This window comes from Arachis hypogaea, chromosome 20 (genome assembly GCF_003086295.3).
Source record: "Arachis hypogaea cultivar Tifrunner chromosome 20, arahy.Tifrunner.gnm2.J5K5, whole genome shotgun sequence".
Taxonomy (NCBI): Eukaryota; Viridiplantae; Streptophyta; class Magnoliopsida; order Fabales; family Fabaceae; genus Arachis; species Arachis hypogaea.
Window position 1 is genome coordinate 128,186,382 of NC_092055.1, and position 72,089 is coordinate 128,258,470.

At 35.1% G+C, this 72,089-nt stretch overlaps 4 protein-coding genes across 4 annotated transcripts; all 4 read left to right on the top strand.

The window, feature by feature from the left end:
• Window positions 1-34,385: 34,385 nt before the first annotated feature.
• LOC112786342 (uncharacterized) lies at window positions 34,386-35,859 on the top strand. The gene is made up of 2 exons (XM_025829729.1): window positions 34,386-34,610; window positions 34,666-35,859. The coding sequence occupies exons 1-2, from the start codon at window positions 34,386-34,388 to the stop codon at window positions 35,857-35,859; spliced, it is 1,419 nt and encodes a 472-aa protein (XP_025685514.1).
• A 23-nt stretch (window positions 35,860-35,882) lies between these two features.
• On the top strand, window positions 35,883-36,962 carry LOC112786343 (uncharacterized). The gene is made up of 4 exons (XM_025829731.1): window positions 35,883-36,186; window positions 36,281-36,485; window positions 36,588-36,727; window positions 36,811-36,962. The coding sequence occupies exons 1-4, from the start codon at window positions 35,883-35,885 to the stop codon at window positions 36,960-36,962; spliced, it is 801 nt and encodes a 266-aa protein (XP_025685516.1).
• Window positions 36,963-47,223: 10,261 nt separating this feature from the next.
• On the top strand, window positions 47,224-47,634 carry LOC112786344 (uncharacterized). Its single transcript, XM_025829732.1, has one exon. It carries the CDS (start codon window positions 47,224-47,226, stop codon window positions 47,632-47,634), a length of 411 nt encoding a protein of 136 aa, XP_025685517.1.
• A 2,576-nt stretch (window positions 47,635-50,210) lies between these two features.
• Window positions 50,211-52,036, top strand: LOC140183222 (uncharacterized). The gene is made up of 2 exons (XM_072231248.1): window positions 50,211-51,086; window positions 51,431-52,036. Exons 1-2 carry the CDS (start codon window positions 50,211-50,213, stop codon window positions 52,034-52,036), a joined length of 1,482 nt encoding a protein of 493 aa, XP_072087349.1.
• The last annotated feature ends 20,053 nt before the right edge of the window (window positions 52,037-72,089 follow it).

The following is a 72,089-nucleotide window of genomic DNA, read 5'->3' on the forward strand; positions in this document are numbered from 1 at the left end:
GTGAGCTCATGGTCTGCTTAGGACAGACATGCATCATATTGCTTGCGCATTTGTGTTTGGTTGTGTTTGGCTTGTTGTATTTTCTCTGTGATTGTGCTGATTGTCTTATTCTACCTTGCTTGTGTATTCAATTGGGTCTCTGGTACTATTAGTTTATGTATTAAAGTGATTAAGAATTAATGTTGTGAATGAGTTTTGTTTTATGTTCAGAAATTTTAAAGAAAGCAATTAATTGTCTAAAGTAAAATTAAAAGTATTTTCAAAGGCTTGATAAAAGGATAGTTTTATCGAGTAAAGTCAATTATTCGCATTTCATTCATTACCTTTACGGCATTGACTTTCCCTACTGAGAAAATGCGAAGACGACGTTCTCACCCCTGCAGATTCTCCTTTCAACGACAGGTTCAGGAATTCTTGGCGCGGAGCCGCGACTGAACATCAGAGCTATATGTAAATAGGTATCCGTATTTTCTGTAGTTGGTTTAGCCTTAGACTTTTCCCTCGCCATTTATTGTCTTTGATTTTTAGAGGGGTAGGACCTGTATTTGAGAATCTTGGAATAAGTCTATGTATATATTGCTATGTGAGTATAAATATTTTTGTGATTAAGAGTTTTGAAGTAAAGACCTTTCGTTTTCTTGATTAAAATTTCGATTCATATTCGCGAAGGCTCAATATTAAATAAAGATAGTATAAAATAAAAAGGATTAGAAGTAAATAACGTCTAAGCTTTTAGTACGATCATGAGGTGCTAAAAATTAGGGTGTTACAAGTTTTCAATTCTTTAAGTTTTGCTCTTCATTTATTCATTATTTTTCCAATATTCAAACATTTCATTTGTTATTTCGAACTTTAAGTTCATTACAAATTTAATGTTTGATCTTGTTATTTCTCTAACATTTTTTAAGATTTCTATATGTAAGATTGTGTCCAAAAAAAATAAAGTCGTTTCTTTCCAATTCACTGTAAAGTATTTGATTTGAAGTTTAATTTATAATCAATAAGAACTTGGGTCAAAATTCTGTGAGAGAAATTGTATTTGTTTTTCAATTTGAGATTATTGATATAAGTTTGGTCGATATCTTCTATTAAAGTCAAAAAATTAAAATCCAAACAAATCAATTATATTTATATCAATGATTTATATTTAAAACGTAATCTATGCTAATTAAGTTAGTTATTTTTTTTATAAGATTATTAAAAAAGGCTAAAATCATGTTAATTTGTTTATTATTTCTAATAATAAGTCTGTTTTTAAAGATTATTGTGTTTTTTATTTTTTTTTATTTTAAAATACATTAGCATTTCTCGTCTAAAATAACAGACCAACATTACAAAGTGGAAGCAACAATAATTTGTAATTCCTATGTACGGAACTACGGATGTTTTAATGGGCGAAATTCGTACTTGTTTGGATGTCATTAAATTGATAAAAAAAATATTTTTTTAAATTTTTTTTTTATTTTTTAGTGTATTTAGTAAATTTTTAATAATAAAAATAAAAATTCTAAAAAAATAAAAAAATATTTTTTTGTGAAGCTATACTTTATATTTTTTTAAAAGATATTTTTTTTTCAAAGACAATGAATTTCATTAGATGAAACTGATTGGTCTGAAATGGACTACAAGCAAAAGGATACTTTGGACTATGCTAATAGAAAAGTAAAACAACAATTGAAAATTGAAGAAAAGGTAAAATAGGTTCATATAAAAGTTTCACGCTTCATGTAAGAGATGTCTCTCCTCAATCATGCGTCAAGCTTCTTCAGCTATTTCCACCGTTAATCGTCATCGATTCTCAAAGATAGCAGCATTTCTTGCTCTCTAGATGCACCAGATCAGGTTCACAGCAAGTTCCTTCTTCTTTTGAGATTCTCGGCTTCTATTCAAGGATTCCATCAAGATAACCACCAGCTCCATGGCTCCATAGCTTTTATTCAGTAGCAAAAGTCCTACAAGATCCCACGCTTCAACCGCGCTTTGACATCCCCAAAGGAAATAGTGTACCGATTCCTCCATAGTATCAGAAATTGGACAAGTATGGTTTACGTTTTGAAATCTTGAATTAAGATTTGTCTTTACCAGGATTCCTTCATGTAAAGTCTTCCACAAAAAATTCTTAATTTTTGGGGTGTTTTTCAGGTTCCAAAGCTCAGTCCATAATTATTTTGATCTGCACTATTTTGGTAGAAATTTTTGAGGTGGATGAAAAACTGGAACACTACTTCATATCCTGAAGTCACCGAATATTCTCTAGATTTCTCCTTTTGTCAGGTAATTTTATCTTCACCTTGCTATATAAAAGTTTTTAGTATTGCATATGCACTTGTTGGATTGAATAGTTTAGTAATTGTGATCTGGTCCTATTAAGCATTTGGTAGAATTAATTCGAAAACTCAAGTAGGCTGATAGTTCATATTAGGCTGGAATGATAATTCGTGCAGACTGAGCTCTTTAAGCAAGTTGTTTCTATTATCACAAAATTACCTCCCAATTTTTTAGAGAATGCCCTTTTCTAACATCTTTTTTCCTTCTATAATACTCCTCCATCCCCATGATGGATTGTATCTCCTTTTCACATTTAGAAAGCTAGAATATTTAAAATATCTGCTCTTAAAGACCTTGTGGACTAGAGAGTGAGTCCGAGCAAGTAGTCTCCAACCTTGCTTAGCTAACATAGCCAGGTTAAAAGCTTTTAAATCCTTAAAATTTAGTCCTCCCTGTTGTTCTGGTCTTTCTGAAATCTGCCATCCAACCCAATGCATTTTTCATTTTGTGCCTCTCTGGCCCCACCAAAACTGCATCATTGCTTTCTAAATGTCTTCTAGAAGTGATTTGGGAAGTTTAAAATAACTCGGCGTATAAATTAGTATATCCATTCCAATTGCCTTGATCAAAACCTCTCTTCCAGTAGATGAGAGTAATGAGCGCTTCCAGAATTGTAATTTAAGATTCACCTTGTTCTTAATATAGTTAAAAGTAGCATTTTTGGACCTATGTACCATTGCCAGAAGTCCCAAATATTTATCTTGATTTCCAACATTAGCCACTTGTAGAATTGAAGTCAATTGCTCCCTTACATGGATAGGTGTATTTTTGCTAAAAAAGATAGAACACTTATCAAGATTAATCATCTGACCATTAACCTCCTCATAGTTATGAAGGATTCTAGTTAAACTGAGACAGTCTTGCTCTGTAGCTTTACCGAATAAATTGAGTCGTCTGCAAAGAATAGATTATTGATTCTTGGACATCTAGGATTGTATTTCAAACAAAAAAATAGCTCCTATTCTTCCTTATAGAGCAGATGGGATAATCTCTCTACACAAAAAAGAAAAATATATGGCAATAAAGGATTGCCTTGCCGCAATCTGTAACACCCTACCACACAAAGTCTTATGCTTAAGTCATAAAACAAAGGTGGCGAGATATTACGACCTCTAAAAATAAAATAGTATATATAATATAGATAAGAATGAGTTTTATCTAGGAGCCTTTGAAAACAAAAGTTATATCAAAAAGTTAATAAAAAAGCGCATCACTCACGAAAGCGATAAACGTAAACCAGACGAGATAACAAGAATTCTAAGAATACAGATAACAAAGCTTCTGACTCGGCTCGCGAAGTTAAAACCGGCCAGAGCATATATACGTATATACAAGATAAACCCAAAAGGCCCAAAATACTGTTTATAGAACCTATTTCTCCAAATCAACCTCTAAGAGGGACAAAATATAACATATATACACAGTGGAGATATATAACTATATACATGTGCATCTAAAACCCAAAATGAAACCCCAAACGAGTAAAGTTCTTCGCGTGCAGAAAGCTTCCAGTATGCCACAGTGAGGTGCCTCACGTCCTGCATCTGAAAATCACAGAATATGTATGGAATGAGAACTGGAGGTTCTCAGCATGGTAACGGTGCCCAGATAACTAACATATAATGTCCAGGGAAAGCCAGAGGCGAACTTAGAACTTCCGACAATAGATTACAAGCTTAAAACTATTCTTTACAACCATAAATAACCCATAAACAAGGGAGGTTCTCTAAGGTTCCTAAACTTAACCAAAACTCTATCTAAACCCTCCATAATCTGCCTTCCTCGAAATTCTCCAATTCTAGTGGAACTACACAGACAAACAAATAGGCAATGGCAAACACAATTTGAGAACAGGTAATGCAAGTAGTACGTATAGCATTTAGGCATATAAATTTCATAAAGGCACTCCCAATTAATGCATAACCATACAAAACAAACATATGCATATGGTGTATACCTGTCCTATGGTTGATGATATCATTTGTCGGTTATATAGCTAACCCGACATGTCCTGGTAGCTAGCCATGGACAGAAACACCCATTGCGGAGCAAGTGGGTTTGAGCCACAACCCCCTTGCTACTACCCGCTTAACCCAGAGCAAGTAGAATAACCACTACTACTGCTACTATCCAAACGGTTGTTTAAAAGCTCAACCTGGAGCAAGCGGAATAATCCATTACTGCTGCTACTACCCAGGCATCACAAACACTGACTTGGAGTAAGAGGGACGAACCACAATTCTTGCTACTGCCCAGGTATCACAATCACTGACCTGGAGTAAGCGGGACGAACCACAATCGTTGCTACTGCCCAGGTATCTCATTCAAGAATTCATTCAATCTCAAGTCAATCATTAATTATAATTCATCAACATTTCATCATCAATCATTCTCATTTATCATATTCATTCGAAATTCTATAAATAACTCAGTTTTTCATAATTCTCCTTCCTCATCGCATACCCGGAGCAAGTGAACAACGCCACTGCCTACTACCTGGGGGTCACATATCAAATTCATTTACAAACCATCATTTTCGCACTTCCTCAATCACAATTCATTATTCCAAACCTTTCTTCTCTGCTAGGTTAACTCATTCTCTAATCTTACTCCTCTCTGTATGATTAGAACCATGCTTTAGGGTCTTAGAGAGTAAAAAAAGTGGTTTAGGTGTTCAAAATCATGTTTAAAACATAAAATTCTATTTTCTGAAAAACAGGGTGTGTGCGTATGCATAGGTGTTGTACGTACGCACCATAGTGTGTGTACGCACAAGCCAAAACACAGCTCCTATTCGATGTGTGCGCATACCAGTGTGTGTACGCACACAAACCAAAAGTTCTGGTTTTGCTGTAACTTAAGAAAATTCAATTTTTGCACAAGATTTTCGACATCCATAACTTCCTCTACAAAATTACATTTTTCACAAAATTTATACCGTTTAAAAGATCTTGAAATTATCTTTAATTTGAAATAAATTCATTCAAATCAAAAATCCGAGGCTCAAGTTATGGATTATCGAAGTTCATCAAAAATCTATTTTTAGCAAAAGGTCTAAGACCTTTACTTTTGAAAAATCTCATTTTCAAACCAAAGTTCCTTAACCCATAACAACACCAAATTCCATCCACCACCTTTTCATACTCCTTTTACCCCTTTCTCAACACATAGATATCCAATTCTATCAATTTCAAAATAATAACTTCATAATCAAACAACATTTATGCATAATTCAACAATATATCACTATCATCACTCATGCATATACACACCATCAAACTCTACACAAATTACATTATTCCACCAACAACAACCTCAAATCGCCAAGACTCATAAATACCAACCAATCTCAATAATCAACAACATCAATATTTCAATCCTATCTTACGGTTAAATAGCCTAAGTTTTCATGACATGTTATATTTTAGTTACGAGAAACTGAATTCAAACCTTAGCCGATTCCTCGTTAATCCCAAAACACCTCAAGCATTCACCACACCTCAAGCTCCACAACTCCAGCCCCTCACCAATGAAATCCAACCTCCAAAGTTAATCCCCTAGCTTCCAATTTCTCAAATTAACTCCAACCAATAACCAATTTCAATATAACATCACATTTATCACTATAATTAATATAGAGATCACTAATTCAACATTACACAAAGATTTTGAGGGTGCTTACCTGACCCACAGCTCCAATGAGCTAAACCCAACAATACCCGCAAGCTAATTCGACCCTAAACACCAAAATTACACAAGATTCAACATAATTACTCATTGAATTTGAGGGGATGAGTATCTGGAATAGAAAATGTGACTTACCTCTTAACCTTTTCAGTGGGTTTTTTAGAGCTCGACGCTGCGGTCGTGTGGTCGTAAATGGTGCGGCGATCGGAGATCTGGATCAAAAGTTATGTGGATTTGAAACTTTACCAAGGGTTTGGAAAGTTCTTCTTCTTCTCCCCTATGTGCTCAACGTGAATTTGCATTTGAGGGAGAGAGAAGATGGCTGAAGCCATCTTTATTAGGTGGTAAAGTGGGGCCTTAGGCCCATTATGGACCCGATTCGTTCGGTTCAGTCCGTTTGGCCCAATCTTGAGCCAAAGCCTTTAAAATTAGTGTCAAAATTTATGTTTTAATTAATTCTATTTCATTAAACTATAAAATTTAATTTTCTAATTTCTTTGATTAATAATTAATTTATTAACTAATTATTCATTAATTATAAGGGGTTTACATCCTACCCCCCTAATAGAAACTTTCATCCTCGAAAATTTCGTCCATCACGCGAGTTCATGAGAGTAACCCTTCTTCTTAACTCAACGTATAGTAGTCCCAAGGTCTTTTCCCTCGGCGCGCTTCCGTTGCCGCACTGTAATTCCTTTATCTCTAAGGATCTCGATCATTCGTCCAGTGCTGACCGAAAATCTCACTAAACTCTGCAAGCTCTAACAGCAATACACTACTCGGAACGGTTCAGTTTGGTTATAAGTTTAATACTAAGCTTGACATTTTCAATTTTGGGTTTTCATCCCTATCTTAGGCTATGAATAAATGCTGTATTATCCAGTCACACACTGCTCTATAAATCTGGTTATTGCAATTACCTCAACCTTCTGCCGATCTCTGGAACGACTTTTCTCCTGTAGCTTCTCCTTCTCAGTTCCATCCCTTTAGCAGTAGCTTTCATAGCAGCAGCCGAGAAAATCAATCGTATCACCTCACTCGCGTTCACGAGACGCCCTTTGGGTCCTGTTCACACCGAACAATTGATATTAAGGTGATCAGTCTTAATATCTTAATTCTAGAGCTTCGAATCTCCAAAGGTAATGCTCATGAACATTTATGCTATATATGTCAAGCAGACATCCTAAATAGTATATGCACATAGCCAGAGTATGCTCAAAAGCATAGTCAGTCCGTTCCCTAGGCTCTATGGGAACGAACTGCTCTGATACCATAATGTAATACCCTACCATACAGAGTCTTATGCTTAAGTCATAAAACACAGGTGGAGAGGTATTACGACCTCTAAAAGTAAAGTAGTATATATAATATAGGTAACAAGGAGTTTTATCTAGGAGCCTTTGAAAACAAAAGTTAAATCAAAAGCGTTAAATAGAAAAGAACATCACTCACGAAAGCGATAAACGTAAACCAGACGAGATAAGAGTAAAGCGACACACATATATATATATAAGAATTCTAAGAATATAGATAACAAAGCTTCTGACTCAGCTTGCGAAGTTAAAACTGGCCAGAGCATATATACGTATATACAAGATAAACTCAAAAGGCCCAAAATATTGTTTGCAGAACCTATTTCTCTAAATCAACGTCTAAGAGGGACAAAACATAACATATATATACAGTGGAGATATATTACTATATACATGTGCATCTAAAACCCAAAATGAAACCCTAAACGGATAAAGTTCTTCGCGTGCAGAAAGCTTCCAATATGCCTCAGCGAGGTGCCTCACGTCCTGCATCTGAAAACCAAAGAATATGTATGGGGTGAGAACCGGAGGTTCTCAGCATGGTAACGGTGCCCACATAACTAACATATAATGTCCTGGAAAAGCCAGAGGCGATCCTAGAACTTCCAACAATAGATTACAAGCTTAAAACTATTCTTTACAACCATAAATAAGCCAAAAACAAGGGAGGTTCTCTAAGGTTCCTAAACTTAACCAAAACTCTATCCAAACCCTCAATCATCCACCTTCCTCCAAATTCTCCAACTCCGGTGGAACCACACAAACAAACAAACAGGCAATGACAAACACTGTAAAAACCCGTTCTTCTGTAAAAAGATTTTTTTGGCTATTTTATCATTTATTCCGCAAAATCCCAAACCACAGTCCAATAAGAAATAGTGAGGCTGGCCCAATAGTTAAAAAAAAGTAAAAAAAATTAATTAAATAGAAAAAGACCATTAATAAGGTCAAAATTGACTTTATAAGGGTAATTAATCCCCTAAGTCAAGTTTGACTAGTAAACAATAAATATTAGCTTACTATTAGTTTATTTTTCTCACTAGAGACTTTTTGAGCTGGGAATTCACTTTTAGTGACGATTTTGCATGCGCCGAGAAAAACTCTTGTAACCAAAAACTTCAGAATCAGTGGTCAAAATATTTTCTACCCAACTAAATGTGTCTCAAGATTTATATTAGCCATCCATTCATGATTTACTCCTTTAGAAATAAATATTAGCCATTAATTATTTTACCGTACGGTAAAAGTTATCTGAACCGAATTTCTGACTAGTATTCCACAAATAACTCCTAGAGACCCCTCTTCTTACTTGGAATCCAAGTAACTTGTATCTCCTTCTCAGCCTCTAAGCTGAGACTATCTCATCCTTTAACCCTTCTCTGCTGTGTTTTTAACCTCGAGTAACTAACAGCGATTAACTGTGGATAAGCTCGACACGCAAGAGCTGACCAAACTTCCTCGTTTTCATGCCCCTTCTTCATTAAATCCCAGCCCTTGACCACAAAAATTTCAGCCCCTTTTACCATCATAAATTCAGTAAGACTTTGATTTTTTATTTAAGGAAGCATTGGCCACAAAATTCATAAAACACTTTACACATTTTTACACTCTTTTGACCGAATTCTTGAGAGAGAAAGAGAGAAAATTCTTGCACCTATTCTCTGTGCCCAAGCCCATATTTCAATTCTTCTATTGTTCTTCATGTGTTCTTCAAGAACTCAAACCATACAAGCACAAACTCTTGCCCGTTTTCGCTAATCCTTGCGTTTATACCGAAATTTTGGCTAGGTAAATTCTTGTTCTTTCTCCTTTTCTTTTCTTTAAAACAGTATCCATGATGAATTATTAATCTTCTATATGTATAGAGAACTCCTCTTAAAGCACCCATGGAGCATGCCTAAGGAGTTAAGGAGTTTCAAGCTCACAGTGGTTGAATTTCGACGTTTTGCGACACTTTAGGCCCAAAAATGAAACTCACCACCACCAGCTGTGTTTCTGCCCTTATATACACGTTTTCTAGTGTGAAAAAGGTTTACCAATAGAATTACATAAGAAGTAAGGGTTAGGATTAGTTAGAGTATGGTTGTGCTTGTTTTCGGTGCTTATATGAGCCACTTTGTAGTGAATTTATGCTTATTTTAAATTTTTAAAAATTTTGTGAGTTACTACTATTTTGGCTTGCTAAATATGTGTAATTTACTATTGTATTGCCTCTGGATTTTGTGTGAAAACAGCCAGAATTATAGAAGCACTTGGGGTTTAAGTTTCAAGCTTTAAACGTCACAAAAAGTGAAGAAAAACATAAAAACTGCACCTCTGAAACTTTTAGTCACTAAGAGCATGAAAATCATGGTAGGAAAGAGTTTAAAAGTATTTACAAAAGTATTTTTAATCCTATGGAACAAAGGTGAAAAGATAAAAAGAGTGTTATGGTCATTTTCAGGTAAAAAGATAGTTAAAAATGTAATTTAAATAAAAAATAAGTAAAATTCTGAATTTAGTGTCATTAGGCGTAAAATAGTAATTATATAAATTATTTGAGTTGAAATTATAATTATAAAAAAGTTTTGGGCCTAAATAAAAAATTTAGTAAAAGTTAGAAGTAAAACGGTAAAAAGTGGTAACTAGAATAAGTAAATAAATTAATAAAGTGTAAATTTGGTTTTAGGTCCTTTATAGTGAAAATTGGTATTTAATAAAAATATTAGAAATAATTTTAATCATAGGCAACTATTAAGATTAATCCAGTGAAATTTTGGTGCTAAATAAGGTTAAACGGTAAAACTAGAGCACTTAGGGGCATATTAGTAATTTCAAGCATAAAGTCAAATTAAAAAAATGAATAATTAACTTAATCAAGGAGAAAAGATATATTAGGAAAAATATGAAGATACATGGTAAAATAATAAGGGGTGAAAGCATCATTAAAAACCTAATGAAAACGGTAAAAAGAAAAGTTAAATAAAAAGGACAAAATGGTAAAATGTGACAAGGCTGAGACATTTTAAGAAAGATCCGGGCACAAGTTTTTATAAAAGAAGGAAAGAGAAGTCCCTTAGAAAGAAATTCTGCTGAGATGTGCCGCGGAAGAAGAAACTGTAAACCCCAAGGTGCTGAGAAGTACCTGGCAGAGCGTACTTCCATCCCGCCTGGCCAGAGACTATATGAGCGTGGGGACGCCCGCCATATGGACTGGTACTCATTGGGAGCACCTTATATTTTTGGGCCATTCTTTATTAGTGTCGTGGTTGTATTACGGGCACCGGTGTGCGACCGACCCATTGGAGTAGCCATATCCGGACTTGGGCCGGGTAATGTCGGGCTGCGGGTAGCCAACCGACGCATGAGTTCATGACCTGCGTAGGACCAGACATGTATCATATTTGGTTGCTGCATTTCTTTTCTTGTGTCTGCTTACTTGTATATGTGACTGTTATACTGTTTTATACTTGTGATTACATCTGTTTGTATGATTGATTACTGTTGTGACCTTATAAACAATTAGACTTAGGCTGTGGATCCCCTTAGGTTTTCGTATAGTACCCTACTGGGAACGTTAGGTTCTCACCCCCTTTTTCCCATGTCTGCAGATGGAGACCGGCGTGATCTTCTTTGAGTACCCAATGTTCGGCAGATACATGGACCCCGCGATGGGGAGCGCGGTGTTTTGGGGTAGTCCGCGTACACACACCTACTATCTTTCCGACCGTCCTTTCTCTCACCCTCTACTCAGCCAGGAGTTTGACCCTAACATGCCTTATGATACACTGCTATCCGAGCTTCACCCCGACAGAGGCCAGTATCCTTTTCTGCCTTACCCTCTGAATATGGCAGAGCCAATACCAGAGTCTCCTATTATTGACATACCTGAGTATCCACCATGGTTCAACCCCGAAAAGGATCAAGTAGTTCCTGACGTACCTATGCCCGACGCTCCACCACCATCCCCTATAGATGAGCTAAGATTCGACAGGCCAGGGGTTCCTGAACGCTGTGGTTCTGCACCTTCAACCGAGTTTAGCTCAGAGGCATGGATTGATCAGATGATGGCGAATCTGTACTCTAGCTCTTTTGAGACCGGGGAAGAGGACTCCACAGAGGATGCAAACAACATCAACATCACCGGCGCATCAGAGTGATTCTCTCGCTTCAGCGTATTGTGACAGTAGTTTCTGATGACCAAGTATCAGCAGCAGCAATAGTAGTAGTAATGGTAGTAGTCTTAATAATAGTGGTCCTTGCTCTCGCTCTTGAATAGTCGTTTTAGAGGGCTATCTCTTTTTATTTATTTAATAATGTAGATCGGTCCCATTCTAGGGTGGCTCTTGTGAGTTGGGGCCTGTAAGCATTAAAGATGGAGTATGTACATAATATAGTAAGTAATTAAGTATGAACTTGTGTTTTGTGATGAATTAAGCCTCCGAGCATTTCATGTATGATATGTGTATGCTATGCTATGCTTTTCCGTTTCTTGTATTAATTGCTTAATTTACAATTATTCCAATATGCGTGACTAAATACACGATTCTCGACTAGCGTTACAGGCTCATATGTATACACTTAATGTATAGTCTAAAGTATCTAAAGTCAGCTAAATAGTAGCACCTGGCTACTAGCCTTGGTCATGACAGGCTAGAAGTTGGGTCGTTACAAACGCAATTAGAGAACAAGTAATGCAGGTAGCACGTATAGCATTTAGGCATATTAAGTCACAAAGACACTCCCAATTAATGCACAACCATACAAAACAAACATATGCATATGGTGTATGCTTGTCCTATGGCTGATGATATCATTTGTCGGTTATATAGCCAACCCGACATGTCCTGGTAGCTAGCCAGGGACTGAAACACCCATTGCGGAGCAAGTGGGTTTGAGACACAACCCCCTTGCTACTACCTACTTAACCCAGAGCAAGTGGAATAACCACTACTGCTGCTACTACCCAAGCGGGTGTTTAAAAGCTCAATCAGGAGCAAGCGGAATAATCACTACTACTGCTACTACACATACATCACAAACACTGACCTAGAGTAAGCGGGACAAACCACAATCCTAGCTACTGCCCAGGTATCACAATCACTGACCTAGAACAAGCGGGATGAACCACAATCCTTGCTACTACCTGCTTAACCCAGAGCAAGTGGAATAACCACTACTGCTGCTACTACCCAAGCGGGTGTTTAAAAGCTCAATCAGGAGCAAGCGGAATAATCACTACTACTGCTACTACACAGACATCACAAACACTGACCTAGAGTAAGCGAGACAAACCACAATCCTAGCTACTGCCCAGGTATCACAATCACTGACCTAGAACAAGCGGGATGAACCACAATCCTTGCTACTTCCCAGGTATCTCATTCAAGAATTCATTCAATCTCAAGTCAATCCTTAATTATAATTCATCAACATTTCATCATCGATCATTCTCGTTTATCATATTCATTCGAAATTCTATAATAAACTCATTTTTTCATAATTCTCCTTCCTCATCTCATACCCAGAGCAAGTGAATAACGCCACTGTCTACTACTCGGGGGTCACATATCAGTTTCATTTACAAACCATCATTTCCGCACTTCCTCAATCACAATTCATTACTCCAAACATTTCTTCTTTGTTAAGTTAACTCATTCTCTAAGCTTACTCCTCTCCCTATGATTAAAATTATGTTTTAGGGTCTTAGAGAGTAAAAATAGTGGTTTAGGAGTTCAAAATCATGTTTAAAACATAAAACTGAATTTACTGAAAAATAGGGTGTGTGCGTATGCATAAGTGCTGTAGTGTGCGTACGCACCTTTGCTGAAAACCACAGGGTGTGCGTGCGCATACCTCTCTTGCGTGCACACACCAGTGTGCGTACGCACACAAACCAGAAGTTCTGGTTTTGCTGTAACTTAAGAAAATTCAGTTTTTGCACAAGATTTCTGACATCCATAACTTCGTCTTTAAAATTAAATTTTCCACAAAATTTATACCATTTAAAAGATCTTGAAATTATCTTTAATTTGAAATAAAGTTCATTTAAATCCAAAATGCGAGGCTCAAGTTATGGATCACCGAACATTAAAAATCTATTTTTAGCAAATGGTCCAAGACCTCTACTCTTGAAAAATCTCATTTTCAAACCAAAGTTTCTTAACCCAAAACAACACCAAATTCCATCCACCACCTTTCCATACTCCTTTCACCCCTTTCTCAACACATAGATATCCAATTCTATCAATTTCAAAGCAATAACTTCATAATCAAATAATATTTATGCATAATTCAACAATATATCCCTATCATCACTCATGCATATACACACCATCAAAATCCACACAAATTATATTATTTCACCAACAACCTCAAATCGCCAAGCTTCATAAATACCAACCAATCTCAATCATCAACAACATCAACATTTTAATAATATCTTACGGTTAACTATCCTAAGTTTTCACGACACATTATATTTTAGTTACAAGAAACCGAAACTATACCTTATCCGATTCTTCGTTAATCTCAAAACACCTCAAGCATTCACCGCACCTCAAGCTCCACAACTCCAGCCCCCTCACCAACGAAACCCAGTCTCCAAAGTTAATCCCCTAGCTTCTAATTTCTCAAATTGACTCCAACCAATAACCAATTTCAATCTAACATCACAATTATCACTATAATTAATATAGAGATCACTAATTCAACATTACACAAAGAGTTTGAGGGTGCTTACCTGACCCACAGTTCCAATGAGCTAAACTCGACAATACCCGCAAGCTAATTCGACCCTAAATACCGAAATTACACAAGATTCAACATAATTACTCAATGAATTTCAAAATTGAGAGGATGAGTAACTGAGTCAGACAACATGACTTACCTCTTAAATTGTTTAGTAGGTTTTGTAGAGCTTGACGCTGCGATCGCGTGGCCATAAACGGTGCGGCGATCGGAGCTCCGGATCAAAAGTTATGTTAATTTGAAACTTTTCCAAGGGTTTGGAAAGTTCTTCTTCTTCTTCCCTATGTGCTCAACGTGAATTTGCATTTGAGGGAGAGAGAAGATGGCTGAAGCCATCTTTATTAGGTGGTAAAGTTGGGCTTTGGGCTCATTATGGGCCCGGTTCGCTCGGTTCGGCCTAATTTTGGGCCAAAATTTTTAAAATTAGTGTCAAAATTCATGTTTTAATTAATTCTACCTCATTAAACTATAAAATTTAATTTTCTGATTTTTTTATTAATAATTAATTTATTAACTAATTATTTATTAATTACTCAATATTTACACAATAATTCTCTGCATTGTTTAAAATAACCATGTAGTTGTCCTTCCACAGTAACATAATATGAAATAGTCATCACACACTCCTGAATCCAATTCAACCATTGATTGCAAAAATCCAACTTTCTCATAACAATCCAAACAACGTCCCACTCAGTTCTATCATACGCCTAGCTCGTATCCAACTTCAGAGCTAATTCATAACCTCCACTATTCTTGTTCTTAAGAAAATACATGAATTCATGAGGAATTAGAATGTTGTCACTGATTAGCCTACCATTTAGAAAGGCACTTTGATTATCACTAATTACTCTATTCATGATATGTTGCATATGATGAACAATAATTTTGAAAATTATTTTGTAAAACACACTACTCAGGCTGATAGGCCGAATATGCTTCATAGTAGTTGCATTTGGAATCTTAGGAATAAGACAGATATTTGTATGATTAAAAACTTTAGGCATTTTACCTCCCGAGAATAAACTTTTGATCGCACAACTAACAACTCTGTGAATTATTCCCCAGTAGTTCTGAAAAAACTTCGTTGTGAAACCATCCTCTTTCGGGGATGAAAAAGGATCAATAGAAAACAAGACTGTCTTGATCTCCTTTTCAGTAATCAGCTTTGTCAGTTCTCTGTTGGTATCTTTAGAATTTTTTACTGCGATATTCTGAACAACATCATCAGGCTCTTTCGGGTTAGAGGAAGTAAACAAGTTATGAAAGTTAGATTGAGCTACTGTAGCTATTCCGTTAGTGTTCGAAGCCGTATTTTTATCTTCATCCTCCAAATATTGAATCTTATTTCTCCGGCTTCTATTCTAAAATTTAGAGTGAAAAAATCGAGTATTTATATCCCTCCAATGCAGCCATTAAACTCTCGATTTTTCTTTCCAATATCACTCTTCTTGCTCGATAGCATCCTCTAATTTAGCTTGAAGGGTTCAGATTTTGTGACCATTAGCACCTTCTTCTCTTTCTCCTCTACTATGGTCTAACCTAACTCACGTATCTGCATTAGTGAATTAGTGGAGCTGGTTTTCTGCCACTCTACCAATTTATGGCGGCATGCGTTGAGTTTCTTTGCCACCCGATACATTGGCAAGCCTATCACCCTTTGGTTCCAAACATCTTTGACAATATTAGTAATCTCCTCTTTATCACACCATCTCTCTTGCAACTGAAAGCGCCTCTTTGTTCTCTTTTCTTCTCTCTCCGAACTAAGTAATAAGGGATAGTGGTCAGAACCTGATTCATCCAAGTTACCACAAAACCTGATGGATTCTCATCTCTCCATCATTGGTTAACCAAAACTCTATCGAGATTCTCCTTGACAAAGCTATCTCCAAATTGCTTATTACTCCAGGTGAATTTTCTCCCTTCATACCCTATATCCACCAAACCTCTATCATTAATAAAATCAATGAAATGCTGTATAGATATGGCAAATTTAGTTCGGCCTCCCGCTTTTTCATGGTTAGCCTGGATAACATTAAAATCTCCAATCATAATCAATGGATCATCACCTTCTCGTATCACCTATCTCAGATGTGAAAACTATTGCTCCCTAGCTTGGTTATCTGTACTCAAGTGCACTCCAATAATCACCCTCCATCTACTATCCGCCCTTTGATCCTTCCATTCAAATTTGATAAAGAAATTATCATAGTTTTTAATATCTACCGTAGCTGTCCCCTTCCATGTAACAGTCATTTCCAGCCAAACCAATAGGATCCACTGTAAAAATTGAATTAAAACCCACCCTCATCATTATGCCCTCCACAGTCAAGGCATTATTCTTTGTCTCACACAAGAATAATACCTCGGGGGAATGAGATCTATTAATCCCTTTCATGTTGTGAATTGTCAAGGATTTCTCCAAACCTCGACAATTCTACATTAACATCTTCATGGGTCCATGGGTGTAGGGGTGACAAACGGGCCGAAACCTGCCGGACCAGTCTGCGTAAATCGAATTCATTGACTTTAAATTAGTCTAAGTTGTACTAAGTTGAATTAAGATGATTCGAATTATGTGGTGCACTACTAAATCGAATTAAGTCAATTCGATTTACAAACCCTTAGTAGATCGAATGTAACAAAGTCGATTTATACTCAATGGTGGCTAGTGGTAAATCAAATCAACTAGGTTCAATTTACTATGCAGTGACCTATATATATAAATTGAGCTGAATTAATTCGATTTGATATTATACTAACGTATATAAATACGAGCTAAACATGAATTTCTCATCATAGTGGGACTCACAATGGCTAATGATGAGAGTTTTTTAGTTCTGGTGCACTATAAAGGGTCGATTCAGAAAAAAACGCGATTTGGAATTAAATTTATTGATAAGGATCCGGTGAGTGTTTTCCTCAAACCTTCGACGAGTTTCACCGAATTTCAGAATACTATAATCCAAAAACTGGGGCTGCATGGCATGAAATGTAACACCGTATTACCCTAAGCCCTACCTCATGCTGTAAAGCAAATTGATAACAAAGTGTCACGACAGTTCTAAGCTCAATAATAGAGAATATATATACAAGAAGTTATATAACTAGAAGTTCGATGAAGGAATAAAACACAGACAATCACAGATAATGCAAGCAAGTAAAACACAAGTAATATACATGTACAGCAAGTAAAACAACTAGCAAGTAAGCATATTATACATTTAGAAAAAAGATGCAATTAGGCAAAGTAAGCAAAATACATAGAAGATGCACATGATGAATGCATGTCCTGTTGACTCATGATATCACTTGTTGGTCCATAAATGCCAACTCGACACATTCTTTCGGATGTCGCCTTTCTACCACGTCCGAGGATATAGCGCCTGGCACGCTTTTCTTATGAGGATATAGTGTCTGGTACACTTGCATGCATCATTCCGATGATATAATGCCTGACACACTCTTGTGGCAGAAAAGTTATCAATCATAATTCAATCCCAGGGATATAGTGCCCTCTGCATACTATCTTTCCAAGGATATAGTGCATGGCACACTTTCAACATCCAACCAGTCCATCAACGTCAAATCATCATCAGTCATCACCATTTTCTCATCTCAATCCATTCTCAACTCTTAAGTCTCAACATTCCAGGGATATAGTGCCCTGCACACTATCGTTTCAAGGATATAGTATCTGGCACACTTCTTTCAACAACCAACAAGTCCATCATTCCTTTTCAAGTTCTCAACTCATCATCAACATTCCCATTTCTCAATTTCTCCTCAATTTAACACTTCACAACTCAAAATTCACCAACTTAATCCACAACCTTCCAAAACCTAAGTCACCGTCTTCTAAAATCATAACATAACATATCAAATCTTAAGTCATTTAACTCATCCTCAATAGCCTCAAGGCCTAATCACTATTTATAAGTCTTAAACATAAGATAAAGAAGTTTGGAAAGTTAGAAGAACTTTTAAAATGAGAAAAAAATAAGTTTTCAGCAAAACAAGGGTCTCGCGTATGGGACCCCCTGTCCTGCGTACACACAAGGTTGAAACAGGGTGGTCGCGTATGCGACACATCCCTCGCATACGCAAGAGTCCCAACCAGAAGGGAATCCCGGCATTGCGTGTTTAAAACTCGCATACGCATGCCTCGAAATTTCATTCCCATGCAAGCACCTAGTGCTCGCGTATGTGAGATCAACTGACAGTGGAAAATGCTCGCGTCGCGTGCACAGATCCGCGTATGCGAGCCATAGCAAACTTGAAAAATTTTGAAAGTTGTAGAATTTCATATTTTCATACCGAACTTCAAATGCACATAACTTCTTCGTTTTAAAATATTTTTCTTCCGTTCTTCGAACGTCTAAAAGCCGTTGGACCCAACTTTCATTTAAATCAATTTACATTCAAAATAAGGGTTCGGAGGCCAAGATATGCCTCACCAAAATTCGTCAAAAATAGGGTTTCACAAAAATCAACAAAGTTCACTAGTTTCCAAAACTTCAAAACCAAACAAATTTAAACCACACTCAAAACAACCCAAAGTCTCATACCAAATATTTTTCAACCATATCTCATCCATTCACTATCAAAATCATTCAATTTCACAAATTTACTTAGATCCCTATCAACATCATTATCATAAAATCTCATCACTACTAAGCAAATCCACCAACATCCTTCTTCCTCAATTCAAATATCATCATCATATTGGAGTTCCACCACACCCACATCTCAACTCATACCATAATTACAATTCACTCATTTATCATTAATTCAACCACTCATGCTCATAAATCTCAATTTCAACATTTTATCAAGTCATTTCCATATTTCTCATAATTACTAAATCTCCATAAGCATCATCAATCCTCAACAACAATAATCATATCCCCACCAAACATCAACAATCATCATCATAATTCATTAAAATAATCACAATCATAAATAATACCAATATTCATCATATTATTATCATAATTCATATATCACACATTTCAACACTCCATATTATACTCTTCATCATCAAACATAATTTCACATACACTTAATCATACACCAACACCATTCAATCCTATCTTAGGGTCAACTAGCCTAAGTTTTATGAAACATTACATATTACATAAAGGAAATCGAAACCATACCTTGACCAATTCTCAATATACTCAAACACCAAAACTTGATTCCAACAAGCTTCCACCAAGCTCCAATCCATCAAAGCCAAACCAAATGCCACAACCAACTCCAAAATCACCAAATTCAAGCTTCATACATACAATTTTACTATACATTAATAATTAAAGCTCAAAATACACCAAACCACAAGAGTATAGAGGTTTCTTACCTTACCCAATGGTGATTAGGGGAAAGCCCAACAATTACCCGCAACTAGAGTTCACCTAAACAATCAAAATCACAAAACTTACTCAAAAACCAAACACAAAATCGCAAAATTGTTAGAGATAAAAATTTGAGTATGGATTTTGAAATCTTACCAACTTTATTTATTTATAATTGAAGAGCTCGTCCAGAGATTCATGTGGTCACAAATGGCTCGTCAATTGGAGTACCGTAGCACAAGTTATGACTCCCGGAAGGTGGCGATGAATAGTGACACCCCTTTTCTTCTCTCTTCTCTTCACTCACCATGGCTCCCTCTCTCTAGGGCTGAAAATGAGCTTGTTGGCTCATTAATTGAGTTTATATATGTTTGGCTTGGGCCCAACTAAGGTCCAGTCCAATCCGTTAGCATATTTAGCCTGTTTGGCCTAACTTTGGGCCAAACCTTTAGATTAGCGTCCGGTTTTCAACTTTAAATATTTTCCTAAGTTTTTCTAAAGTTTTTATTGCTCTCACGCAGTACCGGATAGACTTAAGCCGGTACTGCTGGCTAATTTACCGATACGCGTTTTTACGTATATTTCAGCAGAAAAATACTTTTTTCTGCTTAAAAAAATTTACTAAATCTGAATTTCACCTTTATATTTTTCAAAATAATATTTTTATATTTTCAAACCTATTTCGAGCAATTAAATTATTATTTTATTCTAATTAATCGGTTTATTATTTTATTCTAAAATCCGGTTCTTACATTCTCCCCTCCTAATTAAAAAATTTTGTCCCCAAAATTCAAATCGCGGGTTATTCTCCTCCAACTTGTAATTCCTCATTTTCTCCACTAATCTTTAAAACAAACAAGCTTATATTCTCAAAACTTCCCCCTCCACGAAGTGTTTCTCTCCTGACGTCATCAACTTAATCAAATCGTCAAGGCATATCATCCATCAATGTCAACTAACAATCTCCTTGTTTCGGGCCAGTGCTATCGACAACACACTTAAGCGGCATAATCATGTGCAGTCTTAAGTTCGGCACTTTCAATTTAGTTACCAGTCTTATAATTTCCTCCACAATCATTTAGGAACCAATCTAATCTCGCAGTCACAACCAAACTTAGTCCCTGAAAATCATTATTTCCAATAACCCACTAAACCATTCAAGTATTCAAGTCTAAGATATTTCTAGTCACTATTCTACTACTTCTATTTGCAACTATCCTATGTCATTGCATCCCGCAAACTTCCGTTGCATCACTCGGATTTTCAAGCACTAACCAATTAACTAACCAATCCAATTACTCATTCAAGTCACATTCTATTATCAGATCACAGAAACCTAAGTTCACTCCTAAGCCTCCTCAACCTGACCCAATTAAGGCTTACGTTCACTCTAAGACTCAACCACAAGTTAGGGCCTTAGAATATCTCTATATCTCTATTCAATTCATTCACAGCTTCTATTCGAAATTCCACCAACGTATACAATTCAAACCTCCCTTAAACATACTAAACAACTAATGAATTTCTACTTATTATAACTAAAGTCAAATATCACTCAATATCAAACCCAACCAAATTCAAGCCTAAATCTTGCTCACTTATTTTTTTCCTTTCAACTTGTCTTTGCATTTCAACAATTTTCACCAGAATTTTTCTTTCTCATTGGTTCCTCCAAACGAACTGTAAACTTTTCAGCCTTAACGGCGACATTCCATAGAATACAACTAAGCTAAACCTTGGATCTAGCAACATTCTATACCAATTTTATATACTTACCTCTCCTCGGAGGGTCCGATCCTGCTGCATCACCTGCATCCAAAGTGAACACACAGTCTGGTTGCTGATTCTGACCCGTATCTTGGTTTCTCCTATGATGGCAATTCTTGGCTAGGTGTCCAAGCAGTCAACAAGTATATCATAGACCACTTTCCTTCATCTGGTGAAACTGGGCATTGTTGTTCTTTCCAAAGTTTCCTCGACCTTAAAGATGCTGAGGAACATATCCATCTCTCTTAAAGTTCTGTACCCTAGGTGAAAGATATTCCCCATGACTTCGATTGTTAGTATCCCCACAGTTATCTCTTGCCACAGCTATCTTCTTAGCACAGTCCTCTATAACCCTCGCCTTGTTTACTAGCTCCGAGAACCTCCTTATCTCCAAAGGAGCCACAGCAGTCATAATGTCATCCTTGAGGCTTCCTTGGTACTTGATGCATTTTCAACCTTCGTAGGACTCAGGAGCACCCTGACAAATCCTCGAAAATCTGCAGAGTTCCTCGAACTTGCTTGTATACTCAGCCACAGACATAGAACCCTACTTCAGCTGCATAATTTTTAACTCCTGTGTCTCCCTTATCGACTCCGAAAAGTACTTCTTATAGAACAGAGTTTGAAATAGTTCCCATGGAATATCCCAATTCTGTAGTTGCATCAGTCGGCACTTCTCCTGCTACCAGTGCTGAGCCTCACCTAATAACTGATATGCTGCAAACTCCACGAATTGGTTTTCTGGAACATGCTGGGCTTGCAACGCACGCTCCATGGCTTGAAACCAATTTTCTACTTCAGTAGGGTTGGTCGATCCCTTGAAATTCGGCGGGTTAACCTTCAGAAAGACCGCTACGTCATCGGAACACCACCACCCACGTTGTTTCCTGTACCTGCTCCACTCCCATTGCCATTTCCATTTCCTTGACCTATTTTTTCCATAGCTTGGGCAGTCGCAGCAGCGTTCCCTTGCATAGTATTTGCTAGGTTAGTCATCACCGCCATAAACTAGGCATGGTCATTAGCGGATTGGTCATCCTCACTATCTCTCCATGTAAGTGTCTGACCTCGTCTGCGAGTTACCATTCAGGGTCTTGTCTACACCAAACAATCGATATCAAGGTGATCAGTCTCAATATCTCAAGTCTAGTATTTCAATTATCCCAAAAAGGCACTCACAAATAAGCATACTATGCATATCAAGCAGATAACCCAAATAGCACGAAAGAAAAATGACCCAGAGTATGCAATGAAGCACAATCAGTCCATCTCTCAGGCTCACGAGGACAAACCGCTCTGATACCACTAAATGTAATACCCCATTACCCTAAGCCTTATCTCATGCCATAAAGCAAAGGATAACAAAGTGGCATGACAGTTCTAAGCTCAATAATACAGTATATATATATATATATATACAAGAAGTTATATAACTAGAAGCCTGATGAAGGAATAAAAGTTCAAAGTTGCATAAAGTGAAATTACAAAGCGTGAAGCATTAACTCACGATAACAAAACGCATGGCACAAAAAGAACAAGACGATATATGTATAAAACCTTATAGATAGCTCCAGGTTACACAAGGTAATAATAATAAGAGTAAATATATATATATACACACACACACACAAAAGATGACTAGTCACAGCCTGCGGAGTTTAGGCCGGCTAGTCAAACTAAGTACAACAGAGTTTTGAAATTTAAAACAGCAACAATCACCGTCATAATTCATTAAAATTATCACAATCATAAACAACACCGATACTCATCATATTTTTATCATAATTTATATATCACATATTTCAACACTCCATATCATACTCTTCATCATCAAACATAATTTCACATACACGTAATCATACACCAACATCATTCAATCCTATCTTAGGGTCAACTAGCCTAAGTTTCACAAAACATTACATATTACATAAAGAAAATCGAAACCATACATTGGTCAATTCTCAATATATTCAAACACCAAAACTTGATTCCAACAAGTTTCCACCAAGCTCCAATCCACCAAAGTCAAACCAAATACCACAACCAACTCCAAAATTACCAAATTCAAGCTTCATACATACAATTTTACTATATATTAATAATTAAATCTCACAATACACTAAAACACAAGGGTATAAAGGTTTCTTACCTTACCTAATGGTGATTGGGGGAAAGTCTGATAATTACCCGTTACTAGAGTTCACCTAAACAATCAAAATCACAAAACTTACTCAAAAACTAAACCCAAAATCGCGGAATTTTTAGCGCTGAAAACTGGAGTATGGATTTCAAAATCTTACCAACTTTGTTTAGTTATAATTGAAGAGCTTGTCAAGAGCTTCGTGTGGCCACAAACGGCTCGTCAATCGAAGCACCGTAGCACAAGTTATGGCTCCCGGAAAGTGACAATGAATAGTGACACCCCTTTTCTTCTCCCTTCTCTTCACTCACCATTGCTCCCTCTCTCTAGGGCTGAAAATTACCTTGTTGGCTCATTAATTGAGTTTATATATATTTGGCTTGGGTCCAACTTGGATCCAGTCCAACCCGTTAGCATTTTTGGCCCGTTTGGCCTAAATTTGTGCCAAACCTTTAGAATTAGCGTCTGGTTTTCAACTTTAAATATTTTTCTAAGTTTTCCTAAAGTTTTTATTGCTCTCACGCAGTACCGGATAGACTTAAGCCGGTACTGCCGACTAATTTACCGATACACGTTTTTACGCATATTTCAGCAGAAAAATACTTTTTCCCGCTCGAAAAAATTTATTGAATCCGAATTTCACCTTTATATTTTCAAAATAACATTTCTATATTTTTGAACCTATTTCTGGCAATTAAATTATTATTTTATTCTAATTAATCGGTTTATTATTTTATTCTAAAATCCGGTTCTTACATGAAACTAGTGGAGAAGTTATTCTTTAGAATCTCGATTTTCGTGTTGCAAGATGATATGAAGTACAATTCCTTCGTCATAAGTAATGGTAAAGATTTGCAAGTTCTATTCCATTGTTGTCATCAGTTTTCTGAGGTGAGGATCTCTGAGCTATTGGCCAAGCTTGTAGATGTGGTCTGCAGTTCAGGAAGTTTGAAACGGAATCCTCAATCCTCAATAATGCCAACCTGCTCTAGTTCAATGCCTCTTGGTGCCTCGTCATCTGTGCCAGTGATTGCATCTGAGGTAGTTTTGGTTGCATCTTCGTCCTTCGCAACTGAGCTAAACCGCAATCGTGATGGAGAAATAGGTGATACTCGACCCTTCGGTGAGCTTGCGATTGCGATGGCCGGTATTCCTGTTATGATCCCGGTTTTTAGAGAGGGTAGAGCACCGGATGGTATCGAGGATGTATTGTGGGATGATGATGATGATGATGATGTGAAAACTTACAAATTTTATCCAAACATGTTATTACAACTCATCAACATACTTATTTATCCCTCACCTAACATGCATTTGTACTTTCAATGTTCTCACGAACTACTATCCCTAATAAATCAATATTCTAACTACTATTTGAAGTTTAAAAATTCTAATAATCAAGTTCTAAGCAATTTAATATCACTAACAATTCTTTATTTCTTAAAGAAAATAAACTAAATTAAATTTCATTCACTGACCTCTTCATGGATGCTACCAGCAATATGGGCGACTCCGTCCAACTCGATAGATTCGATTTCAGTCGTCTTCCATTTTCGCAGTTTCAATATCCTAGTATAGCTTTCCTTTGTTACTCTGGAATTTTCATTTCGGGTAAATTTGGTATGGTGAAATATAATTCGAAACAAGTGAATTCGAATTCCTTATATAGCGATATGTATGCTAAATCGAATTTATATGTGTCGATTTACATTGGAATACGACCACTCATAATTCGAATCCACTTCATTTGAATTACTATTGGTGTAATTCGAATTTATTCAATTCGATTTACTATGTGCCACAATATCATAGGCTAAATCAAATCAAGTTGTATCCAATTACTATAAATGAGCTAATACCATGGACATTTCGCATTTCATTCGTTACTAAATCGAAACTATTTATTTCGATTTATCCTAAACTCTACTAATTTAAATCATATTAATTTGATTTAGTACTATAAAGTTTAATTCAAATTCAATAAATTCAATTTACATAGAAATATATATATATGAAGACATCTACGTAATATTTTTTATTTTGAAAAATTCATGTAATATTAGGATTTGTTTGGTATATGCATGTGATTTACCCTAATTCTGATGAGTTATTAAAACGATGTTTTTGGTTTATACGAACGAAAAGCAACCTTGTCTGGAAAGAATGTCAATAATTTGTCCCCTTATAAGTTGAAATATATATATATATATATATATATATATATATATATATATATATATATATATATATATATATATTGAATTATTATTATTATTATTATTATTATTATTATTATTATTATTATTATTATTATTATTAATGATGGAACCTAGTAGCTAGGAATTCATTCTCACATCACATGTGATGTCCTGAATAGGCATGGCATAGATCTTTTTCAAATTTTATATCTCTATTGAATATTTGAACCCGACAAAACCATTTACCAACACTATGCTAAGTATAGATGTTTTTGTTATTGTTCTGTTGCAAAATCTCATCATTCCTCGTATACACAACTTTTAGTAGTCTATTATATACATAGTTGTAAAAAGTCGAACTAGACCGGTTGGTTCAATTAAAAACCGATGAACCAAATTTCTAACGAATTCGGTTCAATTTCTAGACTACTGTACAAAAATAAAAATCGATGTGAACCGATAAAAAATCGATAAAAATTAGCCTAGCCAAACTACTTGAGAGAAAATTTTAAAATTAATGAAGATGTAATTTGAACCTAGGTCCTCTTTATTATTGCATATTCTCTTTATCACTAAATTATGTTATTTTTTAATATTTTATATGCTAATTATTAATTATATAGTAAAACTATACAATAACTTTTTAGATATTATTTTAATTTTATACTCACTTGTATTTAAATTAATTTTATTTTTATTATTCATAATTATTAATAAAAATATTATTAAACATGTATAAATAAAAAATATCAAATATTTTTATTAATTATAATATAATTACTTTTTTGTGATATGATTATGTGTTATTTATTAATATTATTTTTCAATAAATACATATAGTATATAACAATATAACAATATAATAAATATAATATAAAAATAAAATTAAAAATTTTTATTATAAAAAAATACTATAATTTTATATACTTATTTAATAATAATCGCTTAATCGGATTATAACTTGTTGATTATAATTTGTTGAAATTTGGTTGTTTTTAAAATGTTAGTGAAGATATGTATTTTAAATTTTAATTTTAGATTTTTGACTATTTTATATTTTTATTTATACAGGACCGGTTCTACCGACTCAACCAGTAATTCATCGGTTGAACTAATATAAACCAATAAATTAGTAGTCTAATCGGTTCGATCACTAATTCAGTTCTGACAACTATGATATATAGCTAGGCTCCACATATACCTTTTTTATAGAGTAATCAACTTTAAAAAAAATTAATTTTTTCACTGCGAAATAATTAAATTTTTTTATCCTAGAATAGTTCGTAAATAAACTTTTTCACATAATACGAAAATCGGCTTTGTACTTTTGTTTTTATTCGTATTTTTATTATAAATGTAAATATAATCAAGTTTGTATGTATTATTTATAAATTTGATAATTAATATGAGTCTAATTTTGATTATATTATATATAAAATTTTATTATAAATGAGATTATGAAGCTATCTTTTATTATGGGTAACTAATTTTTTATGTCTATAAAACATAGTTAAATTCTTATATTATATTAAAATTAAGTAAGCATATATAATTCACCTTCAAAAATACCTTAAAAAGTGAAGGCTATTTCAGACTGATAAAACCAACGATCTCGAGACCATATATTTTTCATTGAATTGATATAAAAATTTATAATAGGAATATTTGGTACATATTATTTTAATTAGATTTAATAAATTATATTAATATACACAAAAATAAAAATAATTCCCAACAAAAATGTGATCTCTCAGATGGAATGCTGGTCTAAATAAGAATAAACTATCATCCAAAAAAAAATAGACATTGACAAAAATATCTTTAAAAAATTAAAATGATAAAAGAATTCTCAAAAGAATTAAAAATGTGAAAATATTTTTTTTTATATATGTAAACAACTTATGTATTTGTTTTTGAATATTTTAAAATATTTTATATAAAATACATACAAAAAACTAGAGCAAAATTTGATATATAAGCTTTTTTTTTAAAATTTGGTCATTCACTAAAAAAATACCCACTTAGCATAAATTAAAATCATGACATTTTAAGGAGAAAAATATTTTTTTTTAATTATTCTTATAAAAAATGGCATCATGATGTCATATATAATATATATTAAAATATAAAATATATATTAAAAATAAATTAAATTATATATATTTTTATATCCGAATATATATTGACTTTTTTTTTATGCATATAGAAATTTTTATACATAAAATAAAAAAATTCTATGATAAAGAGATTTGTGGATGCATAGAATGGAGAGAAGAACTTAACCTTATTTTAAAATAAATAAAAATAAAATGATATATGATATGTAATAATTATCTCAATCATTCATCAAAGAGAATATTTTTCTTTTCATCATTTCTCCTCTCCACCATAGCATGCACTTATATAAAATACTTGATTTTTTAATTTTTTTAAAAATAAAATAAATTTTTTATCTTTAAAATTTGTCAAAAATTTAAAAAATGTCTCTAAGTTTTATTTTATTTTAATTTTATTTTTAAAATTTTTTATTTGCATCAAATATACCTCTGACAACTAAATTTTTAAAAATTTTAGAACTAATCTAGCAATAATACATGATAATTATGTCTGATTTGTTTGTGTTAAAGATTGATCTTGTAAAATTATTGTTGAATTAGTTCTAAATTTTTTAAAAATTAGCCACCAGAGATATATTTGATGCAAATAAAAAATTTCTTGATTAAAATTGAAACAAAATAAAATTTAGTAATATTTTTAAAATTTTTAACAAATTTTAAAGACAAAAAATATATTTTATCCTTTTTTAAGATAAATATTCTAATGAAGACTCACTGTCTTTATATTAAAGATATTTTATTTTAATCATTAAATAATAAATTATAAATTTAATTTTAGCATATTATAAAAATATTATCTTTATCTAAAAGCATTATTATTTTTTTAAATTATTACTTTTTTTATAAATTATATTTTTAAAATATGGTTAAATAAATATTTTGTAAGAAAATATTCTTGACATCCTTTTTTGAACAAGTTTTTTTAATATTTTAAAAATATTTTTGTCATTTTTATCTTTTAAAATATTTTTGTTAACATCTAAATCATTTGAAAAGTACTTTTAGTGATTTATTCTATGTATAAATGATGGTTTAGTTAATATGTACTCTAAGGGTATATAATAAATTTATCATTAGTATAATATTTAAAAAATTTTTATTTAATAAATGTAAAATAAATATATTAAAAATTTAGGGTGTGTTTAATTTGTATTTTTATTTTTAGTATTTTTTATTTTTTGAATTTTGCGAAGGAAAAAATAAAAAAAAGTGAAAATAATAAAATTTTGTTTTCTGTTTTTATCTCTTATTTTCACTTTTTCTTCACAAAATTCAAAAAATAAAAAATATTAAAAATAAAAAAATAAAAATACAAACCAAACATACCTTTAAATTTTTTGTATTTTTAATAAAACGTTTCAAAATTTGTAATCTTAATATATGTGCACAAGATAAATAAACTCATAAATTATAACGTTGTTAATTGAGATTAAAAATAATTCTTTGGTATTTTCTAAAAGTTTTCATGCCATACCTAGTTTTAGGGCTGGCAATACCCTACCATGCGTACTCAATCCGATCCAATCCGTTCGAATAGGATAGGGTATGTGTTTAGGATTTTAGGATGTATCCTATCCTACTCTTGTAATGACTTATAATAAGTGAGTAACTACTAAATTAATTAGTTAATTTAGTAATTTAGAGTATTTATTAATATGTATGAAATTTGAAATGATTAAATATTATATTTATTTTAAAAAAATTAATATTTCTGCAGGTAGAATAAGATAGAATAGAATTTAAAACTTTAGAATACAAATAAAATTAAAATTGAAAAATTCTTAACTTACGAGTAAAATAGAATAAAATTTTAATAAAATTTTTAACTCACAAATAGAGTTAAAATAAAATTCAAATTTTATCCTACCCTACCCATTATCAGTCCTGCTTAGTTTTAAGACAAGCCAAAGCCAAATATGAAAATTCCAATTGCATAATACTTGTTTCACTAAATGTTCTAATTAATGCCTCATATATCCAGCGGCGGCCGGGCAACTTGGTAGCCATCTTTAATGAGAAATGTTAAAATCATTATAATTTATTATTTTTTTGTTATTACTTAATTATTAACTTAATTTTTTTAATATAATTTTTTTAGTCTAATAATCTAACAACATATTTTATATCATACTTTAAAACATTGATATCTAACTAATAATTAAAAACAATAAATTTTGATGATCTTTTAATCATCTTTAATTTCTCACACATAATATCATATACAAGTTCTCTCTCTCTTTTTTTTTTTTTTCCTTTGGGGAAGGGGGGTTGTCCATGTAAAAGTTATTTTTATACATCATATATGAAAATCAATAGTTAATATAATTAGAAGTTGATTAAGAATACACTCCTATCCTCGCAAGCACATCAGCTAATAACTTTTTCTTGACTCAAATTTGAACATTACAATAACATTGGAACTAATAACAGCAAAATATACTAACAAGTTTTATATATACCGTATTGTCGTAATAAAAATACTAATTAACAATTAAACAAAAAACTAGTTAGGAGATTAAACCAAGATAATTAAGGTGAAATTAGGCATAATCTATTTCCCTTTTCTCACCTGAACTACGGTCGCATTAGTAGATTTGGTCTTCTTAATTCTCCTCTTCCTCCCTTTTCTTCTTCTTTTCTTCTTCTTGTTCTACTGGTTTCTTCTTTGCTTTGCTGACTAAGCAATGGTTGTTCTCATCATCATCATTGAGATCATGTTGTTGTTGTTCCTTTTGAGCTTCTTGAAGTGGATAATAATGAGTTGGAGCAGATGAAGCATCAGAAGCCATGGAATCATCATCATCATCATCATGGTCATCATCCATGGGGGACCCTATGTACATGGTCCATCCAGATTCACTGCTGCTGTAACATTCTTCTTCTGATGCATCTCCCTTCATCTCATGCTGATGTGGATCCATCTCCGGATGATGATGATGAGATAATAACAAATCAAGAAAGAAACTATATATATGGGAGTGATGATGAGAGAGGAACTATGAAACTATGAAGAAGGAAACTATGTATGTATATATAATAATTAATGTATCCTTTTATTTTCAATAGAGGAAAATTTAAAATACAAACAAACAAAAATAAAAGGAGTTGTTGTTTTGGGACACCTGAAAACCACTAATCCCTTCATCTCTCACTCTTTGCTTCCATTCATACCGACAAAAAATAATATATAAATTATAAAGAAAATTCCATGTTAGCAAACTTAATGTTATAATGTTTGGTAACTTATTTTAGAATATATATATTTTATAAAGTTTGTCATTGAATTAGAAGTTTATATATTGTATATATGATGTTTGTAAAATTTCATGTCAATGTATAATTAGTAGATGTACTATTTTAATTATAAATCAAAGTTTACTATAATATAATAAAAATTAATATATATTTAGAAATTAAATATAGTCTTATTATTGGTATTAAATGTTTACAAAACTTTGCACAATTAATCTTCATGTGAAAGACAATGATAATTCAATCATTAGATCTATAAAAAATAGTTTTTATTATAGAGAAATATGAGCGAACATAACTTTCTAATGTCATTTGATTTTAACTCGTAAGTTAAAACTAATATAAATATTATTCTCTAACTCATTTTTTGATACAAGTTTATTCAAATCATTTATATTCACGTGTGCACGTTTTTTTTTTTTGTGTCGTTACTGCACGTTTTTCTTTTTCGTCGTTATTTTTCTCTTTTGTTATTGTCGTCACCAACACCACCACCTCCTCCTCCTCTTTCTCCTTCTTTTTTTTTATTGAAATTTATTCTCCTCCTTCATTTTCCTCCTTCTCTTCCATCATCAGTTATCTTGTTATTGAAGATAATGAATAATTCAAGTTCAAATTGTCAATTGAACCAGAACGAAATTAATTATTGTTTTGAATCCAAAATCAAGTGGCTGGCTGAGGTGTGATTCGATTCTAGTTAATGTTTTCATTAGTAGTTTTATGATTCTGTAGGTGAAGAATAATATTTTTATTTGTGAAAATTGTTATTCATCGCTTATGGTTTGACTTGAATGTAATGTAAAAGTTCTTAACAAGAATAAAAACAAAAAAATCAAACAAAGAAAAAGAAGAAACACATAATGACACAAAATTACTTGAAAGATGATTAACTTACATTCATTCAACTAAAAGAAAGAAAGAAGAAAAAAATATAGTATTAGAGAAAATATTTTTCTGTATTTGCAGCAAATTTGGGTGTAACACAAAGATATTTGAGTGTATTATTTAAGAATTTTCGGTGTATGTATGCTGATAAGTTCTACATAATTCAAAACTCTTTCTCTTCCTCCTCCTCATCTTCTACTGCTTCTTCTTCTTCATCTTCTTATTTCATATTCTCATAATTCTTCTTAGGAGGAAAAAATCAAATAAAAAAGAAAAAAATACATAATATTGCAAAATCAATAAAAAGAGGAGGAGGGAAAAAATGCAACAACAACAACAGTAATAAAAAAACGACGATGAAGATGAAACACACGAAGAAAAAAGAGGAGAAACGCAAAGAAGAAGGAGAAGAAGAAGAAGGAGGAGGAGGAACGCAGGATACAAAGAGGAACAACGTGATTTTCACGCGCACGTTATGTAAGTAGATTTTATTGGGTTATGGTTAATTTGTATGACTTGTATGCCGAAAAAACTTGTATGTGTAGCAGTAATCCTAATATAATATTACCGTATCTCTAAAAGGTTTCATATCAATCTATGATGTACGGACACTGACACGAACACGGGACATGACACGACACAGGACACGCCGACACGCAAATTTTAAATTCTTATAAGACACGGGGACACACGTACATATAAAATATAAAGTATTTTTTAGATAAATCATAATGATATTTTGATATTTTATTGATATTAAAATATAAATTAATTTTTTTAATTATTTTTAATGTCTTATTTTAATTATATCAAGTATTTAAAATATTTTTTGTTTTAATAAATAATAATGTATACTATATCGAAATTTATTTCAAGAATATATGTTAAGAATAAGACTGGACACGCTGATACATGATGGTATTTAGGTGTGTCCAAGTGCATCTGGAAAAGAATTTTTTATTTTTTTTTATTAAGATGCGATTGGACACAGCAGACACACGAATCGGACGAATGTCAATAAATATCGTGTTCAAAATGTATCTGACACGCAGACAACTCAGCGAAGTGTCTATATTTCATAGATATCAATTCAAAATCGTTTACTATATAGTATAATCACTTAAAAATCAACAAAATTTATTTGTTCAAAAAATATATAAACAAGATATCCTTCAATTACATACTTAGCTTATTGATGTTTAATTTTGGCGAAATTTTGTATAAATGACATTTATTATATGTTATTATGACTCAGTGGTTTAATTAATAAAATATGCATCATATGATTTTATTTGAATTAATATCGGTATCATTTGATTTTAACTCTCTATCCACCAAGTATATGTATTGAAACTTTTTCTTCCTTTACTAGTGTTTTGAGCAATGTTCTGAAAACCGGACCAGACCGGCCGGTTCGACCGGTTTAACCGCGAACCGGCGATGCAGACGGTCCGGTCCTCCTGCAGAAACCGTCCTGGAAAGAACCGGTGACGAACCGGCGAACCGGCCAAAAACCGGCCGGTTGGGCCGAACCGGTAACCGGCCGGTTCTGCATAAACGACGTCGTTTCATTATTAAAAAAAAAAAAAAAAAAAGAAACCCTTAACCCGACCCGACCCGAAGAGCACCATGACCCGGTGACCCCAACCACCCCCCGTTTCTTCCCCCGAATCCCTAATTCTGTGTGTTCTGTGTTGTTCATCTTCGTGAGAGAAGAGAACAGCGAATGAGAGAAGACTGAAGCTGACCCTCCACGCCCGAACCCCAGCCTGCCACCGCCCCCTCCTTCGTCGCCGCGGTCACCGGTCAACAGCCCAACCACCGTCGCCTGGTCGTCAGCCTAAGTAACCCTCCTTCTTCGCCTGGTTCCCTGCCCAGTAGCCAACCGTCTGCCTCGTCTTCATCTGCCCCGTCCCATCGTCTTCATCGTCACGCGGTGAGTAACTCGTCTCAGCTCATCTTTGTTCTTCAATTCTTTGCCTCCGTGAACTTCGACTTCCCCTCTGTGAACTTCAACTTGCTTCTGTGAACTTGAACTTGCCTCTGTGAACTGACTTCCTCTGCTCATCTTTGTTCTTTGCCTCTGTGAACTTCTTTGTTAGTAACTTGGTTTGCACTTCAAATTCTGTTTGTTAGTAACTTGGTTTGCAGCTTCAAATTCTGTTTCTTGGTAACTTGGTTTGCAGCTCAATTTCTCAATTTCTGGTTGTTGGTAACTTGATTTGCAGCTCAATTTCTGTTTGTTGGTAACTTGGTTTGCAGCTGAATTTCTGTGTGTTGCACTGTTGCTCAATTTCTGTTTCTAGTTCAATTTGTGTTTGTAGTTCAATTTCTGTGTGTTGCTCAAATTTCTGTTTTGTAGCTCAAATTTGTTACTGTTTTGTACTTTGTTAATGCTGGAAACTGACTCGGTTTTGCATATTTGTTGACTGGCTGAATTTCTCAAATTTGTTCTGCATAATTGTTAATGTTCATTGTGTAGAATGTAGATAGAATTGTTAATGTTTATTGCTGTGGCTGTTTTTAATTTCAAATATGTTTTATTAATTTTAGTTATGGAAGATAGTATTAATCAAGAAGCAACTGCTGATAACAATGATTCTGTGAATAATAACATGCCTGCCGATACTCCTATTTCGAATGATGCTGCTAATCCTAATTCCCGTAGTGCTAACGATAGTCAATCACAAGGTTCTTCGAACCTTAGGGGAAAAACAGATTTAGCTTGGAAATATGTTGCTCTACAAACAGTGAATGGAAAACCACAGTATCAATGTTTATTTTGTCTACAAGTTTTCAATGGAGGTGGAATTCACAGGATGAAGAAACATCTAGCAAAGGTTACCGGAGACGTGAAAAAAATGTCCTAAAGTTCCATATGATGTGGAAAAACAGATGGAAAGTTTGTTGAAAGATATTCAGGCCAACAAAAAGAAAAGAAAAGTAAGTTTTGGTGAAGAGGGTGGTGATGAGGTAGAGGATGCAATTGATGAGGCAATCCAAGAAGAACAGGAACAGCAGCGTACCTTGAATCAGCAAGGAGTTGGAGGCGATCCAAAGAAAAAAGCCAAAGTCATTCCTCCTATGTTTGCACCAAGAACAACTCCAGGAGCTCAACCAAGTATTAAGAGTGCTTTGCAAAACAAAGAGGCAATACACGAGGTTGATAAACGATTTGCTCGGTGGCTTTTGGATTGTAAAATTCCATTTAATGCTGTGATGTCGCCATATTTCCAAGATATGTTGGATGGTGTTGCTGGTATTGGACCTGGTTACAAGGGGCCTTCTTATGATAAGTTAAGGGTTCATTTGTTGGCTGATCTTAAAAGAGAAAGTCAAATGCTAGTTGATAGTTATAGGAGTGCATGGAAGGAAACTGGATGTACCCTCATGGCTGATGGTTGGACAGATCAAAGACAAAGAACGTTAATCAATTTTTTGGTGTATTGTTCTAAAGGTTTGTGCTTTCTGAAATCAGTAGATGCTTCTAGTATGGTAAAAAATGCTTCACACTTGTGTACTTTGTTTTCTGAGGTGATTGAATGGATTGGCCCAAATAATATTGTGCATGTTGTGACTGACAATGCGGCCAATTATGTTGCTGCTGGTAGGCTTATCAATAGAAAATATGATAATATCTATTGGTCACCATGTGCTGCTCATTGCCTTAATCTTATTTTAAAAGATATAAGCAGCATGGCGCATATTTCTAACCTTGCAACTCGTGCTTCAAAGATCACAGTATTTGTGTACAATCATACAGTTTTCTTATCTTGGCTAAGAGAAAGACCTAAGTGGAGAGAAATTGTACGTCCTGGTGCAACCCGGTTTGCAACTGTGTTTATTACATTGAAGAGCATCTTTGACCGTAAAAAGGAGTTGCAACAATTGGTTGTAGATTCAATTTTCACTGATCACAAATTAGGAAGGAGTGCTACTGGTAGAGCTGTGAGTGCTATTATTCTTGATGCAAAATTTTGGGACGATTGCTTTACTGTATGTAAACTTGTGAGCCCTCTGATTTACTTGCTGAGGGTTGTTGATGCTGATGACCCCCATCTTTGGGGTATGTTTATGAAGGAATGTTAAGGGCAGAAGATGCAATTAAGGAGATGTTTAGGCAATCCAAGACTGCATATCAGCCATACACAGATATTATCAACTCAAGATGGGACAAGCATTTGAAGAAAGATCTTCATGCGGCAGCTTACTTCCTGAATCCTAAATTCTTTTTTAATGAAAATTATAAAGAAGCACCTGATGTTATGCAAGGTTTGCTTGATCTTGTTACCTTGTATTGCAAGTGTAACAATTTGGATTCAGTTCAGGCAATGAAAGAAATACATTTATATAGAGATCGGAAGGAAAGTTTTGATAGACAAGAAGTTATTCCAGCTGCATCTGAACTTAAGCCTGGTAAGAATATGGTTGAATATTTGTTTTAACTTGTTTTATGCTCCTATGTTCTTAATTAATATCTTATAATATGTTATGGTTTTATAATTGGTAGATGAATGGTGGAGGTTATTCGGAGGCTCTGCTCCATGTCTACAAAAGATAGCTGTTCGCATTCTTAGCCAAGCATCTGCTTCTTCTGGGTGTGAGAGAAATTGGAGCCTTTTTGACCAGATTCATACAAAAAGAAGAAATAGATTGGAGCATGATAGACTCAATGACATTGTTTATGTTACCTATAATTTGCGTCTTAAATCCAGGTAATATATGTTTCATGAAATACTATATTGTTTCATTTGTAATCTTTATCATAATAAATTTGTAAATTATTAAATCTCTATATATTGTATTTAACTTTTTAGGAAGGAAAAAGAAAAAAGAAAGCAAAAGACACAACATGATCCAATTGATTATGAAAGTATCAGTCAAGTTGACTTCTGGGTGACTGAAGAGGTTGTAGAGAAAGAGCCTGATCTTCCTAGTAATGTGGATGACTTATTACGTGAGTATAGTATATTTAGTTTCTAATGATTTATTAGAATGTTCTTAGTTTATAATATAATGATAACATTTCTATTTTATTAGGTGAAATTGATGCTGATTTATATCAAAGTGGTGGTGGTAGTAGTGGTCTTTATGCTGCATCTCTTTCTTCTGCTGATCAGGGTGGGAATGAAGGTGAAGATCATCCCACCGAAGCAGATTTGCAACAAGTTCTTGCGGATTTTGATAATTGATAAACAATGATGTTGGGATTTAATATTTACATATGCTTTTATTACTATTTAACTTTTGAGTTTGGATTTTGATAAGATCATATGTATTTGGTTGATGATATTTTATGTAGTGTTTTTAATTTCAAAGATATTTTAAGATTTTTATCAGACTATAATTATATTTTAGGATGTGTATTTATAATTTTTTTATTATTCTACTCTAAAACGGTTTTTCCGGTTGAACCATCGGTTGAACCGGTTAGACCAGTAAACCAGTGAACCAGTGACTAGAGCGGTTTGATGACCGGTCCGGTTTTCTGAACCTTGGTTTTGAGAAGTGCTTCACCTAGTCTAATTTGGTTTGTTACAGTATTTTTCAACTCGAAATTAATCTATCACGTATTAAATTTCTATTTAAATATTTATTATTGATTAATAAATTATTATATACATAATAAAAAAATTTAAATTTCAATACTTACTTAAACAAATAAATTAACCACTTAACTAATACAAATTAATTTACCTAATCTAATTTAAAATTGACCTAAGTCAAACACTCAACTATATATGAGAATCAGTCTCTTAATGTACTCTTTTTATTTTAAAATAAATGTAATCTTTTTAAATTTTTAGTAATTTAAAAATTAATATATCTAGATATTTTTTTATTTAGATATAATAATTTTTTAAGAAACTCACAAAATAAAAGTGACACTTATTTTAAAATAAAGAGAGTAAATAATTACATTTTACAAGGTTTTGATCCTAAAATTTTGTTTGTGATACTTTTTAGTTGGACGAACCCACTATGGTTGTGTACACATACGTTGTAACTCTTTTGTGTTAAATTTTAGAGTTTACATATATAATAGTTAATTAGAATCAAATAATATTTATCTTAATCAAAAATATTTTTGTATATTAAATTAGCTATTAAAATTAATTATTATGTATTTATTTATAAATATATATATTATTTAATTTATGTATAAATATATGTATTAAAATTAATTATTATATATATATATATATTGTTTAATTTATTTTTAACATATATTTTATATTTTTTATAATAATAACTAATTTTGATGTTAATTTTGGTGTATATCAAATATGATTGTATATATATTAATTTAAGTAATTGTCATATGTGGAATACTATTTTATTTGTATATCTGTTAAAAATAAACTATTGAATCAGAAGCTTATATACAATAAAGTATTTTCAGAAACTTTTACGTCAATAAAAAATTATTTATTATATCTTCTATATATTTAGAAATTAATATAATATTTGTTTAAATTAATATCATTATCATTATTTGATCTGATATAACTGTCCGTCTATGTATATTTGCAAACATAATTAACATGAAGATGGGTGAAGCCAAATTGCGTGCAATTAATTGCATGGATGAGGCTCACCTCACCACACCACCTGGAAATCTAGATTGCATAACTCATTAATTAATTCTCTGACTTTATATACATATAGCTACCTAGCACACTACCACGCACCTACAACGAACACCAACCTGTCAATGAAAGTGAAACAAAAATCATTTTTTTATTTTATTTTTGGTTAGTATTTTTCAGCTTGACAGATGAATAATCAATTTATTATGGATTTTGAATTTCATTTAATGATTTATCGTTAGTTAATAAATTACTGTGTATACATAAAGTAAGATTCAAACTTTTGATATTTGTTTAAGCGAATAAATAAGGTGATTATATATATATTAGTTTAATTTTTATATATTAATAGTATAAAATATTTTATACATATAAAATTATTTTATTATAAAAATATATTAAAATTAAATTATATATGCACGTGCACCACGACCATACTATTGTTTTCTTGAATTTGTTGAAAGGAAATTATATTGGGTGATGGGTTATAGTTCAATACTTCAATTTGGTAAATTAGGGTTCATCTCCTATATGCATGGCAAGAGAAATTTAATGAAAGGATCATGGTGCAATCCATCATTATTTTATACATTTATTTTCACCATGTATCGGTCATGTTAATAATAATAGCATGGCTTTAAATGCAAAGCCAGATTACACAGATTGCTACAGTATACAAAACTGGAGAGAATATAATTAAAGACTCTACTACGTACTTAAATATATTAGGATCCGATCTTCATTACCTGATGTAGCTCTTACTAACGCCTTTTATTAAATATTGTGTCCTTTCTTAACTAAGAAACAACACCTAGGCCTTTCTTTCTTAGCACTTACCAAATCCCAAACTTCAGTTTTAGAATTTTAGATGATTTTAATTTTAATAAACTAATAGTATAAAATATTTTATATAGTCATATTATTATTTTTGTTCTTTTGAATGATTATTCACTTGATCAATAAAAATAGTAGCTATTTTTAATAATATAGTATTACATGATTAAATGCACGTATAAAACAAAAATATTTGGTAATTAAAAAATATTAACAAAAAATAATTAAAACTTATCTTATTTAATATTATTAATTATTTAACTAAATAAAATAAATTCTGACTATTTTTTTGTTTTTCTAATATTACTATTATAAAATTATTTTAGAGTGACAATACATTAAAATTAAATTTATTTTAGATATAATAAAACAATATATACTACACTAATATATGATTGATGAGGTTGTAACGACTTTAATGTTCTAATAACTAATAATGATCCTCACTTTAAATTTTATAAATTAACAAAGTATCATTATGAACAAAAAAAAAAAAAAAAACTTTTTTCAACAAAATGTCATGGACACAATGACATATATTCATTCACAAAATACATATATATTTAATGTTTTATCAAAAAGTTAAGATATTGATATTAAACATGAGACACCATAGATTTTCACTACAATCTTTTCTTTCAAACTTATTTAAATTCTACTTTCTACCTTCTTCACGTTGATTACCAACAATTTTTTTTTTTGGAGACAAAATTAATTTTTTATGATAAACATATTTATATCTAGTTATTATTATCTTAATAACAACCAAGTAGTCTATATGTATTTATGTGTATCTATATCTGTGTGTATATATCTATATCAATATTTATGTTTTTATTATCTTCAGATAATAAACAAACAATTTAAATAATATTTTATTCTTTTTTATTTATAAAATATCCATTCAACTTCTTTATAAGATTAAAATAATATATTATAATTTATTTGACTAAAATATTTTTCAATAACCATTATAATTATATATATAAATTAGTAATAGTTATCTTATTGATTAAAATAATAATAATAATGATATAAAATATTTTAACTTGTTATAAAAATATTTAATTTAATTTTTTATATATTTTATGATTAATAATAAAATATTAAAAATATATTATATTAATAATAAATATATATTTTATATTATTATTATATGGATTTACAAAAAATATCATTAATTTATATGTAATTATAATAATCATTGAAGGGTATTTCGACAATAAGAAAAAACAAAAAAATAAATTATTTTAATCTTATAACAAATGCGTATATTTTATAAAAAGATAAATAAAGAAAAATATCATTTAAATATCTGAACAAGTAGTATGATTTTGTCTACTATTAAAAAGATGTTTGCCTACTCTTATCATGAGACACATCGTTGGTTAAAATAGTACCAATGATTCAATCAAAATAAAACTAATATAACGAATATAATGATGCATGTCGAGATAAACTTGGTGTAATATTAAAAGAGTTTATATCATATAAATTTCTGATATAATTTTTACATATAGGGTATTATATTATATTTTATATATACGGTAAAAGAATTAAACCTCACTAGTCACTAAGTTCAAAACGTTGATGTAGCATTTAAGTCATTTGCTTGCTGTAAAATCTGAATGGCTCTATTTCCGCGTGCAGCTTTTGCTATATAGGTAGCCTCTTCAGTTTGCTCATCAATTTTGTCTAACTGCAGATGCATATAATTACGGAGATCGTGTAGAGGATCCTCCCTATCAGAAAGTTATTAGTCATGTGCAAATTCTGAAGGCTGAATTTGTGTTTTGGAATCTGGATTGAGATTGAAAAAATTGAGATTGAGTATTGTATTCAGTGATTAGATATTAGAACTAAAATTTTATTTTATTTTTTTAAATATTTTTAGAAAGCAAACATATAGGGGATTGGAATTGAAATTTTTAAGGTCGAAAATTTTTATAACATTTTTTTAAAAATATTTTTATTTAATTTTTTAAATTCTAAATCTATTCATCAATTTTTATAGTTATTTTAATCTAAATATAATATTGAAATATAATATAATTCAATACATTTTACATCAAATACAAGATAAATACTTAATTTAATTTCGGTCTTTCATCTCAGTTTTTTTTTTCAAACGCAACCTAAATTATGATATCGAGTTCTTCATAAAATTTTCTGACTTATCAAGGATGTTTATCTTTGTAGTGTTTCTAAGTTTATCAATTTTTTTATTGTATGTATTATTTTATTCTCTGCAAATATACTTATTTTTAGTAATATATATCTCTTTAAATACATAATTTTAATTTCGATTATTCTAATTTGCAATTTAAAATCAAGGTTTTAAACATTAGACTAGACTGACTGGTTCAATCGGGTTAATTAGAAACCAGTTCAATTCAAAATCGTCTTGCAACAAATCAGCAAAAAACCAGTTGAACCGACAATAATTATTGAACCGATCGAATTGGCCGGATTTTTAAAAGTACCGGTTTCCAAAATCCACCAAAACGGCGTCGTTTTGACGCTGAAAAAAACATTAAATAGCTAAAACGCTGAAACCCGAACCCCTTTTCCTTTCTTCTGTCTCTTACTCAAAAAACCCTAATATGTTCCCTGATCTCCTCACTCCCTCTCTTCTCTTCGAAGTTCCAACCTCCAACAGCCACCACCCCACCACCCACTAGCCACCATCCGAAATCCATCACTCACACTCGTCGCCGAACCCTTCTCCTTGCCGTGGGTGCCATTATCGCCGGTAGAAAAGTCTGCTCGGCCATCTTCTCGACGTTCCTCCTCTCCTGGCCGTCGCACGAAGGAAGGGGTCGAGCTCCTAGCGTTGCCGTCGCAAATTGCTGGGTCCGTCGGTCGTTGTCTGTCCGAGCTCACTGTCTGAGCTCGTTTCCTTGTTCGAGTTCTCTCTCTGGCTCTCTCTGTTTGAGCTCACTTCCCTTCTTCGTTGCTGTCACTTCCGATTCCGTCATTGCCGTCACTTCTTTTCTCTCTCGCTGTCGATACTTCAATTTATTTTTCTTTGTTTTCAATTTTTTTAATAATACTGATTATGTAATTCTGAGTTGCTGAGTTTACTATTTTAAATTGTTGAATTAGTATAATACTGATTTTATGATTCTGAGTTGTTGGGATTAATATTCTGAATTGCTACTTGTCTGAGTTAATTTTGTTAATGATTAATTTTATTAGTTTCTAACTTTCTGATTTAGAAGATGCAATCACAAAATAATTTGTTATGAATAATTTATTATGTAAAATTATAAAAATTTAAATTTTATTAGTTTACAAATAATTGAATTCAAATATTTTATATATTATATTTTTAATAATTTTATTTAATATTTAATTAAATCAGTTGAACTCCAATTAAACTATTAAACTAATTAATAAACTAATTATCTTATCGGTTCATTAATCGGTCCGATTCTTACAACCTTGTTTAAAATGTAAACTTTTTTTTTTCATTGTAAAATCATCGAATTTGGAGACCTGCAGCGTGAGATACGTGATAAGTTGCATAAATTTCTACATCTTTATAACTTTGATAGATCAATTTTTAGGTGATTCATGATATATATTGAACAAATAAATTCCGATAAAACTACTCTTGAAAAAAATTTGGTTACTTTCAAGACTCAATGAAAAGAACTTTAATAATAGATAAGACTACACATTATTCAAATAAAACTACTCTCTTTTCGTTTTTTTTAATTAAATGCCGTTTTTCTATTTTTTTTTAAATATTAATTAATTTTTATCTATTATGTCTTTTATTATTAAATAGAAAAAGATATTTAAAAGATTAAAGAAAAGAGAAAATAGTACTAGAGATATTTTAGTTTTTCTTTTAATTACTAAAAAAAATTTTAGAGTAACAATTGAGTTATTTCTGTATAATTTTAAAGTTTGAATTTAAGTCGTGAAAATAGTCACAGATGTAATTATTAAGTTAGACTATGCTGCATATATTAAAATATTATATTCTTGAAATGCGAGCATTCTCTTAATCTAGCATTAACGCAGGATACTTGTGTACTGAATTATTTTTTTAGGGTTAACTACGATTTTAGTCCCTAACGTAGAGGTCAAAAATTTATTTTGTCCCCGACCTTTTTTTCGCTACAAAATGGTTCCCAAAGTTTCAGTTTATTTTAAAATCGTTATTTTTTTCAAATTTTTTTTATTTTTATTACCAAATTACCCTTAATAAAAAAAATAAATAAAAAAGAAAGAAAACGCGTAAAGTAAAGGGGAAAATGGGAAGGGGTTAACGCGAAGGGAGAAGGGTGGGGGAGGGGGGTTCGGGAAGAAGAGGGGGAAGGGTCCTTGCCATCGTCGCCGCTGTTCTTCGCCGCCGCCGCCGCCACTCTTCGCCGCCGCTGTTCTTTGGGTGGCTCACCGGATTCTGCTTCTGCTTCCATTTATCCATTTTGCTTCTATTATGTTGTTGATTTTTTTTTATTATTGTTGTTTCTGGTTGCTTCTGCTTCTGATTGATTATATTGTTTCATTGTTACCGTTGTTGTTGTTGTTCTGTTCTGTTTTTGTTCCTGCTTCTTCTGTTTCTACTTGATTCCATTGTTGATTCATTGGTGATTCATTGTTGTTGTTGTTGTCCTACTGCTGCTTTTGTTTGATTAATTGTTATTGCTTCTGGTTCTGTTTCTGCTTGTGCTTCTGTTGGTGTTTCTGCTTGTGCTTCTGCGGGTGCTTCTGCATGATTTTAAGGAAGAAGAGGAAGGAGCATTTTGGTCCGAAAGACGGTTTTAAAACAAACTGAAATTTTTGAGATCATTTTGTAGCGAAAAAAAGGTTGGAGACAAAATAAATTTTCGACCTCTACATTAAGGACCAAAATCATACTTAACCCTTTTTTTTACTAATATTTTTTATAAAATTTAACAATTATTTTAATACTCTTACAAAACTAAGAAAAGAACACTTAACATTAAATGAAGAGAGTAACACTCAAAACACATTGATTACTTACATTCAAATTATTTCGTATTGTTAAAATTTTCTATTGGAACCTATTATACTTTATTAGTCGATTATAGACCCCATAGCTAGAAAGCTCTTCACATACATAAAAGGAAAAACACATTAGCATTCATGCTTCCACATTATGGTGGTAAATTGGCTTTGCCAAGTGACAAGAGGTGGATTAAAACTTAAAAGGGAGGCACATATATATCATTGGTATTTTGTAAGCACAAAAAAGGGAATTTGGCCATTGTCTATGGCTTTTGTTGTTATAATATATAATTGAGTTTACTACTCTTAGAAAGGGATGGGGCCCTTTTAGTTGGTAAAGCGTAGGATCAAAATGAACAAATTGGAGAAACAAATAAAGGTAGAAAGGTTTTGGGGGCATGCCAATGCCATGCCCTATTATCTTTAAGCAACAATTTGGCTGTTCCCCACTTCAAAATCATCAAACCACCCATGACTTATAATTAATGGCGTATTACTGGACAGGGTATAATGCCCATTCCATTATTATTCTTCATGTTTGCCTTTCTTAGATATATATCATTACATATATTGTCTCTAATACAGAAATATAAAAGTATAAATTGTACTAAGACAAAACATGCGAGTAAAAAAATTAAACTTATAAAATGTTACAAGTTATCATGTCAATTAAAAAATAAAATTGGAACAACGATCTATTTTCCATATCTGATTCTTTAATTTTCTGCCGTGTTATTTTATTATCATTATTATTTTAAGGATGTTCTTCTCTTTATTACTAAGAAAAAAATATTAATCCCTTTAGGATATTATTAGGTTTATTTTTTTAATTATACTTTTCTTCGTAATAATAAGCATAATAAAATTCTTCTACTACCTCATCATCATCATATAAATCTCCACTACTATTATGCTAGTATTCTGGTTGGTACCAATTGCTTGTGCATGAAAGAAAGATTTTTTGTCTTATCTATTATTTCTCTTCTATGTAAAGTGAAAACCATCATGATTACATGCAAAGATCAGATGTATAATAACTGTTATAACATGGCTAGTCATTTTTTCATTATATATATTCTTGTTGATAAAAACTCAACCATCAATAAAATTTATTATTTTTAGTCAATATTTTTAATTATTATTTTAATTTTTTTAATTTAATAATTTAATAATATATTTTTAATTCATATTTTTAAATATAATTAACTAATTATTGATTAAAAATAATAAATTATACTAATTTTTAAATATTTTTTATTGGTCAATTATCTTTAATTGATATCACGATTTGGCTCAACTTTTCAACTCATTTGTCTAATCTCACTGTCTAAAAACTGTTTCACAATCTGTGTATATAAGCTACTGTGGATATTATGGTGGCTATATAAAAGGGAATAGTAGATAATAAATTGTTTATTCATGGTTGTGATGAGATTACATCCGCAAATAATATCAGAAGAGGAAGTATAGGGAGCCAATGACTTAAGTGTACAATGTGCATAATGAAAGTTTAGAAAATATTAGAAATATGATTATTAGTGTTACATTGTCCTGTCAAGTTACGCTTTTGGGATGAGTGGTTTTAGGAATGGTATTAGAGTTCCAGATCTGAAAGGTCAAAAGTTCGAATCTTAATGAATCCAAAATTGGCTTTTTATAACATGATATGTTTATTATTTCTGGTATCCGATGGTTATTCTGCAATATAAGTGATGTTCATTTTATTCATAAACCAAAGATTTAGCCTATTGTACACATTATACACTTAGGTCATTGGCTCCCTAGCACTACTCATATCAGAAACACTCTTGATGGGTCTTAACAAATTATTCTTTCCTCCTTTATTTGAATTATTAACGTAGAGGGCAAGAAACTCACCGGTTTGAAATTAGCAGCCAAATCGAAAGTTAGTTTAATTGGTCATCAATAATTTGTTGTTAAGTGGCAGATTGAGTGTCCGAAAAAAAAAAAAACTAATTATTAGCGGTGGTTATAATGTCAACATAAAAATTATGTATAAACTAAAAATTAATTTTATATATATTTGTGTTACAGATCCAGCCTATGGATCCTATACCCGGAACGGTCTCCGAACTCGGTTATCCGGGTTCGACCTGCTTCGCCCTTTCAGAAAGCCCGGAACCGGCCCACTAGAGTTCCTAACCAACTTTCGAATTCAAACGTCTCCCTTATCTTAGCCAAATAAGATAAGATAAGATATTCATTATCACCTATAAATAGAGGACCCAGGTCCCTCCAGGTATGGATCCATTCCTCACACCTTATACCTCTTAGATCCATTCTGACTTAAGCGTCGGAGTGTCTTTGCAGGTACCTCCCCCCATTGCTCCAGTCAAGTGATCCGGCATCTGCCTCAACCCGCAAGTTCTCGATCCATCTCTCAACCCGTACAAGAGACATCTTGTACATTGGCGCCGTCTGTGGGGAACTTGCGCCGACTAGAGTCGGAATGGGGGACGTACTCGAAGAAACCTCCTCAAGCCGGGATAACTCTCAAGCAAAGAACCCGACCCCCGAGCATCAGGAGGTCACAAACCATGGAAGGATAGCAAGCACCATCCACCACGCACAGAATAAAGAAAACGATCACATCGTCCCGGATCCGCGACACCCTGAGAAAACAGGGGACAAAGCGGCATAAATAATCCAAGATCTCTGCCTCCGAGTCCAAGAACTCGAAGGCAGACTAGCTTCCAAGGAAAGGTATAACACCGAACACGGAAGCCACGTAACGTCTAGATCCAAATCTCGCCATGGTAGATCGCCAACACGGCGACACGATAGGAAAGATGATCGCAGCACCTCGCGCGACCCCAGGCGAGAAAAGTCGCCGGAACGACGGTACAGCAAAAGGCACAACCGCAGTACCTCCCGAGATCTAAGTCATCAGCGCGACTCAGATGAAGATCAGCGACACCGAGAAACCAAGCGCACAAGAAACGACCACACAATAATGGGAGCTACACATTTCACATAAAGGATCTTAAGAGCAAAACTCCCCAAAGGTTTCGATAAACCCACCGACATGAAGTACGACAGAATCAAGGATCCCCAGGAACATCTAACGGCCTTCGAGGCCAGGATGAACCTAGAAGGAGCGGCCGACGCAGTCCGATGCAGGGCCTTCCCGGTGACCCTAGCCAGGCCAGCAATCAAATGGTTCAACGCCCTCCCAAACGGATCCATAGCCGGTTTTCACGACATCACACGGAAGTTCATGGCCCAGTTCACGACCAGAATCGCTAAAGCTAAACACCCAATCAGCTTGCTAGGGGTGACACAAAAACAAGACAAATCCACAAGGAAATACCTCGACCGCTTCAATGACGAATGCCTAACGATCGACGAGCTCACGGATTCAGTCGCAAGCCTCTGCTTAACTAACGGGCTCATGAACGAAGACTTCCGCAAACACCTCACCACCAAACCAGTGTGAACCATGCACGAGATCCAGAACGTCGCCAGAGATTACATAAATGACGAGGAGGTCATCCATGTCGTCGCTGCCAACAAGCGACAACACACCCACACCCAACACGGCAACCCGGCGCAACGACATAACCCACCATCCAGAGAAAATCAAAGAGACCACCCCAAACCGACAAACACAAACCGACCACCAAGAATCGGCAAATTCTCTAATTACACACCCTTGACAGCACCAATTACCGAAATATACCACCAAATAGTAGATCGAGGCATCATACCGAAAGTCCGACAACTCAAAGAAAGAACGGGAGGCAACAAAACCCTTTACTGTGACTACCACCGAGGTTACGGACACAGGACGCAAGACTGTTTCGACCTTAAAGACGCCCTCGAACAAGCCATAAGAGACGGCAAGCTCCCAAAGTTCGCCAAAATCATCAGAGAACCAAAACGTGCGAAGAGAGACATGTCGCCAGAAAGAGAAGGGCGCAACCCAAGAACGCAAAAACAACCCCCTAGGGAAAGCCCAGAGGAAGACCCAACCATCATAGTAAACATCATCATAGGCAAAGACATATCGGGCAAGTCAAAATCAACACTGAAAAAAGATCTCAAAGTCATGGCCGTTAGAAACCAAACTCCAACCACCCTGGCCGACAATACGATAACTTTCTTACCTGAGGACTGCCAGCACGGCACCTCGGCTGAAGACGCCCCTTTCGTCATCTCAGCAAGAATCGGAACAGGACTAGTACGAAGGATATTGGTGGACACCGGTGCAGACTCAAACATCCTCTTCCGAGGAGCCTTCGACAAACTCGGGCTCCACAACGACAATCTCCAAACACATCGCAACGGTGTCACAGGACTCGGAGACAACTTCCTTAAACCGGATGGCTCAATCACCCTCCCATCACCATAGGGACAAGTAACCAGAGGAAGACAATCCTATCCGAATTCGTGGTCCTAAAAAACTCCACTGCCTACAACGTCATTCTCGGAAGAAAGACAATCAATGACTTCTCCGCCGTCATTTTTACCAAATACCTCCTCATGAAGTTCACAACCGAAGACGGCTCCATCGGTACTATCCACGGAGACCGGGAGGTCGCAGCAGAATGCGACAACACCAGCCTAGCTCTACGAAAGAAATCCTGGGATGCGGCCGGAATTTTCCTAGCCGACTTGGACGCTCGACAAGACGGCCAACCCAGGCCAGAGCCAGAAGGCGACATGGAAAAACTACAAATAGGGCCAACCAAAAAGGAATACACCTCCATCAACAGGAACCTCCCATACGATCTTAAAGAGGATCTTTTCCAACTCCTGAAACAAAATAAAGACTTGTTCGCTTTCACACCAGCCGACATGCCGGGAATACACCCCGACCTAATGTCCCACCGGCTAGCCGTGGACCCCAAAGCCAAACCAGTAGCACAAAGGAGACGAAAAATGTCACCAGACCGAGCCGCCGAGGTCAAAAGGCAAGTTAAAGCCCTACTCGAAGCCAACTTCATCAGGGAACTCCCCTACACAACCTGGCTAGCCAATGTCGTGCTAGTGAAAAAATCTAATGGGAAGTGGCGAATGTGCGTCGACTACATGGACCTCAACAAAGCCTGTCCAAAAGACACCTTTCTCCTACCAAACATTGACGGATTAGTAGATGCCGCATCCGGCCATCGATACCTCAACTTCATGGACGCATATTCCGGCTACAATCAGATACCGATGCACCGACCCGACGAAGAAAAAACAGCATTCATCACCCCAGACGGGACATACTGCTACACAGTGATGCCCTTCGGCCTGAAAAACGCCGGAGCCACCTACCAGAGACTTGTCAACAAGATATTCCAGAACCTGTCCGGAAGCAAACTAGAAGTTTGCATAGACGACATGCTCGCCAAGACAGAATCCGGCGAGCAACTTGTCAGCGACCTCAAGTTCATAATGGACACTCTACGAAAACACCAAATGCGACTCAACCTGACAAAATGCACCTTCGGAATGGAGGCGAGAAAGTTCCTCGGCTTTATGATCACGCAACGCGGAGTCGAAGCCAACCCGGAAAAATGCCGTGCCATCCTTGAAATGACAAACCCTAAGAACCTTAACGACATCCAAAAGCTCACCGGACGGCTCACTGCGCTATCCCGTTTTCTCGGAGCGTCGGCACAAAAGGCAATCCCCTTCTTTAAGCTAATGAAGAAGGGGACCCCTTTCAAGTGGGAGGCAAAATGCGAAGAAGCATTCCAACACTTCAAAAGAGTCTTGTCGGAACCGCCGGTTCTCGCCAAACCCCAAACAGGGGAAACCCTATACCTATACCTCTCTATAACGGAAGAAGCACTCGCAGCGGCATTCATCCGCGAAAATGAGAGAAAGGAACAAGAACCCATCTACTTCATAAGCAAAGTCCTATAAGACACGGAAACTCGCTACTCGCGCCTGGAAAAGCTAGCCTTTGCGCTCCTCACGGCCTCTCGACGCTTACGACAATACTTTCAGGCCCATCCCGTGACAGTCCGGACCGACCAAGCGGTCAAACAGGTGCTACAGAAGCCCGACCTAGCAGGAAGAATGCTAGCATGGTCCATCGAGCTGTCCCAGTTCCAAATCAAGTTTGAACCCAGAAACGCAATCAAAGCACAAGCCATGGCCGACTTCATCGCCGAGATGACTCCGGGAAACCCCACTCCCGAGTCATGGAAGCTGCACGTCGACGACTCATCAAACGTCACCTCTGGAGGTGCAGGAGTCATACTCGAAAGCCAAAATAGGGTCGTAATCGAACAATCAGTACGATATGAATTCCCAGTCTCCAATAATCAAGCAGAATACGAGGCCCTCCTGGCAGGCCTAGCCCTAGCCAAGGACGTCGGAGCAAAAGTCCTGGAAGTAAGCACCGATTCGCAGGTAGTCAGCTCCCAAATCAACGGAGACTACCAAACGCGAGACCCTCTACTCCAACAATACCTAGCCAAGGTGAACGAACTGAAAGAAGGGTTCAACCACATCACCATACGACACATTCCCAGAGAACGAAATGCCAGAGCAGATCTGCTCTCCAAACTAGCCAGCACCAAATCAGGACACGACAACAAATCGCTAATTCAGGAAATCGTTAAATCACCATCCATATCCACAACGGCTAACGCTTGCCTGACACTCTCCAGCCGAGGATCATGGACCTACCCTATCCTACAATACCTCCTCAACGGAACACTACCCGAAGACCCCAAAGAGGAAAAATGGACGAAAAGGGAAGCCGCCAACTACACGGTCGTCGCAGGACAACTGTACAAACGTGGATTCTCGCAACCCCTCCTCAAATACGTCGAACCCGGGGACACGGAGTACATACTCCGCGAAATCCACGAAGGTTGTTGCGGTCACCATATCGAAGGAAAAACCCTTGCCCAGAAAGTCATCTGGGCCGGGTACTTCTGGGCCACGGTTATCCAGGACTCCATACAGTTAGTAAAAAGCTGCGATAAATGCCAAAGGCACGCCAACATCCACCAGGCCGCCTCGCACTAGCTCAGCATCATATCGGCTGAGCGGCAATTCGGCACCAAGGGAATCGACCTTGTCGGACCCTTTCCTACGACACCCGGTCAACTCCGATATCTCATTGTCGCCATAGATTATTACACTAAATGGATCGAGGCCGAGCCCCTGGCCTCCATCACGGCAACCCAATGCCGAAAATTTCTCTGGAGACAGATCATCACCCGATTCGGTATCCCCGAGATCGTCATCTCGGACAACGGAACCCAGTTTGCTGACAAAAAATTCAGAGAGTTCCTAGAAGGACTACGTATATCCCACCGCTTCAGCTCGGTAGAACACCCCAAACAAATGGACAGGTAGAATCCGCAAACAAAATAATCGTCAAAGGACTCAAGAAGCGACTCAACGAAGCCAAAGGACTATGGGTCGATGAACTCGGATCGGCCCTATGGTCATACCGAACAACACCCCAAACGACCACGGGGGAAACACCTTTCCGGTTAACATACGGTGTGGAGGCCGTCATCCCAGTAGAGATAGGAGACCCAAGCCATAGAAAAACGGTCAGAGGTAACGACGAGGAGGCGGGACGAGACCTCATCAACGAAGAAAGAAGCATAGCTCATGTCAGAGAGCTAGCCCTAAAACAAAGAATCAGCTTAAGGTACAACCACGGCATCATCAAACGAGAATTCGCACCCGACGACCTCGTCCTACGACGAAATGACATCGGAGCCCCAACCCCAGGGGAAGGAAAACTCACCCCCAATTGGGAAGGACCATACAGAATCAAAGCCACAATCGGAAGGGGAGCATACAAGCTCAAACGACTTAACGGCGACGAAATTCCGAGGACATGGAACGCCACCAACTTACGATGCTACTACACTTAGATTGACCTCCCGAGGTCCTCCCTTGTCTTTCTAAATTCCTTTTTAACTCAGGTTTTACTTCTGTAATACATTTGTTTTTACTCTTTTATATTTAAAAGTTTTAAACACGGGTACTCTTTCCCGCCATAACGGAGGGTTTTAACGAGGCCCAAATAAATCTTACTGTTTTACCCTTTCCCCTTCTACCTCCCAAAACGGAATAAAGATACGGCCACAAACACCGAGAACTAATCAACCTCGGGGCCCAACACACGGATATCCCCAAACACTAACGACCTACCAAAGGCCCCAAGTCACAACGGCTTAAACACAAACGGCTCAAAATAAAAAGCCCGAACGACCACACGAGTCATTAAAAAGAAAGCAAGTTATAAGCGCCACGATGGCACAACCCAGAGTTCAAAACACGTCAAAATACACGGCCCACGGCCAACCAAATATCCAAAATAAAACAGTTTAAAACAAACTAAAATAACAAAGTTTCAATTAAACTATTCAAGGTCAACAATTTGGCCATCACGGATGGTCTTGAAAGCCCCATCACGGACACGTCCACACCCGGAGCCAGCACCGAAGCTTGAGCCTTCATCGCTTCCTCGGTGGCCACAATCGCTCCCTTCGCGTTAGCATGCAAATCCGCTTTCTCCTTCTTCAGAGCAGCAACTTCAACCTTCAAAACCTCCAGCTCGCCAAGAATCACGGCAGCCTGAGAACCCGTATCAGAAGCCCGTTGCCGCTCCGCACTCAGTTGAGAAAGAAGTGAAGTCTCGACCTCAGAAAGGCAAAGAATCTCCGCCCCAGCTTCCTCAGAAGACTTCATTGCCTTCTCTCTCGCCACCTCGGCAGCTTCAAACTGCTCTTTCCACTTAGCCACCTCAGTTTGAGATTGACGGAGCTTCTTGTCCAACAAACCGACCTGAGCCATCACTGGCTCAGCCTTCCGGATAATAACAGCAGACCGAAGGAGGGCACAGTACACCGACTTAGCCTGGAACAAAACATCACACTCATCAAAAAATGGCTCCGTTCCAGGAATCAAGTGCTGATCTATGAACCCCGAAGCATCGAAACGGCGATCCATCACAGTAGGCACAACACCCTCCTCCCCAAAGGTCTCACTACTAGGCTCCTCAGGCCTCTTTCTTTTCCGAGAAGCCTCGGCAGCCGTCACCACGACAACTTCAGGCGAGCTCACGGTACCAGGGGAAGCCCGAGCACCAGCCCTCACCCCCGACGAAACCACCTCCTGAGAAACGACTCGGGAATCCGCAGCAGGGTTGGAGGCAGGGGTAGTAGGAGACGCCGACGACCCCTCATCCCGATCCATCGCTGCCTTCAAACGCGCTAGGGAAGTCAAACCACCAGCCATCTCGACTACAAGAAATGAAAGGAAAAAACATCAAGTTACAAAATCGGAAAGACAAACATGAACAAGAAAAGAAACAAGCCATACACCAATATACGTCCGACAAGCCACAGGATCCCCCATAACGTCTCGAGGATTTAACAGACGCTCCCCGAACAAATGCCACAGGACATTGGCGATGTCCTTATCCTCTGAAGACAAACCATCATAGGTGACCTTAGTCAAAACCGACGGACCGGCACGAAAATTCCAATAGGTCGGAAACCGGCGCACGCCCTCTAACGACAACCAAAATGGATGATGCCCCCGGACGGGGCACACCTTAAAGTACTATCTCTTAAAACCATGAAAAGAGTCTTCAAACAAACCAAAAATACGGCGATGAGGCTGAGCCCGGAATGAAATATACCCTTTCTTATGCTTCCCCTCCTTAGACGGAAGAGTACATAAGAAAAGAGAAAGGAAGACAGGAACAGAAACTGGGAGATCAAGATACTGACACACAAGCTCAAAAGTTCGAACGGCTGCCCAACTATTCGGATGAAGCTGAGACGGCGCCACAGAACACCGACTCAGCAGCTCCTGAACAAACGGCGAAAAAGGAAGCCGCACGCCAAGCCGAGTAAACATTGATTCATAAACCCACATCCAGTCCGGAACAGTGGGCGAATCAAGGTTCAAATAGAAAACGCGCTCGTCGGTGTCTGGGAGGGCAAGCTCATACTGCCGCTCCATATCGCCACCACCACAAATTGCCCCTTGATCACGGAGGCGTTGAAGATCGGCCTCCGTCATCCGCGACGGAATGCCCCACACGTCGCTAGTCACCCAGGTATAGCGAGCGGGGATACCCCTGGAGGGGGCTATTGGAGTACCCACACCCTCACTCCTTCGCCGATGCATACCTAAAATAGGGAGGAGCACGACCATCAGCCTACTAACCTTACGCAGAAGTAAGGAAGACAACCGAAACCCTACTGCCACTACCAACCCAACACAGCGGTGCTCAACCCCTTTAAAACACAAACACCACCACCCAAAGCACAAAACACAGTACAAAAAAAAAAGGAAATGGCAGAACAATGCATGGCAAAATATAGAACAACAAAAGATCACAAAAGTGAAAACAAGGAAAGAGCAAAGGAAAACCAACCTGATAATGCAGAAAACAAGCCTGGAAAACGGAGATGGGAGGCAGAAACTCAACTCCAGAAACGCAACAGAGAGAAAGAGATTTTTTCAGATTAGAGAACGAAAGGAAAGTAAAATGAACGAGGGAAGCAAGAAGGAAAATCAAAACGGTTTCAAAAGAAAGTAGAAAGACACAAATGACCCTGAGCAATAAAATGACACGGAGGGGCAATAGAGGAAAAACACCCAAAAATGTCCCCTCGCAATAAATGCCCCTCGGAAAAACAAACCAATAAAGTACGCCTCGAAAAATGCAACAGGCACGATGAATACAGAAGAGTCGCGCCAAACCAAAAACGGCCAGGCGAAATGTCGCCACGACCTTAAAAGACCAGGGCCGACACGCCGAACTCCCCTCGAAAGGAATCAAACGACCAAAAAGGAACCGACCTGACTCGCGGTCGGAACCACATCTCCCCATCAACAAACCGACCTGACTCGCGGTCAGAACCACATCTCCCCATCAACAAACCGACCTAACTCGCGGTCGAACTCACATCTCCTAGCGACAAATCGACCTCACCCGCTCTCATGCTCCGGGGGCAACTGTTACGATCATCAAACCCGGCATGTGATGAAACACCCAAACAACGCGCTTCTTGCCTGACCATGAAACGGCCAGGAACTCCCCAAATTGTCGACCTGACCACGAAACGGCCGGGAACTCCCCAAATTGTCGACCTCGACTGGAAAAACCAAACAACGATCTCCTTGCCAAACCACAACGGCAAGGAAAAGGTTCCTCTAGCGATGAGACCGAGCAACCTCACTCTTTCGCTCCGGGGGCAACTGTTACGGAACCAGCCCACGGATCCTATACCCGGAACGGTCCCCGAATCCGGTTACCCGGGTTTGACCTGCTTCGCCCTTCCAGAAGGCCCAGAACCGACCCACTAGAGTTCTTAACCAACTTTCGAATTCAAACATCTCCCTTATCTTAGCCAAATAAGATAAGATAAGATATTCATCATCACCTATAAATAGTGGACCCAGGTCCCTCCAGGTATGGATCTATTCCTCACACCTTATACCTCTTAGATCCATTCTGACTTGAGCATCGGAGTGTCTTTGCAGGTACCTCCCCCCATTACTCCAGTCAACTGATCCGACATCTGCCTCAACCCGCAAGTTCTCGATCCATCTCTCAACCCGTACCAGAGACATCTTGTACAATTTGTGTGTGTATTTTCATACCATAATTTAAAATTAAAGCTATGGTCTAAATAAATCAAGTTCTTAAAAGTTTCATAGAAATTCAGCAGATTCAATTAAACTTAGTCCAAAAAGTCATACGGGTTAACCTATTCAATTTACTCGGGACATGAATGCTATAATCTATGTCCAATCCGATTTGTATATGGCAAGTAAGACTTTGTCATTCACTAATTCAAATGTTATCCACAACTCATCTACTATCTCATCGTGGGATAACTTTTCAAATATTGAGAAAGAAATTATCTACTACTATAAATTAAGAGATTCAAGAGTGATAGCCAAGTCATTACTTACTACTATAAATATCCCATCAAATTCAAGTTTTGCTCAATCCAAATTCACTTAAGCATGCTTTAAATCTTTGCTAACTTAAGTATTAGAATCTCTTACAGGTATCTCCTACCACCGTCCAAGCGAGGACGTCAAACAATCCACGGTCCTGGCGAACAAGTCAGACCCTTCACCCAAAGGAGTCTAGACCTCACATCTAGACCCAAATTTATCTTAGGATATTGGTGTCGTTGCTGGGGAATTGGAGTCTGATCTTTGACAATGGTGGATGACCCACAACAAGATGGACACACTGCATCCGATTTAGGATCCATGAGTGGGAATCACTATAACGATGATCGAGCACTTCTCATCTATCATGACCAGGGAAGAAACAAAAGGAAACAAAGGAGGACCAAGAGTGAGTTCCCAAGAATATATCCCGGAAGGATCGGGAGAAAGATATGCAACTGAGATCATGGAACTCGTCCATGGTCATCAAGGTTGGCTCGAACAACTGAAAGTCGAGTTGGAGCAGCAGCGAAAATCCGAACGATAATTTCAGAGGGAGCTGCGTAACCGCAGAGAACTCAAAGAAAAGCTAAGAAAGCTGGAGGCCAACCTGAAAGGAAAAAGAAGTTGGGAAGATCACGACCCAATCTTCTCTAGACACTGCAAGAAAAACGCTGAATACCATCAGATTTACCAAAAAATTCCACAGATATTATGTTTACTGTTGGAATTACCGTCGGAATAAATCCAATGGTATAAACTTAACCGGTAATTGTTTATTGGAGAATTTTTTCGTCCGCTGTTAATTACCGTCGAAAAATTTTCGTTGGTAATTTTTTTCGTTGGATTTTTCTCCCAATAAATTCGACGGTAATATATTATTAATTAATAATTAAATTAATCATTACTGGCGGATTTATCTGACAGTAAACTTAAATTTTAAATTTTTTAAAAAAATTGTTAATCCTCATGTATTAAAATATGCTCATCAGCTAAGAGTATAGGTTCTTGTAAAATATAAGACGATAACAAGATAAATAACAATAATCCTAGATTACTAGTTATCCCCATATGGACAAAAACATACAAATACTAAAATTTTAAGTATAGAAAAGATAGAGTGTAATAAGATCAATGAATGAAATCTATACTAAAATTTCAAGTATAGAAAAAATAAAATAGTTTCTTCAAAGTAGAAATTTAATTTCACCTTGCAATTGCTTTTCTTTAGAAATAATTAAAAAAAAACATGTAAAACAGGAGGTCGTAGCATCTAAATCAGCTTACTTTTCATTCAAATTAGATTGTAATGCAAAAAAGATTTTAATTTCACCCCAAAATTAAAACTAAACTTAGATGACTGTTTAAAATCTTGTACATGACCATAAAAGACACGTCATAAAGTTTACCTGCGGAACTAGAAAGTAGAAACTAGAAAGTAGAAACTCATATACTAAGGAATGCATACAATAATCATATAGGGGGGAGAGAGAACTATATTGATAATGAACAAGTATCAAAATAGTTGTAAACTTTTCTGAATTGAAGACAATAAGATATGAAAATGAAATGAATTTTTGGAATAAAAATATTATGGAACTATAAGTTAAAAAGACAGCAGAATTTTCGTAACACCAGGTTTATAAGTTTACTAGCAGAGGTTTCTTATCACCTACTCCTACTCACAAATGAAAACCATTTCACATTAACAGAGACACATTCTATCCAAGTAAGCATTGGAGGGGGAAAACATATTACCCATCTTTTCTCGACCTCAATTCTTTCTTCCTCTAACTTCATTTCCCTGGACGATTCAAGGGAAATTCAGTATATAATTGTGCAAACAACACATACATTATTATTTTAACATTTTATATGGCATTGCATATTTTTGAATTTATTCTTCATAGAAACAAAACTTATTTCTTCACACTACAATGAGATATTACAATCTTATTCTCAACAATAAAAATTATAAATAATTATCAAACAAATGGCTCAAATTGAATTACACATTACTTGAGTAGAAGAGGAATAACAATCTGTACCTTTCCAGTGGAAAGAAGATAGTTTCTGTAGAAACCAGCTTTAACATCAAGAAGTTGCCCTTTCTTTCCTACTTCAGCTACATCTTCTTTCAATATAATTTGATTTTCATAAATATGAAATATCACACCAACAACTAAGGAGAAGGGGAAAAAACCCAACAAAAACATAATAATGCTGCAAAACCAAGCACACCCACTAGTTGCAAAAATCATAAAGAAAATAATGAATTCAGAAATTATAAATTTTAAAATTAAAATAAAATAATAAACCCAGAACAAATTCTAAAATCGAAATCAGAATAAACAAAAAAAAGAACAAACCCTAAAATCTAATAAAAATAGAATAAAATTAAAATAAGACAGGAACATAAGCATACACAATAAATTAGGGTTTAGGGTTATGGTTCAAAAAGGGGTTAGGGATTTTTTTTTTATTTAAAATGAAGTAAAAACGAGGATGGAATAGGAAGAGGGATGAGGGAAACCTACCTGAAGGAGGGAGGAGGGACACAGGTCGGTGATTAAGGGAGCAACGACGGCAGCAACAGTGGCGGGAGGACAAAAACGGTGGCAACAGAGCAACCAACGCGTCACAAGGAGCACCTAACCGAGTTCACGCAGTTTTTGGATGCAGTTGGTGGTGGACGACGCTGGTAGAGGGGTTGTCAGAGGTGGTTTGGGGAGAGAGAGAGAGAGAGAGAGAGAGAGAGGGGGGGGGAGAAGATTAGAGAGAAAAAGAGTAGTTTAAAAATGAGGGGGAGAGGATTCGCGGTTCGAATTTAGGAAAATATTACAGTCGGATTTACCAGCAGAAAAATCCAACGGTAACACCTTGAAAGTGACCAAATGCAGCGTTGCACTAATCAGGGATTACTGGCGAATAAATTTGACAGTAAATCCCACTGTAATCTCGGTGCCAATTATTCTTGTTTTCCCTCCAATTATTACAGGTGAATTTATCGTCAAAAAATAAATCCAACGGTAACCTTTTTATCCGATAAATTTATTGCCAAATCTTTCGGTAAATTCACTACTGATGTTTGATGCTAAATCCGATGGTATTCAGCGTGTTTTTTGTAGTGAGAAGAAATAATCATGTCAAGAGGAAATCATACGGGCTAAGGTAACCAAGAACTTCAAAAGGCCAGACATAGATTTTTATGATGGTGCAATAGACCCACAATATCACTTGAGTAACTTTAAAGTCGTATATACCTAGCTGACACATCTGACATGACTCAATGCAAAGCATTCCCCTACTACATTAATTAATGCTATAATGAAGTAATTTGATAGCCTCCCACCAGGTCAGTGACTTGCTTTGATGATCTAGCGAAAAGTTTTCTGGCTCACTTTTCGATCCAGAAGAATAAAACAAAGCATGCCCCAAGCTTGCTAGGAGTAAAGCATGAAGTCGGAGAATCCCTAAGGGCTTAGATGAAAAGATTCACAAAGATTCTAGAGCTTACCAACTGAAACATCCATCATGGGGCTTGTCAACAACTTTAGATATGGACACTTTTCACAGTCAATCTCAAAAAAACATCGACCTCTTCAAATGAAGTTCAAGAACAGGTAGAAAAGTACATTAATATGAAGAAAATCGCTCAAATAAAATAGCCTCCTACAATTCGGGATAACTCCTACTAGTTCCGAGATAAAGGTAAAAAGCAAAAGAAGAATAAAGGAGACAACTCTGACCGACCTAGGAGGTACCATTCTTACACTCCACTGTGAGTATCATTGGTAGATGTCTAAAGTAAAATATGTCACACCAAGAAAATACCACCCCAAGGCCGATCCCAAGTAAAAAAGGAAAAATTGGTCAAAATATTGTCAGTATCATAAAATTTATGGCCACTTTACCAATAATTGTTATGATTTGAAAAACGTAATAGAAAAGTTGGATAGAGAAGGTTAATTAGACAAGTATCTTGCTACAACGCCAGGAAACACCAGCAAATTAAAAAGAGAAGAGGATGATAGAGAGAGATCAAAGCGCTCAACAAAGACCCCAGAAAAACATGTCCATTTCATTGTTGGAGGATTTACAGGAGGAGGAATGACCAAGTCATCTCGTAAGAGACACTTGAAGGAAATTTACCAGGTTAGTGAATCTGAAATAGTACCTGACCTCCCGACCATCACTTTCATGAAGGAAGATGCTAAAGGTGTGATCCCTGCCCACGATGACCTTATGGTGATACCAATGACTTTAGCTAATGACAATCTTAACAAGACATTAGTGGATTAGGGAAGTTCAGTAGACATCCTCTCCAACCAGACAAACTCAGATTTGAGAAAAAAAATACTTGATGCCATATCGAGACACTCTCTTTAGATTAGGAGAAATGCCTATCCAACCTCTAGGATATATAACTCTCTACACTACCTTTGGCAAAAGTCCAAGAACACGCACTATAAAGTGTGAACTACATTGTAGTTGACACTCTATCTCCCTACAATGCGCTGATAGGTCGAGCAACCTTGAACTGACTTGCTGTAATGGTGTTTACCCCTCACCTTTGCATGAAATTTCTGACCCAAGAAGAGATAGCTACTATAAGAGAATATTAGGAATTGGAGCGAAGGTGCTACAACGAAAGTTTAAACTTGCAAGGAAGCTCCATGGGTAAAGAAGTCTATTTAATAGAACTTGGAGGGTCCGAGTAAGGGAGGGCATGAGGCCTCAACCAGAAGGAAAGTTAAAGGAGGTTCAGATAAGCAATGAAGTCGATAAAACAATCAATGTAGGTCCAACATGGAGGGATAGCTAAAGGAAGATCTCATTAGTTTGCTAAAAAAGAATGTTGACCTCTTTTCTTAGAAGGCCTTCGACATGCTAGGTATACACCTCGATCTCATGAGTCACAAAGATGATGGAAGCTTAGTCCTAAAAGAGCACAAATCATGGAGAAACAAGTTCAGGCACTTTGAAAGCAGGATTCATGAAGGAAGTCAAATACCCATTTGTGCTTAGCAAATGTAGTTTTAGTGAAAAAGCAGAATGACAAGTGAAAGATGTATGTAAATTACTCGACCTCAAGAAATCATATCCCAAGGATCCATATCCCATTTTCCAGTATGTGAATATGACCAGGAAAAGATATCGCTCATTACCTCAAAGGCCAAGTATTGCTATGTGATTTTGTCTTTCGGGTTAAAGAATGCAGAAGCTACATACCAATGATTGATGACCAAAGTGTTCCGACCTCATCTAAAAAGTTGATGGAAGTCTATGTAGACGACATGCTAGTCAAGACAAAGGATGAAGCTACACTGTTGACAAATATGTCTAAAGTATTCAACACGATAAGATAGCATGGTATAAGACTTAATCCCACCAAATGCGCCATTGTGGTAGAAGCAGAAAATTTTCTCAAATGCATGCTTATCCAAAGAGGAATTGAATCCAACCTCGACAAGTGCCAGGCGGTGATAAACATGAAGAGTCTGACCTGTTTGAAAGAACTTCAATAGTTGAATGGAAGATTAGCAACCCTATCAAAATTTTTGGTCGGACTAACGCTGAAGTCATTACCTCTCTTTGCAATTCTCAGAAAGGGACACTGCTTCACCTGGACACAAGAGTGCTCAAGCCTTTTAACAGTTCAAAGAGTTTCTCTTACAGCCCCCTATTTTCACCCAACCTAAAATGGATGAAGAGCTTGTTTTTGTAACTAGCAATGGCTGATAAAGTGGTAGCATAGACACTTGTTCGAGAGGATAAAAATAGGTGAAAATCCTGTCTATTTTATAAGCAAAGCATTACAAGGGATCGAGATGAACTACTAGAGGATTGAAAAGTTTGCCTTCGCACTTGGCTTAGCTTCTTGAAAGATACGATCTTATTTTCATTCTCGTACCATAAAAGTTAGAATCAATCAACCCATGAAGCACATACTATAGAAGATGAACATTGTAAAATGGATGCTACAGTGGTCTATTGAGTTGTCCAATTTTGACTTGAAGTATGAATCTCGAACAACCATTAAGTCTCGATACTTAACTAACTTTATTGCTGAATTTGTAGGAGATCAATCTAGAGGTCTGACTACATATAGCTTATATGTAAATGGGTCATTAAATAAAGTCGGTAGCGAAGCAGGAGTTATCTTAGAAAGTGAAGAAGGAACCCGGTTAGAACTGCCACTCAAGTTTATCTTTTGGCTTCTGACAACCAAGTAAAATACGAAGTTTTTCTCACTGGGATCTGATTGGCTGAAGAAGTTGGAGCATCAAAAGTACTTGTATTTAGCGACTCTCATGTGGTAACTTTCCAAGTAAATGGTGACTATCAGGTTAAAGACCCAAATATGAAGAGATACTTGCAGAAGACATTGGCATAATTGGCTAAATTTTAAGAAGTTAAAATTGGACAAATAACTCAGAAAATGAATAGCCAAGATGATGCTTTGTCCAAGCTAGCCAACACAAAGTCCAGAAGTAACAGTAAGAGTTTGATTCAAGAAACATTGCAGTCTCCTTCTGTAAGGAAAGAGGTCCACAGCTCGGACGTCCATTCAGTCTCTAATTTGAACCTCGGATGGATGACTCCCGTCCTAAAATATCTCAAGTTCAACATCCTCCCACCAGAAGAGAAAGAAGAAAAAATTGGTCAGAGAAGCACAACATTATACCATTGTCCAAAATGTTCTATATAAAAAGGGAATATCCACACCACTATTCGACTTCGTCAAGAAGTGCCTTGCCAGCTGCACGTGAATTTTCGCATGGCACCTTTAGAAAAACTCATCAGCATCACTTCACTATGGCCTTTTACAAAATGGAAACTTGATATGCTCATACTATTCCCACAAGTGCCAGGGCCAGTTAGATATCTTATAGAGGGAGTTGATTACTCACTAAATGGATTAAAATAAAGTCATTGGCATCCATCACAGCTAAAAAAAAGTCAAAAGTTTCTCTACAAAAATATTGTAATAAAATTCAGAGTCCTATTCTCAATCACCCATGATAATGCGACCCAATTCACCGACTCAACTTTTGGGAGCTTGGTAGCAAAATTGAAAATCAAGCACCATTTTACATCGGTAGAGCATCTCCAAGCCAATGAACAAGTAGAAGCCGCGAACAAAGTTATACTATCCAAGCTAAAGAAAAGATTAGATAGAACAAAAGGAGCATGACTGGAAGAACTTTCACAAGTGTTGTGAGCATATCAGATAACACAACAATCCACCACAGAGGAGTCTCTTTTCTATCTTGCTTATGGCATAGAGGTCATGATTCCTATAGAAATAAGCAAAGAAATCCCAAGGGTCAAATTCTACAACAAGGTTGGCAACATTCAAGCCCAAAAAGAAGAACTCGACCTTTTATCCGAGGTTCAAGAAGAAGCTCAGCACTGAGATGAAGTCTTGAAGTAGACAATGGTCGCAAGGCACAACAAAAAGGTCATAAGGAGGAATTTCACCAATAACAACCTTGTCTTAATAAGAAAAGACATCAGGGCACCAAAGTTTGACGAAGAAAAACTAGTTGCAAATTGGAAAAGATCTTAGAAGATCACCTAAGTATTGGAAAAATGTTACTACAAAGTGGCCGACTTGTCAGGGAACGAGCTTCTTAGGTCGTGACATGCCTACAACTTGAAGAGATATTATAGCTAGATAGCAAACCTTACTCCCTGATGTACTCTTTTTCTCGACTTCATGGTTTTTTTTTTCATTAGATTTTATTGAAGGAGATTTTAACGAGGCATCAAAGTAAGGACTAGGAGTTAGAATTTGTAAAACTATTAATTGCAACTAGTATGTATTCTTGTAATTTGCTTCATAAAAGAAAAATTATTAAATATTTGTGTCTAACATTTTTTTTTTGACTTAACTGCTCCAGCTCATGCTAAAGAAACCAAAAGAATTGTGATTGACCTCATATGGTTGGCAGAATAAAGAAATGAGGTCCGAGTTGGATGCACACGAGTTATATAAATGACTTCAGTAATGAATTCCTATCAAAATTAGCTTACTTTACCATATCTCTCAACTGCGTAACATCTGACCTCATAGTATTTTTCTCAGCCTCCCACTTAGACTTCTCTTTTTCAAAAGAAGCAACTTTAGCGCGAAGCTCCTCTGCCTCCGCTTAAAGAGCATGAGAGAAAGACTTTCTCTATTTCTTAATAATGACAGTGCACACCCCATCCATCCAAATTCCTTCCTTAACCAAAATCTCCAAATTCTTCTACAAATGAACAACATCCAAGGAGATTTGAATTCCTGGCATGATGAATTCCTCGCTAAAGTCCATGGCATCAAAGTTGGTATTAAAAATACTCTCGTATTTATTGGCAAGTGTCTTGCGCTTACGAGAAGCACTAAATTCTAAGTCTTTCGAGAAACTCAGAATTTGGGAACAAGAAGAACTCGTGAACTGAAAATTTGAATTTGAGTTTGTAAAGGCACTTCAATTTGAGTGGAGGAGGTGGAGATCAGACCCGAGTTAGAAGGAAAGGTCGAACTAACAGCCGACTTCTCTACCTTGAGCTATTTGGCCTGACAAGCAGCTATGTTTTTCTTTAATACCTTAAGCTTCTTATAAGTGTCAAAATTTTTAACCATCTTTTCTACAAATCAAGAAACAATTAGCACGAACTTTGAATATATCATCAACTATAAATAATAAAGCTATCTACCTAATTCGGTCCGAACATAACTCGGTTTGGCTATAAAAAAAATTTTGGTATTAAGATTGGAAAGTTGGTCCCAACATTCTTGAAAGAGATTGGTCATCTACTCCTCTCCATCAAGTTCCTTGAGTTCGTAGTGAACAACCATTAACTCTTCTTCTCAATACAAATAGAATATATACTAGAGTTGCTCATTAAAATAGAAACGTTGGAAACTCTCGAGGTTGGATTTTGAAATAGTAATTTTTAAAGTCATGGAAAGATTCTTTTTTAACACCCTAATATTTTTAAACTAGGTTTAAGCCTTATTTCGATTATATTGGTTGCTAATACTCAAATTTTTATAAAATTTTTCAAATAAAATCCTTATATAAAATAATTTATAAAAAATAGTAGATAACTAGTTTTTATTTTTGAAAGTCATTTGAAAATAGTGGGATTCTTAATTATTAGAATCATCACTAGTTGAAAAATATAACTGGACCTAGTGATACTAACACAAAAGATAGACGTACTAAACTATAAAAAAAATGATAAACTTGACTCGTATCGAATAATCATATAAAAAAAATCAAACATCATATCTCACTTCGTTCTAACTTCTTAACCAGTCTATATGGTGCATTTCGTCTAGCTCTCTGAACTTGACCATTAAACATGGGTTTACAAATCTCAAACTCCAATACCGGCTGAACATTGCCTAAATCTCTCTCCTAGATACTATCTTTTATGCCTAGGAGTAACTTTAACTCACATTTCAACCTAGCTTCCTAAATCTGCCACTAGATAATTTAGGAAGTCTGAATCTTATCCTTTAATAACCTCAAATTCGTAAAAATTTTATGTCTACATGGCTGTCTCAAAATGAGATTTTTTATAATGTATAAATCACAATTTTCTGAGTATACCTACCCTAAAAAATAAAAAAAAAATTGAAAATTACTATTCTCACAATATTACCATACTTTATTTTTTTGCAAAATTTCTACACATGTAACGACTCTACACTAACTTATTCCTTTGAAAGGACATTCTAGAGATACTTAACTTTATTTTGGTTTTTATCATATGTTATTTGAGCACTGTAAAATTAATTCTAAATTTACAAGTTAGCCACATGCTTATAATACTTCTAAAAAAAAATCAATTACAGTCATCTTACTTAAAAAAATTTAATATAAATTCTATAGGCATATAATTGAGCTAAAAATTTGTGAAAATGAACTAGAAAACAATAATTTTTTTTTATTTTAACTAGATTTAGACTTGCGTATGAAAATTTTTTTGTACATAATTTTTTAGATAACTAATAACAATAGAAATTTTTAGTTGGATTAAGTACAATTTTGGTCCTTAAGGTATAGGTTGAAAATTTTTTTCATCCCCAACCTTTTTTTACATACAAAATCATCCCTAATGTTTAACTTAGTTTTAAAATCGTCCTTACTTGAGAGACAAAAATCGTATAGAGGTGGCGGCAGAAGCGAAAACAGAGGTGGATCGTGGACAGCTTCTTCTTCTTCTTCTTCCCTCCCCCTTCTTCTTCTTCTTTCCTTTCCCCTTCACAAGAGTAGAAACACTATGTTTCTCTTATTTTTTCTTTTTTTATTATTTTATAATTTTTTTGTTATGGATAATTTGATCCAAAATTTTGATATTTAAGTAAAAAAGACGATTTTAAAACTTGGTTTTAAACTTTAGAGACGATTTTGTATGCAAAAAAATATTGAAAACGAAAAAAATTTTCTGCCTATACCTTACAAACCAAAATCATATTTAACCCTTTTTGGTTTTATAATTAGTTATAAAACATCTATACAACTCTAAAAACAAAGAATTGTACCATAATAAATTCTAGAGTACAATATAACAATAATAGTATAATAAAATTAATTATGTTAATTTATTTTTATGTATATTGAAGTATTTGCCTAAGCCAATTTTTTTGACAAAGCATAAAAGAAAGAGTGAATGTTTTTTCTTGTTTGGTTTTGATAAATGAGTTACATTTAAACTAATAATTGATAAATAAATAAAAAAGTAATATATTTAACACTCAAATAAATCTTGACTCATAATTTTGACTTCACTAAAAGTATTTATTATTTTTGAATAAAATACTATAATCATTTAAATAAATTGAAGAAAAAATTATAAAGAATTAATATAAATTTAAATATTTTCATAATAATTTATGTTAATATCGTTAAATATCAATTAACTTCAACATATAATGCTATCTCAAAAATTTAAAATCTATCAAATATATATATATATATATATATATATATATATATATATATATATATATATATATATATATATATATATATATATATATATTAGGTTGTTTGATCTATAATATAAAATATTTAAGAATACAATTAATGATAATAAAAAGAGTTAATAACAAATAAATACTAAAAAAATATTTTATTTTTGAAAATAGCTAAATAATATTATTAAATTTGTTATTAATTAGGAGATGATATTAGTAAAAGTTATTAGATGAAGAGAGATAATACAAAAAATATAAAAATTGTAATTTGAAGAAAAATCTGACGTAACAAAAGGATTTTAAATGAGATATCATTTTTTAGTTATAAAAGAATAAATGTATTAATTTTTGTATAGATAAAATAGATAGTTTTAGACTGACATAGACACGGGACACATTGACATATGAATTTTAAAATTTTATAAGACATGGGGATATATATAAAATATTTTTTAGATAAATCGTAATAATATTTTGATATTTTATTGATATTAAAAAATAAATTAATTTTTTTATTATTTTTAATTTTTTATTTTAATTATATAAAATAGTTAAAATATTTTTTGTGTTAATAAATAATAATATATATTATTTCTAAATTTATTTTAAAAATATATGTTAAGAATAAGGTTGAACACGCTGACACGTGATGGTACTTAGATATGTTTAAGCGTGTCCATAAAAAAAATTTTTAGTTTCTATTAAAACACTATTAGACATATGAGACACGCATGTCAAACGAATATCAATTTATATCGTGTTTAAAATATGTTCGACACACTATAATTCAGCGAATTATCTATACTTTATAGATTTTTTCCTTACACTTATCTAAATTTTGTGTGAAAATTAGTAAAGCTAATTTTAGAAAATAAATAAATAAATAATAACTAAATAAAATGAAAGGTAATAAACAATCCTAGTTTATAACCTTATAATTTTAATGGTTGAAAAAGAGAAGAATTATATACTTCTAATTAACGGATGGTTCATATTAAAGAGACTCACCTATAAATTGAGTTTTTCTTTGATTCATTTCAATCAAGTCATCCAAATAGAATAACATAATATTTTTTTGAGTAGTTTTCTCCTATATATGTAGAGAGAAGTGTGTTCTCCTTTTGTCAAGAGAGAGTGTTATTGTAGTCTCCTTATGATAGAGAGAAGTTATAATTCTCAAAGAAAGTTATTCAATTATTTTTATATTTTATACAAATTTCTAATTTTTCATCTCTATATTTTGCTGTGTTATTTGTCTGGTACCTAACAGTGGTATCAGAGCCAAATGTTGCTGATTAATATATTTTTTTTCCGCTGCGAGTTATTACCGTCTAAAAAAAATGGCAGCAAAGTATGAAATTCTAAAATTCAGTGGGAGTAATTTTTTCATATGGAAATTGAAGATAAAAGCCATTATGAGAAAAGACAATTGCGTGACAACAATTGAAGGTAGACTCATTGGAATTACAGATGAAAAATGGAAGGAGATGGACAACAATGCTGTTGCAAACTTACACTTGGCATTAGCTGACTTAGTTTTATCAAGTGTAGCAGAGAAAAAGACAGCAAAAGAAATTTGGGATGCTCTCAGCAAATTATATGAAGTCAAGTCACTTCACAACAAGATATTCTTGAAGAGAAGACTTTATACTCTTCGAATGAGTGAGTCCACATCGGCAACGGATCACATCAACAATCTAAATACACTATTTTCCCAACTCTCATCATTGGAATATACCATAGCGAAAAATAAACGTGCAGAGCTCTTACTTCAAAGTCTACCAAATTCATATGATCAACTTATCCTTAACTTAACTAATAATATTTTGATTGATTATCTTTCTTTTGATGACATGGCTGCTGCGGTTCTTGAAGAAGAATCTAGGCACAAGAATAAGAAAGATAGATTAGAAAGCTCAAAACAAGCAGAGGCTTTGTTGATGACAAGAGGAAGATTAATAGAGCGTGGTTCCAGTGGGAGTCAAAATAGACCAAAGTCACAAAGTAAGAAGCAGGTCAAATGCTACAATTATGGTAAGAGAGGGAACTTCAAGAAAGATTGTTGGAATAAGAAGAGTATAGAGAAGGTTCCAGAAGGATCAAGTTCTCAAGGATGTGTTGCGAGTACCCCTGATGATGGAGAAATCCTGTATGGCGAAGTTCTAAAGGCAGTAAATAGCTCACTGATGTTTGGATTGTTGATTCAGGAGCAACATGGCACATGACTCCTCATCGTGATTGGTTTTGTACATATGAATCTGTCTTGGAAAGATCGGTGTTTATGGGAAACGATCATGCCTTAGAATTTATTGGAATGGGTACTGTCAAAATAAAAATGTTTGATGGTTCTATTCGTTCACTTCAAGGGGTAAGACACGTGAAAGGCTTGAAGAAGAATTTGTTGTCGATTGGACAATTGAATGAACTTGGTTGCAAGACCCATATTGAAGGTGGGATCTTGAAAGTTGTTAAAGGAGCTCTTGTGGTAATAAAAGCAGAAAAGATTGTAGCAAATCTATACATGCTTGTGGGAGATACTTTGCAAGAGGCAGAGGCATCAGTTGCTTCAACAAGCTAAGAAGAAATGACGATAATATGGCATTGCAAACTAGGCCACATGTCACAATGAGGCTTGAAGATTCTTGTAGAACGTAATCTCATTCCGGGGTTCAAATCGGTAAACTTACCGTTTTGTAAGCACTGCGTTACAAGCAAGCAACATAGATTGAAGTTTGGTAGATCAACTGCTCGGAGCAAACACATATTGGAGTTGATTCATTTTGATGTGTGGGAATCACCGGAGATGTCCCTAGGAGGAGCAAAATATCTTGTATCATTTATTGATGATTACTCTAGGAGGCTATGGGTGTACTCGATCAAGAAGAAGTCAGACGTGTTTGCGATGTTCAAAGAGTTCAAAGCAAAGTTAGAACTTGAATCTGGAAAGAAGATCAAGTGTTTAAGGACAGATAATGGAGGAGAATATGTCGATGGTGATTTTCTAACATTTTGCAAGCAAGAAGGTATTCAACGGAAATTCACAGTTGCATATACGCTTCAGAAAAATGGTATAGCAGAGCGAATGAATAGGACTCTCCTAGAAAGAGCACGAGCTATGTTGCAAACTGCAGGTTTAGCCAAGTCTTTTTTGGGCAGAAGCTGTTAAAACCGCCTGTTATGTGATAAATCGGTCACCATCAACTACAATTGGGTTGAAGACACCAATGGAGATGTGGCAAGGTAAGCCACCTAATTATTCTTCTTTACATATATTTGGTTGTCCTGTGTACGTGATGTACAATTCCCAGGAAAGAACAAAGTTGGACCCAAAGTCTAGAAAATATATATTCTTGGGTTATGCTGACAGAGTTAAGGGGTATCGCCTGTGGGATCCCACTGCCCGCAAGGTAGTTATCAGTAGAGATGTGATATTTGCAGAAGATGAATTGCAAAAGGAACAAGAAAATGACAGAACTGTTAAAGAGATAACCACTGTTCAAATAGATGAAAAATGCAGAGAAGGTGATCTTTCTGAAGCAGAATAACAGCATGAAGAACAAGAAGCAGAGGCCAATGACATAGAAGTTCGTCGATCCACTCGACAAAGAAGAACACCATCATGGCACTCAAATTATGTTTTGACAAACCATGATGCATATTGTCTTTTGACAGAAGATGGAGAGGCAACAACTTTTATGGAAGCTATGCGCAATCCAGATGCTTCTATGTGGATGACAACAATGCAAGAAGAAATTGAGGCATTACATAGGAACCATACCTGGAAACTTGTTGAATTTCCAGCAGGTCGAAAAGCCATTGGTAACAAATGGGTTTACAAGATCAAACGAGATAGTAATGATCAGGTGGAACGATATCGTGCAAGATTGGTTGTCAAGGGATATGCTCAGAAAGAAGGTATTGACTTCAATGAAATATTTTCTCCAGTGGTGAGACTAACTACTATTAGAGTAGTTTTGGCTATGTGTGCTACATTTGATTTACATCTAGAGCAATTAGATGTAAAGATTGCTTTTCTTCATGGAGAACTTGAAGAAGAGATATATAGGCTCTAACTAGAAGGTTTTGAAGAAAAAGGAAAAGAAAACTTGGTTTGCAGGTTAACTAAATCTCTGTACGATCTAAAGCAGGCGTCAAGGAGTTGGTACAAGAGATTTGATTCTTTCATTATTAGCCTTGGATACAACAGACTTAGTTCAGATCATTGTACTTATTACAAGAGGTCTGGTGATAATGATTTCATTATTCTGTTGTTGTATGTGGATGACATGTTGGTGGTAGGTCCCAACAAAGATCAAATCTAAGAATTGAAGGCACAGTTGGCTAGGGAGTTTGATATGAAAGACTTGGGACCAGCAAACAAGATTTTAGGGATGCAAATTCACCGAGACAAAAAGGATAGGAAGATTTGGCTATCGCAAAAGAATTATTTGAAGAAGATCTTGCAACGCTTCAACATGCAAGAATGTAAGCCAATTTCAACCCCACTTCCTATAAATTTTAAATTATCCTCAAGTATGTGCCCTAGTAGTGAAGCAGAGAGGATGGAAATGTCTCGAGTGCCGTATGCATCAGCAGTGGGAAGCCTTATGTATGCCATGATCTGTACAAGGCCAGATATGGCTCAAGCAGTTGCGGTGGTAAGTCGATTTATGGCAGATCTGGGTAAAGAGCATTGGAATGTTGTTAAGAGGATCTTGAGATACATCAAAGGGACCTCGAATGTTGCATTGTGTTTTGGAGGATCAGAATTCATTGTCAATGGATATGTCGATTCAGACTTTGCAGGTGATCTTGATAAACGAAAATCTACTACAGACTATGTGTTTACACTTGCAGGAGGAGCTGTGAGCTGGCTATCTAAATTACAGACTGTTGTAGCTTTATCTACTACAGAAGCTGAATATATGGTAGCTACACAAGCATGCAAGGAAGCTATTTGGATCCAAAGGTTGATGGAAGAACTCGGGCACAAACAACAAAAGATTTCTGTGTATTGTGAC

Coding starts and splice junctions, on each gene's coding strand:
- LOC112786344 (XM_025829732.1), top strand. CDS start 47,224: ATGAAGTACGACAGAATCAAGGATCCCCAGGAACATCTAACGGCCTTC.
- LOC112786342 (XM_025829729.1), top strand. CDS start 34,386: ATGCCTGCCGATACTCCTATTTCGAATGATGCTGCTAATCCTAATTCC. Junction 34,611..34,665: donor TGAAGAAACATCTAGCAAAG/GTTACCGGAGAC, acceptor GTGGAAAAACAG/ATGGAAAGTTTGTTGAAAGA.
- LOC140183222 (XM_072231248.1), top strand. CDS start 50,211: ATGCTAGCATGGTCCATCGAGCTGTCCCAGTTCCAAATCAAGTTTGAA. Junction 51,087..51,430: donor CCGGGTACTTCTGGGCCACG/GTTATCCAGGAC, acceptor CAAAAAATTCAG/AGAGTTCCTAGAAGGACTAC.
- LOC112786343 (XM_025829731.1), top strand. CDS start 35,883: ATGTTTAGGCAATCCAAGACTGCATATCAGCCATACACAGATATTATC. Junction 36,187..36,280: donor TGCATCTGAACTTAAGCCTG/GTAAGAATATGG, acceptor TATAATTGGTAG/ATGAATGGTGGAGGTTATTC. Junction 36,728..36,810: donor TAATGTGGATGACTTATTAC/GTGAGTATAGTA, acceptor CTATTTTATTAG/GTGAAATTGATGCTGATTTA.